Source organism: Podarcis tiliguerta (genome assembly GCF_965153285.1).
Source record: "Podarcis tiliguerta genome assembly, chromosome: 8".
Classification (NCBI taxonomy): domain Eukaryota; kingdom Metazoa; phylum Chordata; class Lepidosauria; order Squamata; family Lacertidae; genus Podarcis; species Podarcis tiliguerta.
Genome location: NC_139541.1, coordinates 72,776,454 through 72,846,832, shown reverse-complemented (window position 1 = coordinate 72,846,832; position 70,379 = coordinate 72,776,454). Strand labels below are relative to the sequence as shown.

The 70,379-nt window shown below is 45.0% G+C and overlaps 3 protein-coding genes and 3 long non-coding RNA genes across 7 annotated transcripts in view; 2 read left to right on the top strand and 4 right to left on the bottom strand.

Annotated features, from left to right (window-relative positions):
- Positions 1-1,505, top strand: part of LOC310683354 — a 4,579-nt gene extending 3,074 nt beyond the window's left edge. The window contains exon 4 of the long non-coding RNA XR_014514387.1: positions 996-1,505. This is a non-coding gene — a long non-coding RNA (uncharacterized lncRNA). The remainder of the gene's footprint in view (positions 1-995) is intronic.
- A 13,070-nt stretch (positions 1,506-14,575) lies between these two features.
- On the top strand, positions 14,576-22,377 carry LOC310684729 (phospholipase A2 inhibitor and Ly6/PLAUR domain-containing protein-like). The gene is made up of 6 exons (XM_083456221.1): positions 14,576-14,700; positions 15,412-15,504; positions 17,154-17,264; positions 18,872-19,024; positions 20,714-20,857; positions 22,023-22,377. Exons 2-6 carry the CDS (start codon positions 15,456-15,458, stop codon positions 22,163-22,165), a joined length of 600 nt encoding a protein of 199 aa, XP_083312347.1. The 5' UTR covers positions 14,576-14,700; positions 15,412-15,455; the 3' UTR covers positions 22,166-22,377.
- Positions 22,378-23,166: 789 nt separating this feature from the next.
- Positions 23,167-35,579, bottom strand: LOC310684730 (phospholipase A2 inhibitor NAI-like). The gene is made up of 6 exons (XM_083456222.1): positions 35,411-35,579; positions 33,771-33,863; positions 27,626-27,742; positions 26,199-26,351; positions 24,440-24,580; positions 23,167-23,318 (listed from the first exon to the last, which is right to left on the bottom strand). Exons 2-6 carry the CDS (start codon positions 33,817-33,819, stop codon positions 23,179-23,181), a joined length of 600 nt encoding a protein of 199 aa, XP_083312348.1. The 5' UTR covers positions 33,820-33,863; positions 35,411-35,579; the 3' UTR covers positions 23,167-23,178.
- Positions 35,580-45,517: 9,938 nt separating this feature from the next.
- LOC310684107 lies at positions 45,518-54,932 on the bottom strand. The gene is made up of 4 exons (XR_014514687.1): positions 54,809-54,932; positions 49,963-50,061; positions 48,349-48,462; positions 45,518-45,868 (listed from the first exon to the last, which is right to left on the bottom strand). It is a non-coding gene; the product is annotated as an uncharacterized lncRNA (long non-coding RNA).
- Positions 54,933-58,443: 3,511 nt separating this feature from the next.
- Positions 58,444-58,981, bottom strand: LOC310682700. The gene is made up of 2 exons (XR_014514110.1): positions 58,856-58,981; positions 58,444-58,682 (listed from the first exon to the last, which is right to left on the bottom strand). It is a non-coding gene; the product is annotated as an uncharacterized lncRNA (long non-coding RNA).
- A 5,925-nt stretch (positions 58,982-64,906) lies between these two features.
- LOC310683413 (phospholipase A2 inhibitor and Ly6/PLAUR domain-containing protein-like) overlaps positions 64,907-70,379 on the bottom strand; it is an 11,357-nt gene continuing 5,884 nt past the window's right edge. For both annotated transcript variants that reach the window (XM_083453320.1, XM_083453319.1), the window contains exons 4-6: positions 69,006-69,155; positions 67,123-67,260; positions 64,907-65,258 (exon numbers count right to left, since the gene is read on the bottom strand). In XM_083453320.1, the coding sequence (XP_083309446.1) occupies positions 65,056-65,258; positions 67,123-67,260; positions 69,006-69,155 (491 nt within the window). In that variant the 3' untranslated portion in view covers positions 64,907-65,055. The remainder of the gene's footprint in view (positions 65,259-67,122; positions 67,261-69,005; positions 69,156-70,379) is intronic.

Genomic DNA, 70,379 nt, shown 5'->3' with positions numbered 1-70,379 from the left:
GATGTTTTTGGCTTACAAATCCTATGATAGCAGGACCAGCGGTCAGGGATGATGGGAACTGTAGTCTCAAAACATTTGAAGGGCTGAGTTTGAGGAAGCCTAGACTAGAAGAGCCTTGGGGTCCCTTCCAGCTCTAAGATTATATGATTCTAGTTGCACAAATCATACAACCATATGAAGCTCTCTTTATATGCCACAGCCTGGAACTGTCTGCTGTGACTGAAAGCCCCTTCTTGAGGTCTCAGGCAGCTTCTTACCAGCCCTACAGCCCAAGACCCTTTAAACAACAAGCCTTCAAAGCATGTGCTCGACTGCAAAGTTGAGATCCTTCTTTGTGAATATGTCATGGAAAGAGAGCAGAGCATTCAGTCTGAACATGTGAAGGAAGATTGTGTGCCCTGCCCAGGTCCTCTGATGAGTGCTGGTCCGAAACGGGCTGCCATATTCATGGGTAAGGTTTCCAAGACATGAACAGGCACCTTGAAGGACTAAGTCCCCAATCGACTAGTCATGCAGCCTGCTTCAGACTAATGTCAATTCTGCTTTTGGCCAAGGAGTGCACCCAGTTTGCATAGTATCATTGAGCCAGAGGAGCTCAAACCACAAATTCCCATTTAATCTTTCAGACATTCAAAATGCACACTTGAACAGGGCTCCTGCGGCTCCTGTGTGTGAGAGAGCACTAATTTGGGTTCCAAAGATTCAGCATTTTTTAAGGTTGCACCATCATTCTTGTTTGCCTTTTATCCTAAAATGCACATTTTTGTATGAATTTTGTCCTGCTTTTGAGCTGAAAACTGTTGCAAAAAACAACAACCCAAAGATCCATAGGTTCTGAGTTCCATATCAGCCCAGAAAGTGACAATCGGGAAAGACAACCTCCAGCATACCTAAATAGAAACTGGATGGGTGAATTTTCTTGGGATATAATGGCTGTGAACTGTGACAACTTATCACTCGTCTTTATTTTTCCTTTTGTTTTGTTTTATATCCAGCACCAAACATCACCATCACAACATTCAGGAAATTATGCCTTACGGAGGCAGGATGCAGAAATGCAACCGAAGACATAGGGAAGGTTTTTGAAAATGTGGGACTTCTTATAAAGGTTGAATGTAACAAGGCCTCTGAGGCAGCTCCATTCATCTTCCTGACACTCTCTGGGCTCCTGTTGATGAAGATCCTCCTTTAATGAACCACATGCAGTGAATTAGCACTGAAGAAGAGTTTCATTCTTATATCCATGCAACCTTCCCTGGACCTGACCCTGTGTCTTTCCAGAGGAAATTGTTGTTTTATATTTCTTCAGTAAAAACAAATAAAAAGAAATCTGGAGGTGAAAAGGCATGCATTTCCACCAATGGAATTGGCTTTTGTTGTTGCTATTATTCTACTTGCCCTTCATGCTATGAGGTAAAAAATAGAGGTGAAAATGTTTGTGTAAATTCAAGATTTGACCGATTTTCATGAAACCCTGCTGTTCTTGGAGGAAAATCAGACTATAAAACATGTCACGTAAACTAAAAAAGGCTTGTTCTTCTGATAGATTTTGATCAGCTGAGTCTGGCTTACAACAGAAGCCAGCTGAATTGCATTCTGATCCTTGCTCAGAGCTATTTTCCAGCACGATGGCAAGCAAGAGAAGTTTGCAAGTGTGCACATCATCGAAAGGAGTTCTCCAAATGCTGCTGGTGCTTCCATTCCTGAGGGTGGCGTTTGCATACACTCTGACACTGTTCAGGCCACCTTAGCCCACTCACTCGCTTCGCTCTCTTGCTTCCTTCTCTCACTTGCAGGCATGACAGCAAAGCTGTTCCCTCCCCCCTCACACTTGCCGGGGACAGAGAAAAACAGGGAGGGAGAGCTGTCAGCCACAGCTGGCTGTGCCGCCACCCAATTCCCCCTGAAATAATGCTTTGGCACCAAGGAGCTGCTACCGGAGGAGGAAGGGAAAGCAAAGGGGGAGGAGGAGGTGGTGGTGGCAGTGGAGGTTGCTGCTGCTGAATTGGTGGGTCGTGGTGGGCAAGGACACAGATGGCAGCAAAAGAGGAAGAAAAGCAGTAGGCAGAAGCAACCTCCAGGAAAGGGCTGGGTGGATAGGAAGAGGGTGACAGAGATGTGGAAGGGAGTTCTTCTTCTCCTCCTCCTCTCCTCAGGAGGATGAGTTGAAGCTTCACTTACATGAGGATTGAGACCCACCTATGTGGAGTCAAGCACAAAGGGTTGTATTAAAGATAAAATGTGTCCTTGCAGGCTGGCTCTACCAAGTTTCAAGAACATTCTCATTCTGAGAGCTGGAGTTCCTAGGCTCCTTCACTCCTCTCGGTCCTCCCTTTTGAGCTACACATAGCCCCAGCAGCTCATGCAAGGCAACCGATGAAGACAGCAGAGAGCAGCAGCAGATGTCTGTATGTGTGTGGAAGGAATAGAAGTGAATTTTGATTCAGTTCACATTCAAACAACTTAGTTTGCACTTTCTGAAAAATGATGAAAACTGAAACACAGCATATAACTTCTAAAGGTAAAGGTAAAAGGTAAAGGACCCCTGGTCTGTTATGTCCACTCAAAGGCAACTATGGGGTTGTGGTGCTCATCTCGCTTTCAGGCTGAGGGAGTCGGCATTTGTCCACGGACAGCTTTCTGGGTCATGTGGCCAGCATGACTAAACCGCTTCTGCAGCAACAGAAAACAGTGACGGAAACCAGAGCGCATGGAAACAGTGTTTACCTTCCCGCTGCAGCGGTACCTATTTATTTACTTGCACTGGTGTGCTTTTGAACTGATAGGTTGGCAGGAGCTGGAACAGAGCAACGGGAGCTCACCCCGTTGTGGGGATTGGAACCACTGACCTTCGTGGTTAACACCACAGCGCCACCCGCATCCCTACATACCTTTACATAACTCCTACACTGTGTAGTCCTCATGTGCATTTTCCAGAGTGACCCTAGGAGCCAATCCTCAGTGGCTGACTCCTCTCTGATTGGTTCCAGTCAGTACAAAGGTTGACAAGACTTTTTGCTCAGTAGATAAAAAGCTCCCCATTCACTCTGACTGGATACTAGAGGCAGGGACCCTGCTGGGACTCAGCTGTTGAAAGCATAACAGGTTTTCAGCCCCTCCATGACCCTGGACCACGGCACCTCTGCATGTTAGTGGGGAAAGTGCAAACAAGTGAGCTATAGCTCTGCCAAATGGCCTTGCCTCTCACCCCCTTGGTGGATGACAACCGCCTGTAGCTGGTGTGTGTTTGAAAGGAGTAGTGTTGGGGTTGGTTATCTTGCAGGTAGCCTGCAGAAACAAACTCTCCACTGTACATGATTTCTATCTAACTCATAGTGATGAGGCAGAAGGCAGCACTGGGGCTGCGGAATGAAAAGGAAAGGAAGGAAATAGAGCCATCAAATAATGGTCACTAATGGACTGAGTCAGGAAAGGCACCAAGTCACCAGTTCCCTGACTTCTTGAATATTCTCGTACTTCTGCTTTCTGCGATGATGCACTCTAGCTGTGATGCTAAAGAACTTTGGACAGGGAAAAAATGGAAGGTTTCACTTGTGTGGTAACAAATTTATTGCATGCAAGATAAGATATAGCCAGGTCTGCTAACTAATACAGCACCCGGTGAGCTTTCCTTATCTAGCTCCTTCTCTTAACTGCAGTAAGGAAAACACTTTTCTTTTTTTAAAAAAAACAAAATAAAAGCTCATACATCTTATGTTGCTTTTTATTATATATGTGCACCTAGACACATGGCTCTGAATCTGGCCCTTGGGTCTCCTCTCCCCAAAAGAAATCCCCTCCTCTTCTGATTTTGAGTGGCTGGAATGTAGTGTCCTATAGCAGGTTAAGAGTCACATGTGTTGGCAGCCTGCAGTGGCGTAGTGTGGGTTGCCAGAGTCCGAGAAAAGCAAGTATTGTGTCCCCCTAACCTGTGGACCATTAGCACTCCCTGAGTCCTTTCCTTCAATCCAGTATTGAACCCATTAACCACTCCCCTAGCGGATGTATTGTATTTTAAGAAAAGGCTATCTAGGCCAGGGCTCAGCAAGCTATGGACCATGGGCCACAAGCAGCCCACAGGGGGCATTTAAATGGCCCCTGAGCCATCCCCAGAAATTGTGTCTGCGCAGACATGATTCAGCCCTAGGAGCGATCTCTGCGGGAGTGAACCGGCCCATGTGAGGTAAACCTTGCCGACCCCTGATCTAGGCGTACTTTGATTTTTTAAAATTATGATTTTTTAAAAAATGCAAGTTATGGAACATAGAAGAGAGTTTTGGTTTCTCTCCAGCCACCTAACATGGGGGTGCTATATATTTATATTTAGAATGGTTTGTTGCTGTTTTTTAAAAAGTTGAACCTCTCTGCAGACACACACACACATACACACATATATATTCTGAAAGTAATTTCTCCTCCTCCTCTCTCCAGTTTCTTCAAAGAAGAAGAGGCTCCTTATTTATGAAGGAAGGGAGGAAATATTTCACTTAACCTCTCATCCCATAGAGATGCTTTACTACATTTTGAAAAAGAGAAAAGCCCTTCCTCCAACTTCACCATCTCTTTCTCCAGTGTCTGTAGAAGAAAAAGGGGACAGGGAGCCGACTTGGGCCCCAGGTTATGGGTGCACAGTGTGTGTGATGTCATGATGTCACATGCAGCCCTGCCCTCAGAACCTGATTTCCAGTGCCTCTGGAAGTCAGGTTCCAAGACCTCCCAAGACCTCAGAAAGCGAGGCCCCAGGTATGATTTCCGAGACTTCACGAGACCTTGGAAGTTGGGGGGGGTGCGGTGTGGGTGCTGAGCACCCACAACAATTTTTTTGTGGTTGCTCGGGCACCCAGAGCCCCCTATAGTTGGTGCCCCTGAAAGGCGACACTCCTTATTCTTGCACAGTTGGTTTTGAATATTTAAGGAAGAAGCTGCAATCTTCAACTAAGTAAAACTAAGCCCATGCTTGGATTAGCACGTGATTGTAAACACTTGGCATATATTCTTATTTAGCTATATGTTCTGCCAGCAAAAGCTTTTGAATATTTTGACAAGCATTTGGATATTGTTTTAATTTCAAGAAAAGGGTCTGGTTTCCTGGCTGCAATTTAGCTGCACTGCCAACTGTCCTCCCCCCACCCCCCAGCGCTTTCCCTATGAAAATCTGCTCTGTACCACTGAACTGGAGTAAATGGCAATTCATGGAAAATCCAAATTGCCGTTTGTTCTGATTTAGCAGTAAAGAGCAGGTTTTCATGGGGAAAGTGTTGGAACCAAAGAAAAGGCACTTGGGTGCATCACTTTAAAGTGCAGAGCTGTGCCTAGAAAAAGCAGGGCAAGACATAAGTGGGGATGAGCCCAGAGTCTAAGCTTTAAAACCACCCCAATATCAGGCCATGTTACCTCATTCCCACCTTTATGGAGGGAAGTTGCCACAGAGAGCCTTTGAGATAAGCTGCCCTGGGAGGAGGGGCACTTTTTCAGCCTTCTGGTTACATCACCTATCTCTCGCTTATCAATCACTTCATGGGGATTCTGAGAACAAAGTTTCCCGTGCGTCATGACTGACAGTTTTACCACATCCAAGATTGCCTTGCCAGAGTGAGACGGATTAATCCAGTGGCATATGTCATCTGCAGTAGACAGTGGGAGGTCCTCCCAACTCCCTAATTAAGTTTCGAGGAGGCCCATGCCAGAGAGATTAAGACAGATATGGCTAACCAGCTGCTGCTCACTGCAAGTAAAAGGGCTGACCTTTAATCCCAAATACTGTTTTATGACTCCATTTCAGGAAATGAGATACACTGCAGGATGAATAATATAATAATCCTCTATTATCGCAATGCAATAAAATTTTATGTTCCTGGTAATGCCACATGCAAAGGATGAGAACATGGACAGAACACGATAAAGAATAAATTCCAGAGCTTCTTCCTAGCACTTTTCCATATAAGAGTTAAGCTTTAGATCCATTTCTTTTTCATGAAGAGTTAAAATTTGGATCCATTTCATGAAGAGTTAAGCGTGGTGTAGTGGTTAAGAGCGGTGGACTCGTAATCTGGTGAACCGGGTCCGATTCCCCGCTCCTCCACATGCAGCTGCTGGGTGACCTTGGGCTAGTCACACTTCTCTGAAGTCTCTCAGCCCCACTCACCTCACAGAGTGTTTGTTGTGGGGCAGGAAGGGAAAGAAGAATGTTAGCCGCTTTGAGACTCCTTAGGGTAGTGATAAAGCGGGATATCAAATCCAAACTCTTCTTCTTCTTCTTCTTAAGAGCTATTTCTTTCTCTTTAGAGGACAAAACTGTGCCAAATAATGGAGAAAACCTGAATTTAGTTCCTTCCATGTTCCTCTGCTTTCAAATTCCCTAGCCCTATGGAGGTGTGGTTAAGTTGCTATAAGTGACGCAAGCTTGAATTTATTTACCGTATTTTTCGCTCTATAAGACGCACCAGACCACAAGACGCACCTAGTTTTTGGAGGAGGAAAACAAGAAAAAAAATATTCTGAATCTCAGAAGCCAGAACAGCAAGAGGGATCGCTGCACAGTGAAAGCAGCAATCCCTCTTGCTGTTCTGGCTTCTGGGATAGCTGTGCAGCCTGCATTCGCTCCATAAGACACACACATATTTCCCCTTACTTTTTAGGAGGGAAAAAGTGAGTCTTATAGAGCAAAAAATACGGTACTTTGGCCATGGATAGCCTCAATAAACCACATTTCCAAAGCAGATAGTGAACAATAAAAACTATTAAAATTATTAACAAGGTTCTTTTATCAAGAAGCAGGAAGGGTGTGCCCATTTTTCATACCATGTAAAATTATTCTCCAGGAGTATCTGTAATCTTCCTCAAGTACAGAAAAAAAAATTTTTTTAAGTCTCCTTCTGAGATACAAGCCTTTTAGACCCCTGAATTCTTCTTCAGCTCAGATTAAAATCCAACTCAAATACTTCACTCCAGGGGGGTGAAGTATTTGAGTTGGATTTTAATCTGAGCTGAAGAAGAAGGGGGCAGAGCCAAAAGTGGTCAGAACAAGGAATGCAGATTTCACCTTTGTACAGCAGGTTAGTTTCTACACATTCCCACACACCCTTCTCTGTGCTCTAACCAGGTGAACATGAGGTGTTATTGGAGATCAAGGATACACTCAAGCAAGGCCAAAACATACCTCAAGGAAGATGTGTGTCATAGAGAGAAGTGGTATGGCTGATGTGGAAATCAAGGTCCAGCAGGCTGCACTTCAACCCGGACTGGAGGTTTCCCACCCTGTCTCTACTCTATTAGTCTGCATAGGGAAGATTCTGGAGAGGCTTCTGGAGCAAGATGCCAGAAGAGGAACCCATCCATGTACCCACCACAGAGAATTATCTTAACTTAAAGGATTCTCTATGGAAAGGATGATTTTCCCTTCTCAGATTCTACTTCATAGCCTCTTTATGTCTGCTCCTAATCAGAACCAAAGACCAGAAGGGGAAACCCCAATATTTGTGTGTGTGTGTGTTGGGGAGGTCCTTGTTTGTATGTTTGTTGTTTCCTTTCCTTTCCTTTCCTTTCCTTTCCTTTCCTTTCCTTTCCTTTCCTTTCCTTTCCTTTCCTTTCCTTTCTTGTTTGGCTTCTGAATTATGCCCTTCATTGATGTGATGAAGCAATATTGTTTCACTCACTGAGCAGGAACAGAATTTGGAGGATGAGGTAAGGGGTTCACTCTGCCTTTAGTCAGCTCTCCACCTGCCTGCCCTCATACCTTACAACCAGTGCAGGAGGTGGCACTGGCTGTCAGCTTCTCTCTCCCCCCCCCCCCCACATTTCTGAGCACAATTCAAAGTGTTGGTGCTGACCTTAAAAGCCCTAAACAGCCTCGGTCCAGTATGCCTGAAGGAGCGTCTCCACCCCCATCGTTCTGCCCAGACACTGAGGTCCAGCTCCGAGGGCCTTCTGGCGGTTCCCTCACTGTGAGAAGCCAAGTTACAGGGAACCAGGCAGAGGGTTTTCTCAGTAGTGGCACCCACCCTGTGGAACACCCTCCCACCAGATGTGAAGGAAATGAACAACTATCTGACTTTTAGAAGACATCTGAAGGCAGCCCTGTTTAGGGAAGCTTTTAATGTTTAACAGACCACTGTATTTTAATATTTTGTTGGAAGCCGCCCAGAGTGGCTGGGGAAACCCAGCCAGATGGGCGGGGTATAAATAATAAATTATTATTAGTATTAAGCTTAGTGTTTCCCTTGTAGAGCTTAGCAGCAAGGAGGATAGTGGGAGAAAATGAGAATTGGTCTCTTCGGGAATTGGTTCTGGCTCCGCCTGTTGTTGGGCTCTGTACCAGGGAGTGCCAGCCACCAATAGGCACAGATTGGGCCCAAAAAGAAAGGGTAAGTAAGTGTGCATGCAATGCCTTGGCAAGAGTGTGGGGTCCCCCACTGAGGACACCTTGCCTAAGGGTTCCCCCACATCCTAGAATGAGGACTGCTCTGCGGCAGTGTGATTTAGGCTACTTTCACACCATACATTTAATTTCTATTTAAAAACATAGATTTTATTTTTGCACTTTCTGTTTTACATAAGCAAATGAATTAAATACATAAACATATACAGTCATACCTCGGGTTGAACGTGCTTCGGGATGAGCGCGTTCGAGTTGCACTCCGTGGCAACCCAGAAGTAATGGAGCCCGTTACTTCCAGGTTTCACCACTTGCTCATGCACAGGTGCTCAAAATGACGTCACATGCATGCGCAGAAGCACCAAAACGTGACCCGCGCACACACAGACGCGCAGACACAGGTTACGTTTGCTTCTAGATGCGAACGGGGCTCCGGAACGGATCCCATTCGCATCTAGAGGTACCACTGTAATCCCTTTTGACTTCACTCTCCCCCCTCCTCATTGTGGATTTTAATGTAATGATTTTCCCCTCTGCATCTCTTTCATAACTCTAGTTTTATAAATCCTTTGTCAATCCATAGTTCTAATTTTTACTACAAGTTTTCTGTCAATCCTACCATGTATATAATTGTTTACAGTACATATAAATTCTTTATTAAAGACCTCCTCTTCCTGGTGTCTAATTTTTCCTGTAAGTTTTGCCATCTCGGCATCGTTCATCAATTTTGTCTGCCACTCTTCTTTGGTCAGAGTTGTACCATCTTTCCATTTCTGCACAGCATACATTTAAAGCACTATGATACCACTTTAAACAGTAGTGACTTCCCACAAGGAATTATGGGAGCTGTAGTTTATTAATGGTTTTGAGAGTAGCTAGGAGGCTCCATTCCCCCATCCCTCCTGGGAAGAGGGATGGACTATTAAACCATTTTGGAGCATCCATTCTAATTTGCTTGTGGGAAGGTTGTATGACAATCAACAATCATCTTGCATACATCAGGATTTGCCTGATATCATCAGTATTGAATAGAGTTGCACTACTGCCTTACAAATGGTGGAACCTTTTGGTTTCGCATTGTGTTTCTATTCTATGCACAAAAAGGTTGTCTGTAAATGAGATGATGGTCAGCCCTAAAGATCATGACCAGTGGGCAAGGACAATGGGAGTTGGAGTTCAATGATGTGTGGAAGACCACAGAGTGTCCTGCTTTAGCTACAGGTTGAAGCAGTAACCTCATGTACTCCAGCATTAAGCTCTGGCTCCTCCTTGTGTACACAGGAAGAAGAGTTAATAGGTACCTTTATTTCAAAGGTACCATAGGTTAATAATGATTATAGGCATCATGCATGCTCTGATGCATTCAGCCCACCCTACAGTATAGGTAGAAATGGATAGATGTGTCCATTGAGGTTCTCTCAATTTCTCATTTTTCCAATCTTCTGTTCAGTTCTCCGCATATTGCACCAATTTGTTATTACTATTTTTAAATCCTCGTGAAAAATCTCCAGCACCTTTGTGCAAATTTCTCCTTATAAACATCTTTTTGTATGCACTTTGGACTAATGTGCAAAATTTTGCAAGCACCCCACCCCAGAATATAATCCATTTCTGCATGTGATTATCACTAATTTATTAATTTTCACTAATAGATTCATTTTGATGCTCACTTTCTGCAATTTTGTAAACATCGTTTTATTGAAGAACTGCATCACAAAATTTGGTAAAGTGAAAATTTCAAAGAACGACTGTGTTTCTGTTCTCACATTATTTCAAAAAGTCAAGGCGGGGAACAGCAATTTAACAATCAATCCCTCCTCACAGGGAACTCTGAGAATTGTAGCTCTGGGAGGGGAATAGGAGGTCACCTGACAACTCTTAGCACCCTTAACAAACTACAGCTCCCACGATTCTTTGCAGGAAGCTGTGATTGTTCAAAGTGGTATCATAGTGCATTAAATGTTTGGATTGAGTGCTGTCTGGGTTTCAATAACTATGCTTCTGTAATGAAAAAGAAAAGCTTTATATGATCCTGGTTTTCTTGTCAATAAAAAAAAAATCTGAACAATCTTTATTTAACAAAATGTATAGACCACTTATAGTTAAAAATAAATACATCTACAAGCAGTTTTCACAATTATGTTGTTGAAGGCAGGAAGCTTGAAACTGTGCAGCCTATTCCTCTGTTAGCCTGAAGTAATTCCAGCCACCTTTTTGCCCCTAACCCAGTAGCAAACAAAATATCTGAGTCTATATGACTGATAATGTTCATTGATTGTACTAAATGTGCAACACACACACACACACACACACACACACACACACCCCACTGAAAAGTGGGGGGGGGGGGGAATAATGGGGAAGTGGTGGACATGATATGAAAAAGTCTGTGGCTGTCACATACAAAAATTGTACTGTATGGAACAAAACACCAAGCAGGAAAAAAATAACCAAATTGCTGACAGCGAAATTCAGGGAAATTACTGAGCAAGTAGTTTTCTTGCTTGCAAGGAAGCATTGCCAACAGAAAAAGAACAGAGCAATAAAATGGGATTTTGATTCTCAAACAATGGTCTGCTGGGGCTTGTGGGGTACATGAGTGGTCTTGAAAGCTGAATGACAGAAAATTTAGGACAGATACAATAAAGTCCTTCACAATGCACATAGTTGAACTATGGCACTCACTCCGACAGGAGGCAGTGATAGCCACCAATTTAAATGGCTTTAAAAGAGAATTGCACAAATTCATAGAGGATAAGTCTATCAATGGTTGCTAGCACGATGGCACTAGCACATTTAGAAGATAGCAGGCAATGCACCCTACATGTTGCAACTTTTACCATGTACCTATAATGTTGCTGGCATTGTCTGCAGCAATGATCTCTAATTTGAAGCCCAGTGGAGAAAGCCAGCCCTCCAGCACCAAGTTTATTTTTTGGGCTGTGGTATACATAACTAAAGCTGGGCATGTTGAAGATTGCCTTATGCTAGCAAAAATGTATAAAACGGGGTCAAATGTACGCTGGAAATGTAAGGAAAAAGAAGGCACTTTTTATCATATGTGGTGGAAATGTAAGGTAGTAAAATAATTTTGAGGAATGAGACACGGGTGGCGCTGTGGTCTAAACCACTGAGCCTTGGGCTTGCCAATCAGAAGGTCAGCAGTTCGAATCGCCGCAATGGAGTGAGCTCCCGTTGCTGAGTCCCAGCTCCTGCCAACCTAGCAGTTCGAAAGCACATCAAAGTGCAAGTATGGTAAACAAATAGGTACCGCTCCAGTGGGAAGTTAAACGGCGTTTCCATGCGCTGCTCTGGTTAGCCAGAAGTGGCTTAGTCATGCTGGCCACATGTCCCAGAAGCTGTCTGTGGATAAATGCCGGCTCCCTTGGCCAGTAAAGCGAGATGAGCGCTGCAACCCCAGAGTCATCCGCGACTGGACTTAAGGGTCAGGGGTCCTTTACCTTTACTGTATATAATGAGTTGAAAAATATGTTTAAAATAACCTTTTCTAAATAAAAACCCGGAGCCTTCCTTTTAGGAATTCTAGGTGCCGAAATCCAAATGGAGCAGAAAAGACTATGTATGCAATCACGGCTGCACAGGTGTTGTTGGTCCAGAGATGGAAAGAAGGTAAAGTCCCGACCAGAGAAGAATGGCAGATCAAGTTGATGGATTATCCCGAAATGGCAAAAATGACAGGAAGAATCAGAAATCAGGAAGACCAAAATTTTAATAAGGAATGGGGAAAATGTATAACTTATCTTAAAAACCATTGTAAACAGTTAAAATCGTAAGTAGAATTGGAATATCACTTGTAGTTTAATGGTGAAATTTGGACACAATGGAGAGGTAAAAGATTTGCATTATCATAAAAGATGCAGGAGGAAATGATTAACAATAGGACCGGCAAAGGGGAGGAGGGAAGTCCAAGAGATTCCATGGAATCTTGTTTTTATGTTGTATGTTGGCTATGTGACTGTAAAATTTTAATCTGAAAAACCAAATAAATAAATAAAATTTAAAAAAATGCTGGACTAACCTGCCCAATCTGGAAGTTCCTCAACTAAGTGGTAGAGCATTTGCTTTGTGATCAGTGAAGAACACATTAAACTAGAGCAGGGATGTGCAACAGGTCAGTCGGGATCGACTGGCCAATCCCCGGGAGGTTCTGGTCAATCGGGGTCGATTTCTGGCTCCTTTTCCTTTGCAGTGTCACAAGAGCATCCTGCTCCTCCCTCTCGACCTGCCCTCCATTCCCACCTGATTGCTAGAACAGAAGACATTCTTTCCTTAGTGATCTTTTGTTGAGCAACTTTTGCCCCTTCTCCCTCTTCAAAAGGGAGTGGGATGCGGGTGGCGCTGTGGGTTAAAGCCTCAGCACCTAGGACTTGCTGATCGAAAGGTCGGCGGTTCAAATCCCCGCGGCGGGGTGCGCTCCCATCGTTCGGTCCCAGCGCCTGCCAACCTAGCAGTTCGAAAGCACCCTCGGGTGCAAGTAGATTAATAGAGACCGCTTACCAGCAGGAAGGTAAACAGCGTTCCGTGTGCTGCGCTGGCTCGCCAGATGCAGCTTGTCACGCTAGCCACGTGACCCGGAAGTGTCTTCGGACAGCACTGGCTCCCGGCCTATAGAGTGAGATGAGCGCACAACCCTAGAGTCTGGCAAGACTGGCCCGTATGGGCAGGGGTACCTTTACCTTTACCTTACCTCTTCAAAAAAGTTATAGATCACTGCCAGTTTTTTATTCTGTGAGTAGATCACAGTCTCTTCGGAGTTGGACGTCCCTGACTAGAGGAACCGATGGCCTGTGTTCTTAAGTTCCCTTCCCTGCTTGAGGCACATGGCCTCTCCCAAGACCTGCAAAGTCTTCCTTCATGAACAACCTTGGAGGGCATGGCTACCAATGCCTACCAGCCACAATGGCTATGTTCTACCTCCCCTGTCAGAGGTGATATGCCTCTGAGGGTCAATTGCTGGGAATTGCAGGAAGGCAGAGAAGAGAATGGGATGCTTGACCTGCCTGGCCATTACTGACCTTAACCAGCAGGTTCATCTAATGTTCTAACTATTTAAAAAGAAAATCAGAAGAGGAAGTAAGATACTTGAAAACAAATCTATTTTTGTTGAGGACAACCAGTGCTGACCCTGCATCTGGATGAGGTCTATTTAAATTGGCAAAAAAATAAATAAAAAATGCCCTTACATAATTCATTTCCCTATTCTCTCTCATTGCGCAACACTGAAGCTCCTATCCGAGTCATGAGGTGGGTTAAAAAAATATGGTCTGAAAACACTGAAGTCTATAGCAGAAAACACAGAAACCCAAATGGCCCCCATACCCTGAAAGAAGTCTCGACACAATTTATTGGATAGGAGGAAAGGTTCCATTTATTGAAATATAACAAAATTAGGTAAAGGTAAAGGGACCCCTGTCCATTAGGTCCAGTAGCGGATGACTCTGGGGTTGCGGTGCTCATCTCGCTTTATTGGCCGAGGGAGCCGGCGTACAGCTTCCGGGTCATGTGGCCAGCATGACTAAGCCACTTCTGGCGAACCAGAGCAGCGCACAGAAACGTTGCTTACCTTCCCACCGGAGCAGTACCTATTTATCTACTTGCACTTTGACATGCTTTCGAACTGCTAGGTTGGCAGGAGCAGGGACCGAGCAATGGGAGCTCACCCCGTCGCGGGGATTCGAACCGCCGAACTTCTGATCAGCAAGTCCTAGGCTCTGTGGTTTAACCCACAGTGCCACCTGCGTCCCAATTAAGGAGTTCAGTAAATAATTAAAAGCAAGCAGAAGTGCATAATATTGTGGAACAAGGCTTTGCAAAAAAAATGTGTGTTAAGCAAATACAAACGTGTATTTGGGGAGAAATTTGCACTAAAATGTTGATATAGATTCATAAGGACTTCTTTTTTAAAAAAAAAAGAGCTGAAAAATTAGAAAACTGACCTTTAGAATGAAAAAAAAAGAAAAGAAGAGATACTGAAATTGGCCGATGCATCCACTGCTACCTGTAGCTTAGATGGCTTTCAGAAGCAAGTTTACTTCATATGCTGAATGGGTAAAGGAAGGATTGGGCTACAAGTTTTTTTAATTGATTCTCAGCACTACCAAAATAGGGAAATGAAAGGACACTGGCCCAGAAACTGAAGGAATGGGATTCAGAAATCTGTAATAGTAGGAGGAGCTGAGGAAATACATCCTCAAATTCTTGTTTATAAAGAGAGCAACTAATGAAAACAGAGAGGAAAACATCCCAAGACTGTCTTTTCTTCCTCTTCCTACAGACACCATCTTGACAACACCTGAGAACTCTTGGTAAGGCCACCATCATCCTCTGATATGTTCCTAGTCCAATCCTTGAACTTAAGCTTACGAAAATTGTATTTAAGCTGGCATCCAAGTAGAATGGAACCTTGGAGTCTGGAGGCCGTATTGAATGTTGGTCCTACTCTGAGTAGACCCATTGAGGTTAATGGGCATGGCAAATGTAGGTTCATCGATTTCAATGTGTCTATGCTTAGTTGAACACAGCCCTAGGTCATCTGCCCAGTTTGATCTAATTTAGCCATGTTCAGGCATTGTAAATATCTAACAGCGAGATCAGGATGCTGGACTAGCTGTGCCTTTGAAACCTGATGTTCTTCTTATGCATTTATGTTACTTCTGTATCTGGTGGAATTTGGATAAATCATGCAGCCTTCTGTGGATTTTCCCCTCTGTAATGAAAGGGACATGCTTTGATATTATTGTTTCTGAATCACATGTGTACCATGACATTCACCAGAGGAGCACAAGGAGGTGCACAATCTCTCCCCACCCCAATTTTCCCCATTCATCAATGCTGTGAGGTAGGTTAGGCTGAGAGAAGGTGACTGTCCCTAGGTCACCTAGCACATTTCATGACAGAGAGCAGATATCATTTTTGAGATTCAGAGATATGTAACTTGAGAATGTGCTCCCCAGCCTGCCCGTCCCCCAAGCTTGTTAAATTTGGAACACTTCACCACCTAACAAATTACATTACAGGGGCAGTTTCTGTCTGAAGCTACTTAGCAGCATTTGGCATCACCATGAAGTTCCTGCTAGGACTCGCCATTGGCTTTCTGCTTGTGACTATAGGTAAGTAGGGATGGGAGAATCTGTCGATTTCAGTTTTCCCCAAGTTCTGAATGTGTCCATTTCAGTTTCTTCCATATTTATGCTTGCATTTTTGCATGCACTCTTTGGAAACTGCATCGCAACCTTTGGAGATGTGCAAATGTTGAAGGACAGCTGTTTCAGTTTGTGTATTGTGATGAATGAAGAAGTCTTGCATTTTTATTTTTTTTATTTAAAGTGATCTGAAGCAAATTTCTTTCCCATCCCTGAAGGTCAGGAACGTTCCCGTTGTCATGCCATCTGTGTAACATTGTTATGGGAACCAGCATAGCTCCTGTGTGATGGGGAAGGGAGAATTTTACATAATGCAGGGGTAGAAACCTGAGGTTCTTCAGCCATGCTGGCCCAGGCTGATAAGAGGCTGAACGACCACACACTCCATCCTAGTACTAGACCCTTTCCCACCAGCTTCCAACCAAGAGGGAGGTCACTGTAGTATTGGAGATGTTGATGCAAGCCCCACAATTGAGTCTGGTCCCCTTCAAAGAGGGGGAAGGACCAGTTCAAACAGGAGATGTTTTATGCAAGTGGAAGGTCATGCTTGGTAGGAACTCAGGAGAGGGCCTTCTCGGTGGCTGTTCCTCCATGTTGCCCTTCCACTGGCAGGTAGCTGGTGAAATGTGGACTGAATGAAGAAACTGTTAGGTGGATTTGTAGCTGGTTGACTGACTGAACCCAAAGAGTGCTCATTAAATGGTTCCTCATCATCCTGGGGAAAAGTGACAGGTGAGGTGCCACAGGGGTCTGTCTTGGGCCCATTGTTGTTTAACATCCTTATAAACAACTTGGATGAAGGAATTGAGGGGATGCTCATCAAATTTGCAGATGACACCAAACTGGGAGAGGTAGCTAATGACGCAGAAGATAGAATCAGGATTCAAAATTTCCTTAGGAGATTGGAGAACTGGGCCCAAACTAGCAAAATGAATTGCAATAGGGACAAATGTAAGGTTCTGTACATAGACAGGAAGAACTAGCTGCATAGGTATAAGATGGGGGACACCTGGCTTACTAGTAGTACACGTGAAAAGGGTCTAGGAGTCTTGGTGGACCACAAGCTTAACACAAATCAGCCGTGTGATACAGCAGCAAAAAATCTAATGTTATTCTAGGCTGCATCAAGTATAGTATCCTGATCAAGGAAAGCAATAGTCCTGCTCTATTCTGTCTCTATTCTGTCAGTCACTGAGGACAGGCTCCCATGGTCACTCTGGAGAAGGCACATGGGAAGAAAACTGAAGAGGAGTTGTTCTGTCCACTCCAAAGCTAAGCATTGGTGCTTCAATTTCAAGAGAATGGTGTGCAAGTTCTGTTACATACAGTGCAACTTCAAGACCACTTAAGTCACTATTAAAAAAAAGATACAGGATCACTCCAAATCATCTGTCCATGGATGTCAGATAAAATAGTACACACAGCTGAAAGGGAACACCTGGAGATCTGCATTGATCCTTGTAATGGGTCCCTAAAATAAAAATTGTTGCATTGTTATAAGATTATTGTATAAACATAGAAGGTTGCACATTCTTAGAAGGGGCGTAAATGTGAGGTTGCACTTCTGAATTTGCTTCTACCCTCTTGAATGGCGTGAACTGTTGGCCCTTTTCCAGGTGCTTCTTTGAAGTGTGAAGTTTGTATGGGCAGTGGCAACAGCTGTTCTGGCCCCATGGAGACCTGTGACAATGACACCTGCGTCATCTCTGTATCTGAAACCACTGTAGGTGAGTGAAACGGACCGCAAATCTGAGCCTGTGAATAGCTTAAGCAACACTATATTTACTCAGCAACAGCAGTACCAAAGGCAGCAAGTCATACGGTTCAATTCCAAAAGCAAATAATATTTCATGTGGCAACTTTTTTTTTTTAATTGTGTGAAGCTTTTATCCCCCTGGCAAGCATTAAGAAAGTAGAACAGATGAATGTCAGGCTAGAGTGAATAATTTCTTTTATGCAAGTGAAAGATGGAAAATAGGAAGTCCTTTTATTTTTCTCTGCTTTTCCTTTCTCCTTTCCCCTTTCTATTCTTTTCTTCTTCTTTCCTCCCTTCTTTTTATCTTATTTCTTCTGTCTCTCCTTTTGTTTTGCTTTCTGTTGGTATCCTCTGCTCTGGGCCATTATTGGGGTCCAAGGATTACCGTATTTTTTGCCCCATAGGGCGCACCGCCCCATAGGACGCACCTAGTTTTTTGGGGGGGAATAAAGGGGGGGGGAATTATTTTATTTTTTCCCCAGCCCCGAGAACAGCCTGCTATCCGCAAGCCTAGGGAGCCCGGTGGGAAGTCGCGCTGGTCTCCCCAGGCTTGCGGAGAGCTGTGCGAAGCCCAGGCGCGCTCTTCAGCGCACCCCAGGCTTCGGAATGCAGGCAGTTTTGCACAACCCTTGGGAGACCGGCGCAACTTCACACTGGTCTCCCGAGGGTTGCGCAGAGCTTCCTGAAGCCTGGAGAGCGAGAGGGGTCGGTGCGCACCGACCCCTCTCACTCTCCAGGCTTCAGCAAAAGCCTGCATTCGCCCCATAGGACGCACACACATTTCCCCTTCATTTTTGGAGGGGAAACAGTGCGTCCTATAGGGTGAAAAATATGGTACTCACACATGAAGGTGGCGGATGGCTGGATGGAAGGACCTTGAGTAAGAGGCAAAGAAGGAAAGACTTCCTCACGTGAGAGACTGGGAGAAGAAAGGAAAGCTCCCCAGTTAGAGCTGGAAGGGTCCACCATTTTCAGTGTGAGAAAAGGATTAAGTACTACCTTTGAGAGAGGACTCTGCATTTTCTTATCTCTTTCTTTCTCTGATGTTGTTTTTTCTTTAGATTAGTTTCTTTAATTGCATTGTATTATGAAAAAGCTTTAATAAAAATATTATAGGGATAAAAAAGAACATAAGCAGAGCACTATCAGATCAGGCCAAAAGACCATCTTATCTAGCACTCTGTTCTCACCATTGCCAACCAAATGCCCATGGAAAGTTTGCAATCAGAACCTCAATGCAGCAACACATTTCTCATTTCTGATTCCTGGCAGCTGGCAGCTGGCTCTCAGAGGCATAGCCACTATGGCTAGCAGTGAATGATAGCCTTATCCTCATCTAACAATGGTTCCTAATCACGATAGCTATATCCCCTATTTTTTGTTTCTTAAATTGTTTTAGCTGTGGTTGTAAGCCCTCTTGAGCTTGGAAATGAGCCTTGTAAATGGTTGTAGTGAATGCATTAAATATAGGAGAATTTTATATCTTCTCTTAAAATTAGAACTGGATTTGGTATTTTCTGGCTAAGGAAACTAGCAGAGGCAAAACCTAACCCTTTATCCTTCATTCCACCCCTGCAGGAGGAATGCAAGCTCAGATAATAGCTAAAAGCTGTGATTCCTCCAAAATCTGCAAAGACAGAACACAACTCCTCAACTTTGGGCGAGGGCAAGAACTAAGGACAGGAATCGCTTGCTGTGTAGGGGATGCCTGCAAAACTGCAACTCCTCAAGGTAAGGCATACTTCACCAGGGCTAGCCCAAGAAATTGTACTTCCTGAGGTGAAGGGTGAGGTGGCCTGGTGAAAATGCACATTGTCTGGTTGTTGTACACATTAAGCACTCAACTTGTGCTACTCTTAACATATGATTGGGATAATAAACAGGGAGGTCAGAGGGAAATGAATGCATTAAGTATAGGTAAAGGTGTTGGCAATTCAGTTAGAGCTGGAACGTATACAAAACAAGCATAATAATCCTTCACAAAGGTGATAAAACTATCAACTTGGTAGTTTGGGGTTAATTAACACCAGTACAGGATAGGAAACAATTGTCTCCATTCAGAACGACGTGAAATGAATTGTGCCTCTTGATGAAGAAGTTTCACAGTGGAGCCTCCCTTTGAAATTGTTCTACACACACGCCCGTTTCTAACATTTAGGGGCATGAATTCAGGCTCATGGTAGTGGTCAGCACTTCAGAGACAGAAGGTAGGAGAACAAACCAAGCCATATATAAGACAATGTGACAGAACAATAACAATGTCACTTTATTTGTACCCTGCCCATCAGACCGGGTTGCCCCAGCCTCTCTGGGTAGCTTCCAACGTATATAAAAACATAATAAAACATTAATTTTTAAAAAACTTCCCTATACGGGGCTGCCTTCAGATGTCTTCTAAAGGTTATTTAGTTCCTCATCTCCTTTACATCTACTGGGAAAGCCCTCTGTCTGGTTCCCTGTAGCTTCATTTCTTGCCGTAAAGGATTCGCCAGGAGGTCCTCAGTGTCTGGGCTGAATGATGGGGCTGGAGATGCTCCTTCAGGTATACAGGGCCAAGGCCATTTAGGGCTTTAAAGGTCATCACCAACACTTTGAATTGTGATCAGAATTCAGAAGGAGAAGATGTAGAAATTTTCCCCTTCCACTTGTGAATAAGGGAGGAATAGGGATTTGCATACTCTCCAGAAATTATGTCTACGCTTTCCAAATGCGAGGTTTGCTTGTGTTCTGCTCTTGCCCTACATTTTCTTGACGCAGGTCCACACTTTCCTAGTCCATGTTTGAGCACTTTCTTTCCCCCGCCTCTTTCCCCAGGAAAACACAATCTTTACTGCTGAATCGGAGCAAACAGCAATTCAGGTTTTCCACTGACTGTCATTTGCTCCAGTTCAGTGGTAAGTATTGTGATTTCCTGGTGAAAGAGGCAGGGGAAAGAAAAGTCTGGAAATCTCAGCCCAGATGCTATGACAGTGATGTAGCTCAGCCTGGTGGCTACCTGTGTCTGTTTCCAGAAGTTGTTGAAAGGACCTTACCTACAATAGACCTGTAGACTCTAAACGGGAGGTCTGAGGGTTCTCTGTGGTTTTTTGCCTGGAACCCTCCGGCTCTGAGGAACGGGCATCTCAAATGCCTCTGGGCTGGGGAGATGCTGACAATATGGATTCCTCATGCACTGGGGCTTCTGGGAAAGTGGTACCATCAGCAGTTGATGAGGATATTAATTCCTTTGCCTGTTCTGCCACCTTCTCAGAATCTATCATGCCATGTCCTTGACATTTGGGGTGTGGGTGTGTGACCCAGGACTATTACAACTTCCTAGTAAAATAGAGGACTGCTAGTTCAAAACTGTGTTCTCCTCTGCATCAGTTTCCTTGCTTTCTTTGTTCTCCCAACCAATGGGCTTTCACTAATTGGTTTCAGTGCCTCCACGCATCAACCAACCCAATGGGAAGCAGTGCCCAGCCTGCTTTTCTTTGCTTTCCGGTGTTTGCGATCCCAATGAGACGGTGGACTGCGTTGGACCACAGAACGACTGTCTTGAAATGGATGTGACAGTTTCTTATGGTAATTCCAATTTCACATACACAATGTACCGTTGAAGGAGAGTCAATGTCCTATGTCTATTCTCTTCAGGCAAACTGAAATGCAGGTTGAAAAGCAACTGACGGAATCAGTTGCATGTACATAAAAATATGCATAAAATACCTTGGTGGAGTCAGCACTACATGGTGCTACATAGCCCTCTGAACAGTTTGCCACTGATTTCTGCCCCTCCAAAACATTTATCTGTCCTATTCAGTGAGCTCATGCCACCTACACTCTCTGAGACTAAAGAAGCCATAGAATCATAGAACTGTAGAGTTGGAAGGGACCACGAGGGTCATCTAGTCCAACCCCACTGGAATGCAGGAATCTTTTACCCAATGTGGGGCTCAAACCCACAACCCTGAGGTCAAGAGTCTCATTCTCTACCCACTGAGATATCCTTCCTTACTTATTAGGTTACTGGACTGAATTACTCATTAGGTTAAGTAAATTATAGAGCAAAGACTCAGTGGATATAGACATCTCTTCTTGTAATATATGTAAAATACATGAGAATTGGAAGGGGGTGTCAGGGGTCCTTCAGCAACTGACTTGGCATGTTGTTGTTGTTAGAATTTATATACTGCCCTATACCTAGAGGTCTCAGGAGAGTTCACAGAATACATTTTTATATAGAATACACTTTATAAAGATGTATTTTCACCATAAAGATGCAGAAGACCCACTTGGTTTCAGAAAATGGCTAGATGGGGGTCACATAGTCTAAAGCCAGCTACATTGCTAAGTTTATATAGACTTACTTTGGTTTTGTTTTTGCACTGTTATGCTGCAATGCTGTAAATACATCTGGGAACAATCCCCACTGAACTCAATAAGGCTTTCTTCTGAGCAGACATGTATAGGATTGCTGTTAATAGACTCATTAATTAGCCTTTGCTACGCATCAATAACAGCAATATCAGGTAACAGATTCCAGAGGTGTGGTTGTGCTAGTCTGTTGCAACTGAGGTCAAGTGGCTGTGAAACATAAGAGATAGGAAGAGAGCCTGTGATTCTATAGGCCAAATCACATCTGCAAATTCTTATAGTGCAAAGGATGGAAAATGTCTTGGGACTTGGGCAGAGAGGGCAGTTGTTCGTGGAATCCAGGACTCATCAAATACATCTTGTCTCCCATATCCAGGAACTGTCATCGTCAAGGTTGTTCAGAAGGGCTGTGCCACTAAGGGGTTTTGTGATGGCTTAAAACTAGGCGAAACCACCGTATCTGGCTTTTACTCTCACGTCACAAAAGCTGAATGCGTGCCAGCCTCACGGCCAAAATGATGACTTCATCAGCTGCCTTCTCAGGATTTGGGGGCTTCTGCCACTGAAGAACCTATTCTGATGCACCTGTGTGCTGCTGCGTGAGGGGGGACTCTGCTTAAACACCTCTGTATCACTTATCTGCAACTTCATCCAAAAATGATTTCTACCTCCCAGGGGTAGAATGATGCCCTCTTTGAGTGAAACAAATAAATCATAAATTGCATGAAAAATGTCCCCTTGTTCTGCTAGAGCAGAGATGGGAAATCCTCTGGCCCATCTGTCAGTCACTTGACATCATTATGCTTTTTTATATAGATAAATGTTTTTCAAAGGAAAATAAAAAAAAGAATTATATAAATTTTTCCAATTAACATTCAGTTCATATTCGACTTCCCCTCTCCCCATCCATGGTTTCCCCACATTTTCTAATATCGTGGCATATTATAGTTCTTCTATACATTATGTCCTCCAAAGCATTCTCAGACATGTATTTTACTGCTGTTCTTACACCAAACCTACTTGCGTTTTAGCTTGTTTACATTTAAATAATAATCTGCAAACATTTTCCAATCCTCCTTAAACACAGTATCATATTGATCTCCAATTTTACTACTTAGACTTGCTAATTCAGCATATTCCGTGAGTTTCAACTGCCAATCGTTTTCAGTGGGCACTGTCTCATCTTGCCATTTTTGCTCATATATTATCCTCGCCGCAGTTGTCGCATATAAAAATAAGTTCATATGGGGGGTTTTTTGTATGTCTGTCCCAGTTATCCCTAAAAGAAAAGCCTCTGGGTTTTTCTGGGGGGGGGGGGTCTCGTTGAATTTTATTATTATTATTTTAGCTCATTATAAATCATTCCCCAGAAACCCTTGGCTACTCTACACCTCCACCACATATGGTAAAATGTGCCTTCTGTTTCTTTACATTTCCAGCAAATTTTGAATTTGATTTATACATCTTTGCCAATTTGTTTAGTGTTAGGTACCACCTAAAAATCATTTTCATGTAGTTTTTTCATGATTCATTCAAGCTGAAATGGGAGCTGGTTTGCACTCAGCTTTCGTAATATCAGTATAAACCCCTGCAGTAGCCGATTTGCCCACTTTCGCAGCACAGGCGGGTTGGGAAGCACAGCCATTCATGATGACGTTGAAGGTGAATTTACCTGGAAACAAAAAGTTCAGGGTCAGGAGAAAGAGCTAGACAGAGAGCAGGAGAGAGAAGTAACCCGGCCTCACAATGGTAGCTATTCCCTATCCATGTCAACAGAGGCCTTGTTCAAAACCCAGTAGACTAGATATACAAGGGAATTTATCCTAAACCAGCCAAGGGATGGAAGAGTAGAAAACACCAGCCCAGGATCTGAGAGTCCGTGGCCCTCCAGGTGTTGCTGGACCCCAACTTTCATTAGCCCCAGCAAACATGGGCAATGGTCAGGGATGATGGGAAGTGTGGTCCAACCTTGTGGACAAAATAAGAAGAAGTAGTGTGCTTAGTTAAACTATGGAATTTGTTCCCACAAGAGGCTGTGACGGCCCACAAATTGGATGGCTTCAAAAGAGGAATAGACAAATTCGTGGAGGACAAGGCTATATGCGGTGACTAGCCACAAAGGCTATGTTCTACCTTTGAAAACCGCTTGCTGGGAATCAGGGAGAGTGCTGTTCTCCTTATGTCCCTCTTGTGGGCTTCCCATAGGCATCTGGTTGGCTACTGTGAGAACAGCATGCTGGAGTAGATGAGCATTTGGCCTGATTCAACAGTGCCTCAACTTATATGTTCACCAAGAGGTACACAAGATCCCCAGAAATTTGGGGTGAGCAGATGAACTATTTCCACTCCATGTCTGTTTCATGGCATGGAATAGTCACTTTTAATAAGGTCATTGCCTTTCCTTTTGACTTCACTGTTTGCATTTCCAGCCCGCTCCAACTGCAGATATGTGTAGTTGCAACGAAAGATAACACATCGGGCATCTAATGAAGAGGACTGTGGTCCATGCAAGCTGATGCCATAACAAATTTGTCAGGGTTGAAGGTGCCATAAGGGCCTTTGTTGCTTTTCGTAGCTGACCTCAAATAACTGACTTAGAATCATAGAGTTGGAAGAGACCAGAAGGGTCATTCCCTGCAATGCAGGAATCTTATGCCCAACATGGGGCTTGAACCAACAACCCTGAGATTAAGAGTCTTATGCTTTACGGACAGAGGTAGCAGGTAACCATTGAAGCAGTTTGACCAGGGGCTCCAGCTAATCTCCACCCGCAGACCTGCAATTCAGAATTACCATATGTGACTTTCTCCTCCAATTCAAGGCAGTAGTCCTCGGTTCCAATGCAATCCACAGTCTCTGTTTCACAACCACCGGGTAACAAAGAGTAGCAGCCTGGGCATTGCTTGCCATTAGGTTTGTTCAATGCTGGTGGCACTGAAACCATATAGAGAGGGAAATGGTAAATGGTCAGCTTGTTAGGCAAAGCAAAGTTGGCAGCTGACACAATTCAGCTACTCCCTCTGTTCCCCACCCCAGGCAGCACACATGTGTGGATGCTTCCAATTCTCACCATCTAATTTTCTTGCTGGATTTTAAAGTTACGAACGTAGGAAGTTACAAACACAGGAAGTTACAAACATATGGGGCTGCCCATGAAGACAATCAGAAAACGTCTATAAGTACTATTGGGAATCTGAATACGTGCAGCTACTCACACAGAGTCAATTAAGGTTTGGCCAACAGCCAAGGCAATGTGATGGATTAAGTCTGCCTGGTGATGCAGAGGCATGGAGACAGCTCTATGATTGGTCAAGCTCTCTCACAGGAATAATGATTAATGGCATACTGACTGGAATGTGTTAGTATGAGTTTCAGTTGAGAGTCGTGTATGAGAGAGTTAGTCAAAGATCCGTGTTCTGTTCTGTTCCTGTAAATAGTCCACTGTATATAATAAACAACTATAACTACAAGTTCCTGGTTCCTGCTTCGTCCATCCTATCTGCAGCCAAGTTGCCAATTGCTTTCGTGAACTCTGCATTTACTCTGCTAGGTCTGGCTAAGGCCCTGCAACTAGTCAGAAAGTTGCGAAACACCAATAGGTTTTGCCAGTAAGTACTGGCTATGGTGACTGTAAAACGAAGAGATCAAAATGATGAACTTCCTATGGAAAACTGGAGGCTTTTTTTGGGGGGGGGGGGGAGATCTGACGAAGTATTATAATGGTATGAAGTCGCAAGCAGGATTCAAGATACGAGTGGCAGAAAAAATAAAACAAAAAAAGATTAAATGGTATTGGGGGCGGGTTGGTAACAAGTATAAGGCAGCAACCAAGAATAGAAACAAAAACATCAGGAACGGAAGGACGTGAGGTTAAAAAGAAAAGTCTAAGAGAATGGCATGTTGCCTGTGAAGTAGATTTGTTAAAATCTTTGAAAACTTAATAAAAATCAATTAAAAACAAAAGTATTGAATATGGCTTCCAGAATTCTGATGGTGCAGCCCTGTGCAGAAATATTGTGAATTTTAAAAGAGTTTTATTAGCTGCTTGTTTTTCCCCCAACATAACACATAAACACGGAAGACCATAGGAAGCTATGTTAAACTGAAGCAGGCTATTGGTCTATCTAGCTTCATAATGTCTGTATTTGCCAATCAGTGGCTTTCCAGGGTTTCAGGCAGGAGACATTCCCAAACTTACCTGGGAATGTCAGGGATCAAACCTGGAACCTTCTGCATGCAAAGCAATTGCTCTACTTCTGAGATACATCTCCAGACAACATAGGAGCATAGGTCACGCCCCCTCCCCAAAATGCGCATGCGGCCACACATCCCCAGCCCCACACTACACCACTGGGCCACGTGGGCACTGATAGCTTCCCTCTGTGGACAACACCATAAGTCTTGCCATAATTATTTTTAATTATTTGGCCCACAGCAGGGTAGGGGAGATAAGAATATGGCCCACTGGTCACGTCCAGTTCCCCACATCTGTTTAAAAGGGACAGAAGAACTTTCTAGGTTGTATGATCACTGGCAACTCACGGATACTTACGATGAGGAGATACTGCCCTGCAAGCATCTCCCACGCAACAGGTGATGTGGGACCGAATGTATTTCCCCTGCCCAAAATTCATGTACGTTGGGGGGCTGTTGCAGACACTTGAGGATGCACAGCTCTTTGAGACAGTCTGTGTTGTCGCTTCACCTGCACAGGAAGAAAAATGGGATTTGCTTAGAAAGCTGCAGACACCAACTACTCTCACCCTATACCTGTGCAAATTAGCTTTGTATAGCTGGGTCGAAATTCCTCGGGGGGGGGGGAATCGTCTGGGTTGTTCCTACGGGTGTTTCTGCAGCACAGGATCCTCCAGATTCAAAGCTTATCGGCACAGTTCTTGTTCTTGTTCTTCTTTCATTATATGAATATTGGTTCCTCAATTTTTGCACATGTGCACACACTCAAGACTGCTGCCCCTGCTTGATCTGCTCATCAACCTCACCTACCTCTTTGATAACCACCTGTCAGGGACTGGGCAGAGGAGGAGGAATGATGGAGACCACATCTCCATCCTGATCCTTCCAGGGAGGAGAAAAAGACAGTCTAGATTTACAACAGTGGTTTGCAGTGGTCATAGCTCAGAGGCAGATGTAGGGGAAAGTTGAGAAATAATGGGGAAGGAGGGCAGGCAGAGCCAAAGCAGCAGCTGGCTGACATATTGTCACTAGAAAGCATTCCAGACCCACCATCTCCCAGAACCCAGCGAGCCTTAAAAGTAGGAGAGTAAAGAGCTCAAAGACAGAGGGCGCTTAGCAGCACCCATAGAGGGGACGAATAAGGAAGTGGGAGAGACATGGGGTGGAGATTCACTTGGGACAATGCCATTATACAAGATGCTGGATTCTACAGCCTCTCTCTGTAAAGTTTGAAATAAAAAAGGACTGAAAGAAACTTTTCCTTGTATTTATACTTTCCTGGGCAACCAGCCAGGGGCTGCTGACAGCAACTTGACAACACCCTTCCGCCACACTTGACTAAACCCTTTTCCATTTTCACCCCACCCATGCCTATCTGCCCCACAACTCACTCCAAGTCCCTCCCCTCCCAGCTTGCCTTGTCCCTCTTCCTCCCCTCCCAGCAAACTGCAGTGTGACAACAGCCTTATATTTTTATGTATATAGGGATACACAAACACAAGCATCCCTTCTCTTTCTCTTGCCAACTACTAGCTGTTAGGAGTCATGCTAGTTGAGTGCTCTGTCCCTGGCTCTTTCATGCCAAAGGCATGAGGCTGATTGCTGTCAAACTCTTGTTCTGAATGAGCAAAGTAAGTCCTCGCTTTGCTGTATGTGTGCAAAGCTCTTGCTTCTCATTTGAGCTGTAGGCTTAGTAGAGGCTGTAGAGATCTGGGAGCACAACTTCCCCTGCCCACCCTCACTGCAAGGAAGCATTTCCGGACTTGTCTGTCTCAGACGACCAACCTAATGAGGTTTCCGTGTAGGCAATGGCACAGGTGTCTTGGCCAGCGTCACAGTTCTCCATCCTGCCGGCACAGCTGCTGCCGAGGCCACTGCAGACTTCACATTCCAGAGAAGTGCCTGGTGGAGGAAAAGCGACACAGTGTCATATCCATTTGCACGGGTCTGCCATGCCTCTGCATTACTTCCTTCAGCAACATGAACCTTCATGCATTCACAAGGCAAGGTGTGACCACAGGTGTGGGGCAGACTATCACCAGCACATAACTCCGGCGCTGAAAAGTAAGCAGGGGCTGTCCATATGCTAGTGTCTGGAGGCGGTTGGAGGATGGATGGCGGCAAACAGATTGAGATTGAATCCTGACAAGACAGAAGTACTGTTTCTGGGAGACAGGAGGTGGGCAGGTGTGGAGGATTCCCTGGTCCTGAATGGGGTAACTGTGTCCCTGAAGGACCAGGTGCACAGCCTGGGAGTCATTTTGGACTCACAGCTGTCCATGGAGGCACAGGTTAAATCCGTGTCCAGGGCAGCTGTGTACTAGCTCCATCTGGTACGTAGGCTGAGACCCTATCTGCCCGCGGACCGCCTCGCCAGAGTGGTGCATGCTCTGGTTATCTCCCACTTGGACTACTGCAATGCACTCTACGTGGGGCTACCTTTGAAGGTGACCCGGAAACTACAACTAATCCAGAATGCAACAGCCAGACAGGTGACTGGGAGCGGCCGCCAAGGCCATATAACACCGGTCTTGAAAGACCTACATTGGCTCCCAGTACGTTTCTGAGCACAATTCAAAGTGTTGGTGCTGACCTTTAAAGCCCTAAATGGCCTCGGTCCAGTATACCTGAAGGAGTGTCTCCACCCCCATCGTTCTACCTGGACACTGAGGTCCAGCACCGAGGGCCTTCTGGCGGTTCCCTCACTGCGAGAAGCCAAGTTACAGGGAACCAGGCAGAGGGCCTTCTCGGTAGTGGCGTCCTCCCTGTGGAACGCCCTCCCACCAGATGTCAAAGAGAACAACAACTACCAGACTTTTAGAAGACATCTGAAGGCAGCCCTGTTTAGGGAAGCTTTTAATGTTTGATGTATCACAGTATTTTAATATTCTTTTGGAAGCCACCCAGAGTGGCTGGGGAAACCCAGCCAGATGGGCGGGGTATAAATAAATTATTATTATTATTATTATTATTATTATTATTATTATTATTAGGTCAGCTTCAAGGTTATTGTGTTCCTTTACAAGCACCGTAACAATTTGGGACTAGGGCAGTGAAGGCCAAACTTGGCCCTCCAGCTGTTTTGGGACTACAATTCCCATCCTCCCTAACCACTGGTCCTGTTAGCTGGGGATGGTGGGAGTTGTACTTCCAAAACAACTGGATGGCCAAGTTTGGCCATCACTGGTCTAGGGACTCAGCTACATTAGTGAAAAAACAATGCTTTGAATGCAATATGAACATGCAACACCAGATGGCACCAGAGAGCAAACAAATTTTCTATTCCATTTTTACATAGGGTTTTTTTCTTTTGTTTTGTTACATCAATTTAATTTCTAACTTATTTATAGTGGGTTTTTCCCTTGTGTAGATCCACCCCAGGAGACCTCAAGGACTGCCTAATTCCCCATATTCCTGCCTGATCACTTAAATCTTCAGGGGAGGCACTGTTAGTGGTTTCCTATGGCTCATATGCATGGCTCAGATCCACCAGGAACCGAGGACCGGATGTCAAGGACCTAGAAAGAAGATTCCACCTAAACATTAGGAAGAACTTCCTGACAGTAAGAGCTGTTCGACAGTGGAATTTGCTGCCAAGGAGTGTGGTGGAGTCTCCTTCTTTGGAGGTCTTTAAGCAGAGGCTTGACAACCATATGTCAGGAGTGCTCTGATGGTGTTTCCTGCTTGGCAGGGGCTTGGACTCGATGGCCCTTGTGGTCTCTTCCAACTCTATGATTCTATGATTCTATGATTCTAATTTTATGGAAATACCTTCAGCTGAGGTCAGAGAGGCTCTCTCCCTGCTGAACTTCTGGTGCCTATTGAAAACTTGTTGTTGTTGTTACAGCAGGTTTTTTAGTTGAAGTTTGACCTTCTAGTTTAAACTGATTTTTATTTTTATTGTTTGTATTGCATCTTTTTAAACAGCTTAGAGATTATTGCAGCTTAAGCAGTATACAAACTGTTTCAATAAATAAATAAAAAACAATGTACCAAAAATGATAAACAGTTAAAGTTCTGTGGCTTCCAACCCAGAATCTTAGGGAACGTAGTTTGGTGGGGTTGCTGAGAATTATTTCTCTTAGAAAGCTAACTCCCATTGCAGAACTGCAGTTCCCATACTCTCTAGCAAAAGGGATGGACTACAGATTCAGAATGGAATGTGATGTCAGCATAGGGATTGGGGAGACAACCAATTCAGTTCACATTTCAAAACGGACCTGCCTAATTGGCCCTTTCTGAAACGACTTGTGAACTGAAACATCGCCATCTGCTGAAATCTGCACTTGTCTGAATTTTGCAATGCAGCTTTCTGGCCAAGTACTGAGTGTAAAGGTGCACATTAAGTGTGTGTTAAAAATGCACTCCCCTTCATGGATCACTGCCTTGCCGTGGCGAAGGGGCTTGAAGAACTCAGGGAAGCTATGAACTATGCCGAGCAGGGCACCCAAGATGAACAGGTCATAGTGGAGAGTTTTGACCAAACGTGATCCACCTGGAGCAGGAATCGGCAAGCCACTCCAGTATCCCTGCCAAGAAAACTCCATGGACAAAGACAACAGGTATATAAAAGTTATGACGCTGGAAGATGAGCCCCTCAGGTCGGAAGGCGTCCAACATGCTACTGGGGAAGAGCGGAGGACAAGTACAAGTAGATCCAGAGCTGATGAAGCTCTGGGCCAAAGCCGAAAGGACGCTCAGTTGCGGATATGCATGGAAGCGAAAGGAAAGTCCAATGCTGTAAAGAAAAATATTGCATAGGAACCTGGAATGTAAGAACCATGAACCTTGGTAAGTTGGATGTGGTCAAAAATGAGATGGCAAGAATAAACATTGACATCCTGGGCATCAGTGAACTAAAATGGACAGGAATGGGCGAATTCAGTTCGGATGACTATCATATCTACTACTGTGGGCAAGAAACCCGTAAAAGAAATGGAGTGGCCCTCATAGTCAACAAAAGAGTGGCGAAAGCTGTACTGGGATGCAATCTTAAGAATGATAGAATGATCTCGATACGAATCCAAGGCAGACCTTTTAACATCACAGTAATCCAAGTTTATGCACCAACTACTGGTGCTGAAGAAACCGAAATTGACCAATTCTATGAAGACTTACAACACCTTATAGAAGTGACACCAAAGAAGGATGTTCTTCTCATTATAGGGGATTGGAATGCTAAAGTAGGGAATCAAGAGATAAAAGGAACAACTGGCAAATTTGGTCTTGGAATTCAAAACGAAGCAGGGCAAAGGCTAATAGAGTTCTGTCAAGAGAACAAGCTGGTCATCACAAACACACTTTTCCAACAACACAAGAGACGACTCTACACATGGACATCACCAGATGGGCAGCATCGAAATCAGATTGATTATATTCTCTGCAGCCAAAGATGGAGAAGCTCTATACAGTCAGCAAAAACAAGACCTGGAGCTGACTGTGGCTCAGATCATCAGCTTCTTATAGCAAAATTCAAGCTTAAACTGAAGAAAGTAGGAAAAACCACTGGGCCGGTAAGATACAATCTAAACCAAATCCCTTATGAATACACAGTGGAAGTGAGGAACAGGTTTAAGGATTTAGATTTGGTGGACAGAGTGCCTGAAGAACTATGGATGGAGGCTCGAAACATTATACAGGAGGCAGCAACGAAAACCATCCCAATGAAAAGGAAATGCAAGAAAGCAAAGTGGCTGTCCATTGAGGCCTTACAAATAGCGGAGGAGAGAAGGCAAGCAAAATGCGAGGGAGATAGAGAAAGATACAGGAAATTGAATGCAGAATTCCAAAAAATAGCAAGGAGAGACAAGAAGGCCTTCTTAAATGAGCAATGCAAAGAAATAGAGGAAAACAACAGAATGGGAAGAACCAGAGATCTGTTCAAGAAAATTGGAGATATGAAAGGAACATTTCGTTCAAAGATTACCATAATAAAGGACAAAAGTGGTAAGGACCTAACAGAAGCAGAAGACATCAAGAAGAGGTGGCAAGAATACACAGAGGAACTATACCAGAAAGATATGGATGTCTCGTACACCCCAGGTAGTGTGGCTGCTGACCTTGAGCCAGACATCCTGGAGAGTGAAGTCAAATGGGCCTTAGAAAGCATTGCAAATAACAAGGCCAGTGGAAGTGATGGTATTCCAGCTGAACTATTTAAAATTTTAAAAAATGATGCTGTTAAGGTGCTACACTCAATATGCCAGCAAGTTTGGAAAACTCAGCAGTGGCCAGAAGATTGGAGAAGGTCAGTCTACATCCCAATCCCAAAGAAGGGCAGTGCTAAAGAATGCTCCAACTACCGCACAATTGCACTCATTTCACACGCTAGCAAGGTTATGCTTAAAATTCTTCAAGGAAGGCTCAAGCAGTATGTGGACCGAGAACTCCCAGAAGTGCAAGCTGGATTTAGAAGAGGCAGGGGAACCAGAGACCAAATTGCAAACATGCGCTGGATTATGGAGAAAGCTAGAGAGTTCCAGAAAGACATCTACTTCTGCTTCATTGACTATGCAAAAGCCTTTGACTGTGTGGATCACAGCAAACTATGGCAAGTTCTTAAAGAAATGGGAGTGCCTGATCACCTCATCTGTCTCCTGAGAAATCTCTATGTGGGACAAGAAGCTACAGTTAGAACTGGATATGGAACAACTGACTGGTTCAAAATTGGGAAAGGAGTACGACAAGGCTGTATTTTGTCTCCCTGCTTATTTAACTTATATGCAGAATTCATCATGCGAAAGGCTGGGCTGGATGAATCCCTAGCCGGAATTAAGATTGCTGGAAGAAATATCAACAACCTCAGATATGCAGATGACACAACCTTGATGGCAGAAAGTGAGGAGGAATTAAAAAACCTTTTATTGAGGGTGAAAGAGGAGAGCACAAAATATGGTCTGAAGCTCAACATCAAAAAAACGAAGATCATGGCCACTGGTCCCATCACCTCCGGGCAAATAGAAGGGGAGGAAATGGAGGCAGTGGGAGATTTTACTTTCTTGGGCTCCATGATCACTGCAGATGGTGACAGCAGCCACGAAATTAAGAGACGCCTGCTTCTTGGGAGGAAAGCAATGGCAAACCTAGATAGCATTTTAAAAAGTAGAGACATCACCTTGCCAACAAAGGTCCGTATAGTAAAAGCTATGGTTTTCCCAGTAGTGATGTATGGAAGTGAGAGCTGGACCATAAAGAAGGCTGATCGCCGAAGAATTGACGCTTTTGAATTATGGTGCTGGAGGAGACTCTTGAGAGTCCCATGGACTGCAAGAAGATCAAACGCATCCATTCTTAAGGAAATCAGCCCTGAGTGCTCACTGGAAGGACAGATCGTGAAGCTGAGGCTCCAATACTTTGGCCACCTCATGAGAAGAGAAGACTCACTGGAAAAGACCCTGATGTTGGGAAAGATGGAGGGCACAAGGAGAAGAGGACGACAGAGGACGAGATGGCTAGACAGTGTTCTCGAAGCTACAAACATGAATCTGACCAAACTGCGGGTGGCAGTGGAAGACAGAAGTGCCTGGCGTGCTCTGGTCCATGGGGTCACGAAGAGTCGGACACGACTGAACGACTAAACAACAACAACAAAAATGCACTGAAAAGAACATACAAAAATGCATTACAGTAGGGTGATTGCTTTGGAAAAAATGCACATCAAAGCATATTTCATACCAAAATGCTAATGCATATCCTCGAAGACTTATTAAAAATAATTACAATTGCTGGTGGATGTGGAAATGTGTAGAATTCAATTTAAGATGGGAAAAGTGAGAAACTGAGAGGAACCTAAATTGATAGATGTGCCTGTCTGACCCAGTTTAAGTCTGTTTTGGAAAGCTCTTAAGCTATCTGCCAGGGAATGGGAAATAATTTTCTCCTTCCATTGAAGCTACATTTCCCACAGGAGTGCTTACCAGGCACTACTGACCTGTCTGTATTAAAACTGAGAAGAGCAAAAATCCCAGGAGTTCCTGCATGTTGATGGGGAAGGATCACAGAAGAGACAGTAAGACTGGTGTATCTGTAATGATATCAACATTCAATGAACTGTTTATCTAAATATCATGTTTAGCACCTGTGATTCTCCCCCTCCTTTTTTTTAATCCTATTGTACCCACCAATACGGGGACGCGGGTGGCGCTGTGGGTTAAAGCCTCAGTGCCTAGGGCTTGCCGATCGAAAGGTCAGCGGTTCGAATCCCCGCGGCGGGGTGCGCTCCCGTTGTTCGGTCCCAGCACCTGCCAACCTAGCAGTTCGAAAGCACCCCCAGGTGCAAGTAGATAAATAGGGACCGCTTACTAGCGGGAAGGTAAACGGTGTTTCCGTGTGCGGCTCTGGCTCGCCAGAGCAGCGATGTCATGCTGGCCACGTAACCCGGAAGTGTCTTCGGACAGCGCTGGCCCCCGGCCTCTTTGAGTGAGATGGGCGCACAACCCTAGAGTCTGTCAAGACTGGCCCGTACGGGCAGGGGTACCTTTACCTTTACCTACCCACCCACTGCAAGAAGATCAAACCTATCCATTCTTAAGGAAATCAGCCCTGAGTGCTCACTGGAAGGACAAATCTTGAAGCTGAGGCTCCAATACTTTGGCCACCTCATGAGAAGAGAAGACTCCCTGGAAAAGACCCTGATGTTGGGAAAAACTGGGGGCACAAGAAGAACGGGACGACAGAGGACGAGATGGTTGGACAGTATTCTCAAAACTACCAAAATGAATTTGACTAAACTGCGGGAGGCAGTGGAAGACAGGAATGCCTGGAGTGCTCTGGTCCATGGGGTCATGAAGAGTCAGACATGACTAAACAACTAAACAACAACAACCCACCCCAAAATGGTAAAGGCTACAGCTATCATAATGAAATTTCCCAGGTTCCATCCCCTCTGAAGGGGTGGTCATGCCTGCTAATTGCTTTCAGTTCTGACAGAAGATTTTAAAATTTATAGATCAAGGTAGCTCCTGTGTCTGCAAACAAGAGTCACTTTGGCCAAAAGGGGGAGAGGCGTTCTAGCGATGTCTAGATTCCCCATTATAACGAATGGGACAACAGAAATTCGTTTATACAGAATGACTCAGAACCCAGAGCGTATATCAAAGCATAAAAAGCACAGAGTGATTCAAACACCAATCAATTTTTTTTATAAAAAAAAGAGACACAGAGTACAGTGGTACCTTGGTTTAAGAACAGCTTAGTTTATGAACAACTTGGAATAAGAACACTGCAAACCTAGAAGTAGGTATTTTGGTTTGTGAACTTTGCCTTGGAATAAGAACATGTTTCGCTTCCTGTTGAATCTGTTCCATTTGTAAATTGAGTCCCCCGCTGCTATGGGAAAGAACACCTTAGTTTAAGAATGCTTTAGTTTAAGAACGGACTTCCGGAATGGATAAAGTTCACAAACCAAGGTACCACTGTAAATTTCTGTGCCAACTCCTAATATATACCAGCACCTGTTGTACATTGCAAGACAGATACTGGGGTTACTAAATACATTGGAGAGTTTATATGCATAGAGTTGAAGAAGGACTCTAGCTAGAGACAAGGCAGGATAAAGACCAAGGAACTCACCCAAATATCTTGAGCTGCTTTTCCGTTCTGGGGAACAGCTGCTCCGAATTGTAGAATTTGCTTTCTGTTTTTCTCCTGCCTTATCCGTCACTAATATAGGAGTCTTATGTACCATGTTGCTGGAGGGTTTGTTTGTTTTTTATAACGCCCACAGAAATAACACAGGATTGTGGTTTCTCCTCTTTCTCCCACAATCCTTTCCCCATTCTGCAAACAAAAGGAAGCCAGCCAACAGCTTGGCACAACAAGGGCAAACACTGAAGGCAGAGAGGTCACTCTTGTGACTTCTTATCAGCTTTAAAAAGTCAGAGAAGAAGCGAGAAGGAGGAAGTAGATCCTAGAGGTTAAGAGTAGAGCTTCTGACTTTGAGGATCTCCTGTTCTGAATAGGGGTGGGGGTGTGGATGACCCATTAATTATTGCCCCTGCAAGGCCCTCCTTTATACCCCATTCATTGTTGCCTCTGTAATGTCCTCCACATTCTAAATTGCTGTTTGTTATCATTATTATTAAATTTATTCATTTGGTTTTTCAGCTTATAATTTTACAGTCACATATCCAATATACAACATAAAAACTAGATTCCAAGGAATCTCTTGGCCTTCCCTCCTCTTTGTGGGTCCTACTGTCAATCATTTCTTCCTGCATCTTTTATGATAATCCAAATCTTTTATCTCTCCATTGTATCCAAAATTCACCATTAAACTACAAGTGATATTCCAATCCTACTAATGATGTTAACCGTTTACAATGGTCTTTATGATAAGGTATAAATTTCCCCAATTCCTTATTAAAAATTTTGGTCTTCCTGATTTCTGATTCTACCAGTAATTTTTAGCCATTTCAGCATAATCCATCAACTTGATCTGCCATTCTTCTCTGGTAGGTACATTATCTTCTTTCCATCTCTAAGTTGTTGGTTTTTTAAGCACTATTATAAATCCAGAGCCAACTGTGAATGCAAGCAACCTGAACGTGCTTTAAAAAATGACACTGGGCACCAGCCAGTAGATTGACCAGACAGCTATAGGGAGCTGAATCACACCAAGGGCCCCTCTAACTCAGTACTGGCCCTACTGTTTGTCTCCACAACCATCATACAAATAGGTGCTAAAAGTTTAAAATGTGCTCCCCACCCCCACCCCTGTGTGTTTGGGCTAAAAGTAAGTCCTAGGTTTGCGAAGGTTGAATGCTGGTGGCAAGATTTCAGATGGAAGTCTTTCTCTGACCAAGGACTCCGCTACATTCATTAAAAGTGTTTTAAATGCATTATAACACTGTGACACCAGATGGTGCTGTAGAACTGAAATCAGGATTTTACATTTTGAACTATAATATGAGTTTTTTAAGATCATTTTCAGATCATTTTTTATAGCTGTGCATATGCAGCCCAACTTGCAGATCCCAAGGAAAGGCTATCCTATATACCACTAGACACATGCCTAAAGTGGTGAATGGTGGCAGATTATGAATGCTGGGGAGTGGGGTAGAAGCAGCAGCTCCCGCCCCCCAAACAGAGACAAACCATTCCCACCGAGCCCCCTAAACTATCTCCCTCGGTGTTGTCTTAGCTAACCTCTTGCCCCAAGATGTAGTGGAGGAAAATATTCTGTTGGCAGTGCTGAAGATTCAGCTGTCAATCTGGCTGAATTCAGTATGTGGAACGGGGTGTATATCTTTGTGACCTTGTCCTCCGTGAAATATTTTGAGCTGTTCCTGACCGTGGATAGAATCTGGGGCCTTTTCAGTGTCAAGTGCATGCTCTAGCACATTGAGCTTGCAGCAATTCTTTATCTTCTTTTTAAAAATAAAAGGCATCGTTTATAGAAATGTGGACAGAATGCTCTAAATGGCCTATGAAAAAGATTCCCCTAAAAAGCATTTGGGTATATAAATAATGCAAGATTTAGAAAAGCTTGCAAAATGCCATCATGATAATTTAATGACAGGAGTCCAGACATTACTGGAAAGATCAGCTTGCTAAAGATGGCAGCAGAGAAGAAGAAGAGTTTGGATTTGATATCCCGCCTTTCACTCCCTTTAAGGAGTCTCAAAGCGGCTAACATTCTCCTTTCCCTTCCTCCCCCACAACAAACACTCTGTGGGGTGAGTGGGGCTGAGAGACTTCAAAGAAGTGTGACTGGCCCAAGGTCACCCAGCAGCTGCATGTGGAGGAGTGGAGACGCGAACCCGGTTCCCCAGATTACGAGTCCACCGCTCTTAACCACTACACCACACTGATGATGCTTCCCACCAATATTTTTTCTTTCCTTAAATCTCCCACTCAAAGTAGACCTCATTACAGCATGGCAAAAACTACTGATAGACTTTGGGAGAAGAAAAAGCCTACAATGGAGCAGTGATAACACATTAATTATTGTGGTGTCCCCCAGATCATTTGACTGTACTGGAACAGAATAATGTGTCTACAGAGTTTTTAATATTATGGTATTGTTCAAGATCTGACAAGGGTATGTTCAAAACCAATCTGCATATTAATACACTGTTTGTGCTATGGAGGGAAAGTATGTGTGGTTTTAAATGTTATTTCTAATTTCTAATTCCTTAGGGATTTTGGTGATGTGCATGGACCAGAGGTGCAGCAGGCAGTAACATGACTCGGGGCCTTCTTGGTGGTGGTGCCAACCTGGATTGTGATTCCTGGTGATCTCCATCAAGCCCCATCACTGTATGCTTTCGAACATTTGTTTTTGTATTTCATCTGAATATTTTCCTTTCTTAAAGTGCTGTGCTGATGTTGTCCTTTTTCTAAGACTTCACTATGATTTGTGGATTGCTGCTGATTAAAAATGTGAAAATACAGCATTTTTTTTATTCTGTTCACCTCTATAATTCACAGAGGATGGTTTGGCTGCTTTTGTTATGCCCATCAAACCAGATTGCACCACCAGCAGAAGTATGGTGCAACTCAATAACTGGAACAAAGGTTCATGTGTTACTTTCAACAAATGTACAATCTGTGAACCTGTGTACACAAACAGCTGAGCTGTACACTCACACAGTTATTCACATGAAACGCTTAATGAGTGTGCAGTGGACGCAGCAACTGAACTGCACAAATCAACAAGTGTATACTCTTTCAGACGACATCTATCCATATGTAGAGTCAGCTTGTACCTGTGCTCAGTGTGACTATGTAAACAACACTTTTTATAAACAAGAATCTGTGGTAAAGCAGTAATAAGCCATGGTTAACTGTGGACAGTGTAAATTGCAGGAGGCCATGGCCTGTGAGGGGATGACGTACTGGACAGGAAAACTGCAGGGGTCTGCTTTGCCAGCATGTTCCCGTGATGAAAAACTTATTGATATGCCTATATATTGATAGATAACCTAAGAGGCATATTCAGTAAAGTAAATGTGAACAGAATAATAAAGGAAAGGATGCTGTAAAAGAGCTAGGATGTCTGTGAAGAAGTGTGAAGGAATTTGCTGACACTGACAGTTGAATCTGCGGCCTTGCTCTTCCTCCAGCCGATGCCTGTGGTGTTACTTTTGCTCTTCTGATAAAATTATTGCTTCGTTACCTACAAGGGTGCCAACTATAGAGGGCCCTAGGGGCCCAGGCACCCACAAAAATTTGTTGTGGGTGCTCAGCACCCACACTGCAGGGCCTCTCACGGAACTTCTGGTGCCCTACGAAGCACCGGAAGTCACTTCTGAGGCCTTGCAAGACCTTGGAACCTGTGACGTCATGATGTCACATCATGTGCGCTGGGCACCCATAACCTGAGACCCAAATTGGCGCCCCTGGTTACCCAAATGTAGCCTCTTGTTTGTTACAGGGCTTGATTTCTATGCCTGTGCAAAGCTAAGGTGTGGAAATGCATCTCCATAAGCCTGTGTGATTTATAAGCCTGTGGACTGTACTTTTGATGGGTTCTCCAGCAACTGCTGCTGTTCCGACCAAGTAACAAATGCCCCCCCCCCCAACAACAGGTGTGCTTTATTGCATTGGGCTGGGTAGCACAGAATGGCCCAGGGCTATCAGGAGATGGCATATGGGGCAGGAAAGCCACAGAGGTCTGCTTTGCCAGCATGTTCCCCTCAGATAATGCGCTCGAGAAGCAGACACCAGCAGGATGGAAGCCTCCTGCTCTTGGCTGACGGTGGAAGGTGATTCAGCATCTCATATGCTTACAAAACCCAGTTCAAAATTAGCTCTGCCCCATGGACCAGGTCGGGTGTTCCCCAAGTCAACTCAGGTTGGGTCAAGGGGGATGTGCGCATCCTTAACACCTACACATACATACATCCCAGGCACCCACCTCCTTCCTGTCCTATACATGGACTGCTTGGCATCCTGTATGGGTTGCCTGTGAAGTGTTTTGGCAAGGAGTGGGAGAAGGAAATAATTAACAGAGAAAGAAGTATAATGGCTGGCTATTGAAAATCATGGGAAATATTTGCCCTTTGCACTGGAACAAATGGATCCTTGTTCTACGCAGCAAATGTAATCTGACCACTCTGGTTGGTGCAACCTCGTATGCATACAATTGCCTAATTGGGACTCAACATCTTGATTTTGATACCTTTTCAATGGGCTTCTTTATATCCTTAATCCACTGCATTGATTGCTCTGGAAGGTGGCCATCTGAACTCATGATACAAACAAAGGGCCTTCTGGGGCCATCAGGATGGAGCCCACCCCACAAAACTGAACTGAACCCACAGGAGTCAGTGATGGCCACCAACTTTCGAATGTGTTTAGACAAATTAGTGGAGGAAATGGCTATCAGAGGTTACTAGCCATTATAGCTATGCTCTGCCTCCATGGTCAGAACCAGCAATGCTTCTGAAATACCAGTTGTTAGTGAAAACCAGGTGATCCTGGAGAGCCAATCTTGTAGGGCTGCCTGCTATAAAAGCTTGCAAAATCAACCTGAGCAGTTCCTTGCTAAGTGATTCCTTGCTGAAGCTATGCTCTCCGAAGCTGCACCCTGGGTTAAGGTTCTTTCCAACCTGCTATCTCCCAGGTTGAGGGAGTGGTTGATCTGAAGAAGAAGAAGAAGAAGAAGAAGAAGAAGAAGAAGAAGAAGAAGAAGACAATTCAGTATAAACAAGTACAAAAGTCCTCTGTCATCTGAGGAACTTGGGAAACACACCACAAACCTGTTGCAGCAAATATACTGAGAAGAAATAGATTGGGAAATTGTAACTGGGTGAGGTTGGGTACATTGGCAGGAAATGTCTTTCCACATCCTCTTTCATCAAGGATATTAGCCTTTGCAATGAAGGTCTGAAACCCATACCTGAGTCACAAGGTGGGTCAATAAGCAGGATTTGACCTGACTGGGTTGGTATAATCAGCTGATAGCTGGATGTGTGGCTGCTGTGAAAAGGGCAAATTCCCTTCTGGGAATCATCAGGAAAGGAACAAAAAACAAAACTCCTAGCATCAGAGGTGTTGGCATCCCTCTGCCTCAAGGGACAAAGGAGTGTGCCTCTGGCAGTGAAGTCAAACTGCTGTGTTAGCAGCACTGAAGTGACCTCCCCAGGGTGCAAGCCTGGGCAGTGTAAAGGGAGGTCCCAAGATGTCTAGGTGACCAGACCTCCCTCTTGGCCATGCTGAGGTCTAAAAGAAAGTAGAGCAATAGCTTGACTGCAGAACTTGCTGGAAGGAGGGGCACAAGTTGCCATCGAACTGTCTAGGGACTCCACTCTGGATTTGTGTAGGGTTAACTCCTTAGCCTTTTCTTCTCCTGTAGATATCCCACAAGGCAGTGGAGGTTTAGGATCAGAGTTTTTCTTCTCCTAGATAGGCTACCTTCCCAGGTTGACAAGCCCTGTTTGCCCCTCTCTTCCCTCTTACAGCATGTGCAGAAACCGCCTTCTTGACCATTGGACCCACTCTTGGTCTCATCCACTCAGTCCACCAGAGCCTGTCTTCACTTGCGGGGTGAGTCCCTAACTCACCAAGGATTTGAGACCCGTTGGCTGTTAGAAATTTCACTCCTCCGGTGCTGCAGATGAGATTGTTGTAAATCACATCTGCAGCATCAGAGGACGCTCAGAATTTCGGGGGCTTGCAGGCACCCCCAGGGCATTTTTCCAACATTGGCTACTCTCACCTGTTTTAGCCAGGGGTCAGCAAGGTTTATCTTGACTGGGCCGGATCGGTCCCGTAGATCCCTTCATGTGCCAGATCACGTGTGAGTGTGCGCGTCCGCAATTTCTGGTGTCTGCGTCTGCACAGACGCAATTTCCGGCGTCACTGAAGCGAGTCCCCGTGCCGTGCTGCACTGGTATAGAGCAGTGTACAAGCAGGCAGCTTGGTTCGGGGCCAGCGGCTCGGGGGCTGGTCAAACAACCTCCACAGGCCGCTTCCAACCCATGGGCCTTAGGTTGCTGACCCCTGGTTTTAGCTGTCCAGTTAAAGCCATTTCCCAGTGGTGTAGCCACTGTTGCATGCTGACAGCTTCTAGAGCCACAGGTGAGAGCTGAATGCAGGGTGGGGGACCAAAGATAGACAAACTACCCCAGAAGGAGCACAATGTGTCCCCTCACCAGAGGTACTACCTCTCCACTAGCGGTACCTCTATGCAAATCTATGGTGCAGCCGTACTGGGAATACTATGTTTAGTTCTGGTCACTGTACCCACAAACTGAAGTTGTAGAGCTGCAAAAGGTATAGAAAAGGCCAACAAAAATTATCAAGGGGCTGGAGCAACTCCCCTATGAATAGCGGCTTCTGGGGTTCATGAGTGGGAGAATGGCATTATGCTCGTGTATAATGCACCTGTTTGGCCATTGTGGGAGAAGGAGGCTGGACCTAAAACCCTTTGGCCTGATCCAGCTGGTCTTTTCTTTTGTTCTCATTCAAACACATGGAAATTGCTTGAAATGAGCTTTTAAAATCAGATGTTGAACCTGCCAGCTCTTTCCTGTAACTTCAGATGACTCACCTAAGGAAACAGCCAAGTTTAATTGCTATGCCAGTTCCAGCAGACCCAGAACCATTACTGTCTCTCCTTGCATTTCAGATTGCATCTCCTTATGTGGTCATTTTTTATCTGAGTTTTCCTCCAGGGGACCACGGATTCCTGGAAATATCCTCAACTTGCAAAAATGCATGCAAACATTTGTTTCACCTTGGTTGCCTAACCAAATAGATTGGTGGAGAAAGCTCCTTCCTTGCTTGTCTCCCCTAAAATTAATAGAACTAGGCACAAGGGTGACTATAACCAGGGATTGGGGTTAAGTTCAGTTCAATTAAAATTTTAATGGTTGTGACTGTCCTCATTTGGGACTGGTGGGGCTGGAGGCAGGGTGCCTAACAGCAGGTGGACCCAGAGCCAATGGCAGGTGGAACTGACTAATAAGTTATTCACACCATCAACTGAAAGCATTCTGGAACCACTTTGCACAATCATAGCTTCCCCAAAACAATTCTGCGAGCTGTTATTTGCTAAGGTTGCTGAGAGTTATTAGGAGGCCCCTCTTCCCCTTACAGAGCTGCCATTCTCAGAGTAATTTAACAATCAATCCCTTTTCCCAGGGAATGCTGGGAATTGCAGCTTTGAGAGAGGAATAGGGGAGGTTGGTCTCCTAACAACTCTCAACACCCGTCCCAAACAACAGCTCCCAGAATTCTTCAGGGGAAGCCATGACTGTGTAAATTGGTATCCTACTGCTTTTAATTTATGGTGTGAATGTAGCCTTAGGCAGCAGGTGACAGAAGTGGCATCAGAAACAATTGGGGGGAAGTGTTTCCCATTGTCAGTGCTGAAGTCTAACTGGATTTTCTGAATGTAGAAAGGAGGCAGTGACATTTTGGTTTTCACAGCAAAATAGCCCAACATCTGGAGGCTCACAGATATAATGGCTCAGTTAACACAGAGCACAAATTGTCTCTTCCCTGGGAGCTGTCCGTGGTCCTGGATGATGAAACTTGCACTCGCTGAATGCTGCAAACTATTGCCAAACCTTCTTCCTCCAGACTCCACCATGGGCTTATCATCACTTTGCTTCCAAAGGCTAAGGAAGGGGAATCGACTCCCCTGGGAGCTTTGGGACTATTTCACCAGAAGCATTTAAGTAGAGGCCAGATGACGCTTTGCTAAGGTCCTGTAATTGTATCCTTCATTATAGAGCCATTGTGTAGTAGATTGGGCTAAATGGTCTGAATTGTACTGTTCAACCCTCATGATTTTTTTGTTAAGGCAAGCAGAAGTTTCATGTGTTTTATCTCATTTTAGCTTCTGTTGATTTCAATAGTCTTTTGAACAATTCCTAAATACCTGGTTTTATTAATAATTTTAAATTTTTATTTTATATTTTTGTGAAGTTTTTCTTACTATCCAACAGTATATAAATTCTGTTAGATTAAATCAATTAAATAAGAAAATCCAATCGTTGCCAAATGCATCAGGAGCAGGGGAAAGGTTAAAAAATTTAAAATAAATCAAATAGTGCCTGTTTAAATCAGAATGTAGCCATGGCATGGAATTTCACATCAGGGTTGTGATACAAAGAAATATAAAGCCCCATTCCTAACCTCCCATTTTGCCATGTGCTCCTGTTACAGAACAGAGAGGAATCTCCCTCAAAATAATACGACTGCTGCTTTAGCTGAGATCAGGTTGCAGAAGCAACAATTGACAAAGAATCAGGAAGTGTTCTAAACTAAACCTCTCCATTAAGGTCACATTCACACCATACATTTAAAGCACAAAGGTAACACTTTAAACAGTCACATCTTCCCCCAAAAGCATCCTGGGAAAAGAAGTTTGTTACAGGTGCTGAGAATTTTCAGGAGACCCCTAGTTTAACAATCAATCCCTCCTCCCGGAGAACTCTGAAAATTGTAGCACTCTAAAAGGAATTGGGGTATCCTAACAATCTTCTGCACTCTTAGGGGACTACAGCTCCCAAAATTCTTTGGGTGAAGCTGTGTGGTCTCATGGTGTTTTTCAATGTATGGTGTTAATGTGGACCGAATCACTACAATTTAGTCACAACTTGAGTTTTGCTGTGTTTTTACCTGATGCTAGACACGCATGCACACAAATGTCAGCTTTAATTGAGTGGAGTCCCACAAGAGCTGCTTTCAAATAAAAAGAAAGATCTAAAGACCAACACCTTCTCCCCTGCACTGCTTCTCCAAAGGCCTCTCCTGGCCTTAGATGGGAAGAAGGAAGAGTGTGTGGAATGGTCCGCTTCTTGGGAGAAAAGCGATGACAAACCTAGACAGCATCTTAAAAAGCAGAGACATCACCTTGCCAACAAAGGTCCGTAAAGGTAAAGCTATGGTTTTCCCAGTAGTGATGTATGGAAGTGAGAGATGGACCATAAAGAAGGCTGATCGCTGAAGAATTGATGCTTTTGAATTATGGTGCTGGAGGAGACTCTTGAGAGTCCCATGGACTGCAAGAAGATCGAACCTATCCATTCTGAAGGAAATCAGCCCTGAGTGCTCACTGGAAGGACAAATCCTGAAGCTGATGCTCCAATACTTTGGCCACCTTATGAGAAGAGAAGACTCACTGGAAAAGACCCTGATGTTGGGGAAGATGGAGGGCACAAGGAGAAGGGAACGACAGAGGACGAGATGGTTGGACAGTGTTCTCGAAGCTACAAACATGAGTTTGACCAAACTGCGGGTGGCAGTGGAAGACAGGAGTGCCTGGTGTGCTCTGGTCCATGGGGTCACGAAGAGTCGGACACGACTAAACAACTGAACAACAACAACAACCTTAGCAAAGGATGCATCTATTTCAAATGAAGAAATAAGGGGGGGGGGGTGAAGAACAAAAGCCTCACGGAATGCAGCGGCTGAAGTTCTACTTGCCACTGCAGTGAGGCACAAATCATCAGCGTCAATAGCAGATGGCCAGGATGATTGAAAGGCAATGTCACATGACTGACAGGTGGGCATGGTTTGTAAAGAAAAAGAAAACAAAATGGCCTTGTGGGCTATTTGAGGGGTCAAGGGGCAGTCCTAATTAGGCTGAGGGCCAGCTCTTCCCTAGCCCAGACGGTGGGGTACATCTGGAGGTTGTCACACCTTGAGCTAGCCAGTGTGAATGGTGGGGGGAATTCCTTCCTCACCTACCCCTCATTCCCAAATGAAGAGAAGCAGGTACTCTTTTCTCCCTCCAGGTATCATTTTTTTATTCATTTCCATTCAGCCAATCATACAGGAGGACAAAAACAGTTGGAAAGCCAAAGGAGCAAGTTCAAAGAAGATGGCATGCGAGTAATGCGTTGGAAGCGTTTTTTCATGCTGAGTTGCTGCACGTGGTCCATTAGAAGAGGACATTCTTCAGCAGGAGCCCAGAGAGGGCCAGGAGGAGCGATGCATAAGGTGAAGGGGCCTTGCTACACACAACTTCATTGACTACTCCCGTAAATTGACCAGGTGCAGACTTCCCTAGCTGGTTTTTCAAAGACTCACACGTAGTCCCCTTCTCACACTTCTTTTCGACGCGGAATGTCCCTGGATGTAGAAAAGAAAGATGGGTTATCCGCAGAATCAACGTTCCAAGCCATTGTGGCCCAGACAATACATTTCCATGCCACTGGCATCCATTCTTTTCAGTAGCATGCTCAAGGAGGCGAACAAAATCAGAGCCACACGAAATAATCACAAGAACACGTCTTCTTCTACTCGCAGCAAGATATGATGGTGTTCGTGTGAATTTATCGCAAAGGCTCCTTGGGATGTTTCTAAGAACAGGGGCACACAGGGCCAGTCCAAGACATAGTGGCACCTGAGGCAAACCACAAAATGGCAGTAGCGTCCCCGTTACCGCCCCCTCCCCAGCCAGGGAGGAAGGTGTGAGAGAAGATCTACATCAGGAACAAGAGCAGGAGAAAACCAGCAGTGCCTCCTATTCGCCAACGGGCATCTGCAGAGGCGGCATTGGGAGGGGGCTGCCGGGGAGATGGTAAAACCAGCCTCCAAGAAACACACCACCGTGGTGGCAACAGCAGATGATGCATTCCTTAGAGGCCAGATCTGCTGCCCATGTGGAGTCTGCTGCCTGAGGCTGTCACTTCACCTTGCCTCATGGGTGAGCCGGCCCTGAAGATGTACTACATCACTACTTCGAGACTGGGTTGGGTGTTTCTGTCATATTGCTGCTGGTTATGGGTTTTTCAAAATCAATCTTATTTTTATTGAAAGAACAGAAAAAGGATCCCACTAGATGAAGCCAAAGTCCTTCCTTCTGTTCCTACAATAGCCAACCACCTTCCTATGGACCAGAAGCAAGATATGGATGCAACAGCACTTTCTCAACATGTTTTCCTCAGCAGCTGATATTCAGATGCATGCTGTCTCTGACACTGGAGGTACTAGATATATGTCATATCTAGTAGCCGTGGACAGCTGGGTGCACAATGCATTTTCCTAATCCCCCTTTAAATGGGGCAGCTGTCCCAGTGGTAGCCATTACTGCATAATGGAAGCAAATCCCAGAATTTAACTAAGGACTGTGCAACTTTCCCGTACGGGGCAAATTTAAGATGTGCACTGTTGTTTTGGGATTTGAAATTGATGGTGCATTGTGCATTAAGACATCTTACTGGCAGCAAGCTTGAGAAGGGTTGCCCCTAAAGGTTGCTAATAAATATCCCATAAAAGGATCCTTAAGTGCATTACAGTACTTTCTTTGTGGTCATGGGGTGGGGGAAATGTTTCCACATCAATTCCAGCTATTAATGGCTGTGGATCACTCCCCATTCACAGGTGCCAGTTCCTTTTTGTGTGTTTGTGTGGAATGAGTCTGCAGTTGCGGAGACTGATTGCAAACGTGACTAAGGGGAAGGGGGATCTTTTTCTCTCTCTTGTCTTTTCTTTTTGTTTAAGTGTCATTCAAGCTGTCAGCAGCAAAAGGCAGAGTTCTGCGGGGAAGCAGAACGACTGTGGCATTAGCCAAATCTTTGCTCCTTCACCACCAATTAGGGGGAGGGGGGAATGGTAAAAATGATTATGATAGCGGCAATGAAAGGAGGAAAGAAGCTGAGAATATTATTTGCCCAGGGATGGAAAGAAGAAAGAACCCCATCGAAAGAAGAACGGATAATGATGGACTATGCGGAAATGGCAAGGCTGACTGGGAAGATCAGGGACCAAGAGGATAATAAATTTGACAAAGAATGGCATAACTTTATAGAATATGTTAAAGAACACTGTAAACATTTAAAAAGGTTAGCAGGAGTGATATGGCACTTGTAATTTAAAATGACAAAGGATAAAATTGATGTGTAATAATTTAGATAAATGTAATTAGATGCAGTAAAAAAGAAGGATAAATTTTGGAAGCCAAGGGAGAGGTGGGGGGAAGTCCGGGGGTTCAGGGAACCCCATAAATGTACAGATATGGATTATGGCTTAATGTAAATGTGTGTGTGTGCGTGTATGCGTGTGTGTAAAATTGTGGGGGTTTTTTGAAACTTTGAAACTAAAAATTTTAAACTGAAAAGAAAAAAGAAAACGGAAGGAGGAAAGAAGCCCCACTGCAATTATAAGCCCCTTCCCCTCTCTCTCTCCAAATTCTTCTTGCATTTGAAAAGTTTGCTCTGAAATTTTCCTCTTCCCCCAGGAAAGGGCTGTAGTTCAAAAATAAAATTGGACATGTCTTTGAAGCAAAACGCAGGTGAGCCAAACTTGAATCCATATATGTCAGTGCCCTTCCAGACATTGGTGGACCCACCACACAGTTGTCCTTTCTTCACTGGTGGGGAAGCTGTGGCCTTACAGGTATTGTTGGGGCTCCATCTCCCATCAGCCTCAGCCAGCATGGTTGAAGGTCCCGGGTGCTGGGTGTTGGAATGCAGGAAGATCTGGATGACCATATATTCCCCGCATTCAACCATCGCTACACCCACTAGGCTACTTCATATATTCCCGAGGATAATGCACAGCACAGCGTTACCATTGGCTGAGAAAGACTTAGGCTCCCTCTCACTTACCGCTGACTTCAGTCACTAAATGTTGGCAGACATCATTCTTATCTTCACAAGTCACCTTTCGTCCAGAGCAAGTTTTAGCATTACTGCTGCATACTTCACATTCCAAAGAACTAGCTGGGGAAAGGGAATAAAAAGGGTGTGTGTAAAATAAAGCCAGAAATGATAACACAACTGAGCAATTAGCTGCCTTTTGATGGGAGATGAGGGATGGCATTATGCTGTGCCCACCATTCGCATATTTTCGTTCTTTCCCCTCTTCTCACCACTAGGAATAAAGTAGGGGAAGTCTTTAATTTGCACTAAAATATAATACAATTGTGTGTGGTAATCTTACTATGGGATTACTATGGTAATCCCAGGCCTCCTCCAGGAAAACAACCCAGTACATACATTATTATGTATGTGCATAATACAGTGCACATACTACAGCCCCGCAAGGCGAATGCCTCACAAGACGGAAAACCCGCTAGACGAAAGGGTTTTCTGTTTTGGAGGTGCTTCGCAAAACAAATTTGCTATGGGCTTGCTTCGCAAGACGAAAATGTCTTGCGATTCCTGGGGTTTTTTCCCCCTCCCCCCCCCCTTTTCCCCAAGCCCCTAAGCCGCTTAACAGCTGTTCGCTAAGCCGCTTAACAGCTGATCTAAGCCGCTTATCAGCTGATCTAAGCCGCTAATAGCCTTTTAGCAGCTAATCCGCTAATCCCTTAAGCCTTTAATAGCCGCTAATAGCCGCTAAACCGCTAATAGCGCTAATCCGCTAATGGGCTTGCTTCGCAAGATGAAAAAAACCGCAAGACGAAGAGACTCGCGGAACGGATTCTTTTCGTCTTGCAAGGCACCACTGTACAAACATACATTATTATGGCAGACATTATGATGCCCTAAAATTTCCCCTCCCCCCCCCTTCCCATTGGGAAGAACAACAGAACAGAAATCCACCCCAACACCTAGCCAAGCAGGGTCATCTGGTGCTGCTGACTTGCCTGAGTGTCTACTCAGAAGAAAGGCACACAGAGTTCAGTGGGCCTGACTCCCAGGTAAGGATGTGGGGGGCTATAGTGTTTTATCTATGGAGCCAGGGCTCCTCCAGATGACAATATCTTTTTGTACCAGGTCAGCGAGGACCACTTGCTTTTTAAAATTCTCCCATATATTACTTATTGGGGCAGTGGCATAGCATGGGTTGTCAGCACCCGGGGCAAGGCAAGTAATTTGCGCCCCCTAACCAGGTAGGGGCAGAGAGCTGCGAGTGCGAGCGAGCACCCCCCCCCCCCCGATGTTGCTGCCGGTGCGGCCGGGCCCCCCTGCACCCCCACGCTACGCCACTGTATTGGGGTGCCACTGTTCCCTGCCCCCCTTGACTACACCCATGTGGGGGGCACAGGAAGAAAACAAGATTGGAAGGGGGGCCACAGTGGGGAAAAGATTGGGAAACACTGGGATAGAAGATCCTTGTTGTTCCCTCCAACTCTACAATTCTGTTGGGGTTTTTTTATTGTGGGGGGTGGAGACCCACAGGGTCAAATTTCGAAGGCTAGCTCAAGGCTCTTGTAAAGTCCAAATTGGGCTGGTTCTCATGAAAATGAACTGGATATCTCTCCAGTCTCTAATTACCTCCAGCAAGAAGCACAGAAAAGAGGAGAAGTCCCAGGACAGCCTGCATGGCGATGGAAAGTCTCTGTTTGAGGAAAGATGTTCCCTGGACCAAAATGTCTGCAAAAGAAAATAAGACGCAAAAGACATTCAGTGGGGAAGCAGGCACATTCCTAAGGAAGGAAGTTGGAGATGTCGCTGAAAAGCACCAGAAAAACCCTGAATGGCTACAAAGTCCTTATGCTGGCTGATAAATGTCCACCTTTCCTCAGATATAATCCCTGATCCCTGATCTTCCAGAATTGGAAATCCTACTCAGAGGTTCCTCACTGTGGAAAACAATGTTCTGCCTGGCCTTTGGTTTGTGCTCAGTCTAACCCTTATGTTTCCCTCCCCTTATGGTTTTGATCTATGGGCTACTTTTAAAATGAGGCTGCATTTTAAATTGCATTTTAACCTGTATTTTTTTAACCTGGTTTTTTTCCTCCTATTATGTAATTTTACTGGTCTTAGCCGCTCTGAGCCTGGTTCTGGCCGTGGAGGGCAGGGTATAAATAAAATTTATTATTAATTTAGTAGTAGTAGTAGTAGTAGTAGTAGTAGTAGTATAGAATCATAGAATTGTAGAATTTGAAGGAACCCCTCAGGTCATCTAGTCTAACCCCCTGCAATGCAGGAATCTCAGCTAAAGCATCCACGACAGATGGCCACCCAACCTCTGCTTAAAAACCTCCATGGAAGGAGATGCAAAACAAGTAGAAATAAACGGAATAAGTCTGCACATTGTTTTTTGTGCTTTCAGTAATGGTGAAGGTGACAGGTTTCAGAAGCAAGCAAATTCCTGTTAAGTTTAGGTTCCTGGTTCAGAGGAGGGTTGGACTAGATGACCATTGGGGTCTCTTCCAGTTCTGCGATTCTATGAACTTTCTGGAATGGCGGGCATTTTTCATTCTGTTCTGGACCAATGAATATCAAGGATATATCAAGCAGTATGTTTTTGAGCTAATGAAAGTACCTCTCGTTTGTGTAGAGTTTATGACACTGTGGGTAAAAAAATGAATCAGTTTTACTCTGTGTGTGTGTGTGTGTGTGTGTGTGTACATGTAAGGCTGTTATCAAGCTGCAGTTCACAGGGCCACCAATAGGTGGCCCACTTCAGTGTGATGACAAAACAGCAGACAAGTAGGCAAGAAAGTCATGGCGGTGGCAGACGGCCTAGGCAAGCTGTTCAGGGAGTGGTTGCCAAACCACTGTGTGAAGCACTGCAGTGAGGTTTAATGGAGGGGGGGGAGGCTCTCCAGAAAGCCGTTAGTTAATTAAAATAAGAGGAAGCTCATTCCGTGTGTGTGTGTGAATGTGTGTCGAAAGTAGTCTACTGTACAAAGGCAAAAAACAACAACCCATTTGTTGCTCTGGCTACTTTTGCTTCTGCCACACCCATCACTGATATGTGGCCCAAGGGAGGTTGCCCAGGAGAGATTGCAGCTCTTGGGTGCAAAAAGCTTCCCTAGGCCTTGCCTAGCCTTGCTAGAGACAGAACCGAGGTCTAAGGAGCCCATCAACTCTGAACTGCTGTGATTTGTGCCCCTCGGCTACCAGCTGTGGCTACATCCATAACACATGAAGGTCTAGGTCTGCTATACCTACCTCTCTCCAGAGCCAACTCCTAGGGGCCGAGGTCCCTTCACCCCCCCCCAAAAAAAAAATATTTGACAGGGTCGTCCTCCCTCAAAGTTGATAGGTATTGCCATTCAAATGGTGTGCGCACGCTGCATCATGTGATTGATTGTGCGAGGTGAGCCTTACCTGCCCCCCATATTTTATTCAAGTTGCCACCCATGCTCCAAATTCTACACTGGATCTCAGACTGGGAAACCTGTGACCCTCTAGAACAGGGTTTCTCAAACTTGGGTCTCCAGCTGGTTTTGAACTACAGTTCCCATCATCCTTGACCACCGGTCCTGCTGGCTAGGGATGATGGGAGTTGTAGTCCAAAAACAGCTGGAGACCTAAGTTTGGGAAACTCAGCTCTAGAGGATGTTGGACTCCAGTTCCCAGCATCCCCTCCCATCACAGCCAATGATCAGGGAGGATGAGTTCCCAAGATCTGCACAAGGTTCTGTCCAAGCAACCTTGGTTTTCGCTCTCTCCTACTCCCTTCTAGAGGCCACCATTCATTTATTAAGGGGGAGATGCCCAGTTTTGCCAGTGTGTGGCTATCCTAAGCCAGAGGTTTGCTTGATTGTTATTATTTGTATAACCCCTGTTTCCTCCAAAGAGTTCAAGGTTGTGATCATTCAGGGGCACCTCCCAAGTCCTACTGCAATGCTCTAACCGCTACAATACGCTGCTCCTCAAACTGTGGTCTTTCAAGCTTTGGTTCAGGCAGTGCACAAAAAAAGGCTGCCGAACAGCCCATAATATCTCTGCCCCGTCCTGCCTTCCTAGAACTTGGCTCACAAACACACCCACATCCGTCGCATTAGAAAGGTATTGAAATATGGATCCTGCATGTTCTTCCATCTGTGGGATAAAAGTAGTTTATTAAGTAGCCTGCTGAGACCCCCAACAATTTTCAAGAGGTCCGTCAGGGTGGGAGAGCTTTAGCACTATTGTCCTAAACCTCCCCCCCCCTCCCCAGTATACAGCTTTCCCATAAATACATTTTTGAAATGTATAAATATTCAAAAAGGTTGTTTCTATTGATGAATGCTGCTTGTGCCTTCACTGCTGTCTTCCTTGTTTTCTGATTACCAGCTCTGTCTGAGAAGGGGCTTCGCAGAACTATTTCAGCCTTGTCTGCAAGTCTCCTGCACGGTTGGTGTTTTTGCCTATCCCTGTGGGTTCGTTAGGGAAGTTAGTTAATTCACTTTAAAAAATAATAACAATAACAACACATGAATCCTTTTCCTTCAAGGAGCTCAAGACAGCAGCATGTGTGGTTTCTCTCCCCCGTCCAATTTATCCTCACAAAAACCCTGCAAAATAGGTTGTGGTGAGAGATAGTGACTAGCCCAGAGGGCAGCCACAGTTGAGGTGAATGAGGGAGTGGGGAACCCCGGTCTCTAGCCCCCCCCCAGCCACGCCCCAGCTGCAATGCTCCCACCTCAGTCAGACACCTCTTTCTGCGTAATGGGTAAAATAGCTCTTCCCTCCCTCACTCTCGACTTTTATCCAGGGATCAATCAGTAAAGAAGAGGCCTGGATGGGAGAGGAAGGGCCTTGTGTGGGATTGTTTAGAAGAGACCAGAAGGGCCAGGCTCCCCAAGAGTCAAATGCTGAGATGCAGCAGGAGGCCAAAGTTGTGTGTTGAAATGATGTCACTCGTGGATTTCGAACCTCGGATTTGTGTTGCCCCAGGAATCGTGCCCCCCCCCCCCCAGTCTGGTCAGACACTCATAAGGTTCCTATACAGTGGTACCTCGGGTTAAGAACTTAATTCGTTCTGGATTTCCGTACTTAACCTGAAACTGTTCTTAACCTGAAGCACCACTTTAGCTAATGGGGCCTCCTGCTGCTGCCGCGCCGCTGGAGCATGATTTCTGTTCTCATCCTGAAGCAAAGTTCTTAACCCGAGGTACTATTTCTGGGTTAGCGGAGTCTGTAACCTGAAGCGTCTGTAACCTGAAGTGTATGTAACCCGAGGTACCACTGTATAAATATGGTTATGAATTAAAGCTCTCTGTATTTGGAAGTTCCCTAATATGGTTGCAAGCAGCAAATTTGTCTCCTCTCTCCCCCCAGCCGCTTGCCTTTGATGTCTCATTTTCTTCCTCTCTCACAAACAGCCAATCAAACCACAGACTCCATTCCAATTATCATTCAGAAACTCACAGAATGTTTCGCATCCTGTACCTTTTCCGAGGCCAGTCTTCTGTGCAAGATTGTTTCATGTTCTCCTCTTGCACAGAGACTGCTGGAGACTTAACAACATTTTTTTAATAGAACGAACTCCCAACTGTGCATGATGAGCAACGGGCAGCAGGCAACTCCCCAATGCCAGCCTGTAAAACAATGTTCATCTCCCCCTTTAAAAAGCAACAGCATTCACTTGGAGCCAAATGAAGCATCTCCCTTTTTTTCTTGCAAACCAAATCCAAAAGCCTCCAACTGCCTTTGGATAGGAAACTGCCTCATGTTGAGCCAGACCTTTGGTCCACCTAGATCAGTGTTGTCTACACAGACTCGCTGCAGCTCCCCAGGGTTTGGGGCAACCGTGAATTGATTTATCAGCAGAGGCAAAGTATTTTAAGTATTTGATTATCCAGCAGAGGAGATGCCCAGGATTGAACCTGGGACTTTGGGGCATACAAAGCAGATGCTCTGTTACTCAGCCGCAACCACTTTGTTGTGAGCTTTGATGGAAAAAAAATGTATCTCCCCATTCATGGAATCATAGAATCTTAGACCTGGAAGGGACCCAAGGGGCATCCAGTCCAACCCCCTGCAATGCAGGAATCTCGGCTAAAGCATCCATGACAGATGGCCACCCAACCTCTGCTTAAAAACCTCCAAGGAAGGAGAGTCCTTTCTTTCCAGCCCCACCCAAACAGCTGGGGCATGTTCAGTAGCTAGCAGGTGCCAGTCATCAAGCTATACCAGAGACCGAGCTAATATGTTTTCACTCAACACATCTCCTCTGCTGTTCCTGCTTTCATATATTAGCAGGGAGATGCTCATCAGTTTGCTAATTGGAAAGCGCTACAGCTTGCTTATTCCTATGCTGGATGAGAGGGCAATCTGGAGAGGAAGATAAATTTTAATGGTAGCATGTGGTGAATTTCCAGGGATAATGGAAGGCCCTGGAAGCCAGCCACCCCACCTTAGGCCCTAAAGTCTTCCATGCCAAGCAGTCGAAAGTACTCACCGGCAGCTATGAAGGAGGCAGAGGCAATTCCAGAGCTGGGAGCTGAGCTTCTTTGGAATCCTTGATTTCACCAAGGTCTCCTCCCACTGTCTGAGGCAGCTGAGAATGTTTTGCAGAATAAAAGAGAGAAGTATTTTTCTTCCCCAGAAAGGGGGAGGAGCAACACACCAGCTGCTCCGCCCTCCACCCTGCCCCTGCTCCCCATCAAATTGACTCGGGCCAAATGTGGGCGGTATCAATGAAGCTTCTCCAAAAAAGGCCCAAGTGAGGAAGCTGTGTGTTCCTCTATTCTGGTGAGATGCTAAGCAACACCAGGAAACCTCAAGGTTTGGACACAGCAGAGGAAACATTGGGAGACATGCAAAAGCACTGCCCACCCTCCCCAGCCTAGACCCAGCTTGGGGTCCTTTCCAAAACGCCGGCGCAGAGGCTGCTGCATTTTTATTTATTATTATTTTGGTTCTGCAGTTCATGAGAGAAAGAGCCTCCCACTTCGCCGCCGCTTGCTGCTAAATGCAAAAGACTTCCTGAAGTGGTCTGTTTTCAAATTGTTTTTGGCACTGGCCACAGTACCGCCTGCCAATTCAATTTAGCTAAAACCTTGGGTTGTTTTTAAAGCAACTGTCTGTCTACCTGACCTCCTCGTCTGGGGGGAAAAGTGATTTATTCCTCCAGAGCCCACCAGGATTGATGGTGGATAGGCAAGTGTGTATTACTAGATCCAGCAATAATGGGCTCTGCCCCTTCCTTTATTGGCTGTGCCTTGCAGAGAGAGAAAATTGTTGCACGCACTCCAGTCTATGAGGTCTGAGAGGCTCCGGGGGGGGGGGCGGTGCTTACCCAGCTGTCTGCTTTCCTTGGAATGAAGATGAATAGAGATTGTGGTATCTTGAGGATATATGGTTCTATTCACACATACAGTGGTACCTCGGGTTACATACGCTTCAGGTTACAGACTCCGGTAACCCAGAAATAGTACCTCGGGTTAAGAACTTTGCTTCAGGTTGAGAACAGAAATCATGCTCCGGCGGTGCAGCAGCAGCAGGAGGCCCCATTAGCTAAAGTGGTGCTTCAGGTTAAGAACAGACCTCAGGAACGAATTAAGTACTTAACCCGAGGTACCACTGTATAGATAACGTGTGTTACATGCCACTCCAATCTCCGAGTGGTGCAAGATTCCAGGGGTCCCACCCACTTGCCTAGAGTTCGTGTTTCCTTTTGGGAATGAGGCACAACAGAGACTGTGGTGTCTTTCTAATATATGCTTTGTTCATGCATATATACAACCTGAGCCTGTGACTGGGAGGCTCGCAACATTAAACACTCCAAAAAGTTCCCGTTTCTCTTTTTTTATATATAATATTTTATTAAGATTTTCACACAAAAAAAGAAAAACACAAAAATGAAAAATAAAGAACAATTTAAAACATTTCAATCTTTCATGACATATCTTTCATTTGCTTGTCTCTCGGACCTCCCCACACCTCCCCTCTTTGTATTCCAATTCAATTCATTTATTCAGCAAATCCTTTCCCTCTTTACTTTTACCTTATCTTGATCTTAATATATTATGGCTTTAACTTTCCACCTGTTAACATTCCATTTTTGCATATTCTTTCATAACATTATTGCTAAAAACCCCTTAACCTCAATCCAACATCATTCTAACATTCATTAATTTTGCAATATTTCTGTAAATAGTCTTTAAATTTCTTCCAGTCTTCTTCCACCAGCTCTTTTCCCTGGTCTCGGATTCTGCCGGTCATTTCCGCCAATTCCATATAGTCTATCACCTTCATCTGTCATTCTTCCAAAGTGGGTAATTCTTGTGTCTTCCAATACTTCGCAATGAGTATTCTTGCTGCTGTTGTAGCATACATAAAGAAAGTTCTGTCCTTCTTTGACACCAATTGGCCGACCATGCCCAGGAGAAAGGCCTCTGGTTTCTTCAGGAAGGTATATTTAAATACCTTTTTCATTTCATTATATATCATCTCCCAGAATGCCTTAATCCTTGGGCACGTCCACCAAAGGTGAAAGAATGTACCTTCAGTCTCTTTACATTTCCAACATTTGTTATCGGGCAAATGATAAATTTTTGCTAGCTTGACTGGTGTCATGTACCACCTGTATATCATTTTCATAATATTCTCTCAAAAAGTTCCTGTTTCTCCAATTGCTGCAGCCTTGGAAGCAAAAAGAAATCCGCCGTCGTTCTCTCTCCCTCACTGGCTTGCCGCATTTTTACTGCTTGAGGTCTATCACATGGGGTCGTGAAGGGACCCAGCCTACTCCCCATTCCTGACTGAGTGAGGGGAAAGGTGGTGGATCTTTGCCCCTTGAGGCTTTTTGCAACATGCATCCAGAATTGCAGCTGGCAGAACTTGAGCATGTAATTCAATTAACACATTGCTTAATGAAACCAATAAGTAGAACCTACAGGGAAATTTAAAGAACATTGTCAAGTTCAAACCCCTCCAGAGCAACCAATACTTTCATTGCGTCTCCCCACCCACCCCACCAAATACAGTTTTGATCTGTCTTCCAGTGCTCATCCTTATCCTTATATTATAGCACATTTTCAATAAGCACTGATTTGGCAGGATAGCAGTTCTGTTAATGTACTTCAACTGAGCACAATGTACTCTTCTCTTAATTGAAGGTTATTCAGTCTCTGAATGCAATAAAAGCTGGAGGGATTCCAAATGGAAAAGAATATAATTTGCAGAGCAATCTAGTCTGTGCCATTTCCAAAGCATTTACAGCAACAGGGAGGAATCTGTAGCCCTCCAGACACAGTTAGACTACAATTCATTCCTGACCATTGGCAATACTGGCCAGGACTGATGGGAGCTGAAGTCCAACTACATTGGGAGGACCACAGGTTCTCCATCCCTGATATATGGTAACACCATCAGTCCCTCAAACTGCAGCTTCATACAGCATTTGTTGAGATGGATTGGTTTTTCTCCCATGTCAGTTTTGCATGACTTCATTCATAAGTCTGTTCCACCCTGTTTCCATATTAATCTGACTTTTAAAAATTAATCAGTACCAAAAAAAATCATATTTGTTTGTGCATTTAAATTAGGCATGAGAACTAGCCACAAATCCCAGTTTTGAAAAATTGAGCTTTATACACCCTTGTTCACCGTAATGGAGGTTGATGTGTCCATACCTTAGATGATAGATAGATAGATAGATAGATAGATAGATAGATAGATAGATATAGATAGACAGACGGACGGGTGAAATTTTTAGGCCTAGTAGATGCTTCTGAGTGAACATTTTTGCAAAACCCATTTCCCCTGATATAATGCATTTCTGCACATGATCTTCCCTTAACAGGTGCATTCTTATGCACACTTTACCATGGCATATGCATTTTTATCCACATGTACACACCACATTTCAAAATTCAGGGAAACGTGAATTTTGGATAGCTGTGTTTCAGTTCTCCCATTGTTTCAGAATTTAAAAGCATGAAGGATGGAACAAAATGAGAGAAAAGAGCAATGTATCACAGTGAAAGTCAAACAACCCAACAAAACAGCACCAAAACCACAGCATCAATGGGCAGCAAAATCATCACAGTGTCAATATAGACAGGTGGGGGAAAATGGACCCAGAGAAGGTCACAGGAAAACAACAAGGAGGCCTTTATTCACTGCTAAATCACGATGAAGGCTTATTTACAAGAGAACTTTGATCAGCAGAAATCCAAAAGTAGCCAAGATGAAAGACCCAGAAGAAGGAGCAACCTTGTTCTTGCACTTAATCCTCGAATCTACACTGCTAGCCTGAGGTATAGTGTCCTTTGGAAGCTGACAGCTGGCGGTGCAGCCCTTACGAATGAAATGCACAATGTTCCCTCCTGCACATGAAAAACAAAGGGTAAAGGTGAGAGGAGGAGTCACTGCTCCCAGTACCATATGCAGTTCCTCCTATAAGTTGATCTCTTGGCCCCTCCCTGCTCTGGGCACACAGCTTATGCGAAACTTTGACCTGTTCGCCATCCTGGACTGGCTGATGATCTCTCTTACCCACCTATTGTCGCATTCCTTGAAAGGACAAAACAGAGGTGTTGATCAGCCCTGCATGTCTCCTTCTTTCCGGTGCAGCTGATGCCGGTGGCATCGCAAGTCTCACATTGCAAAACAGGAAAGGCCTCTGGAGGAAGGGAGAAAAAAGGTTTCACAAGGGGAAAGGAGATGGGGAAGTAGGCAAATGCCGCTTGAAATTCACCTGTGTGCCACTTGTGGCTGTTTTTGCAGAACCCAGGGCTCAGTAGATTCTATGCTGAAACCAAAACAAAATTCAGTAACGGGCCATTCGTATGCAGTAAACGAAATACATTTGGCAAATTTGCACCATTCCTTTGTATGCTTTAATTTACTAATGAAAGTTCCAGTACTGTTTTGAGTACTTTTCTGACATGGCTCTTTATTGAGAAGAGCAATGAACTATGCAGAGCAATGAAGGCCATCCCCACTCATAGAAACTGTTATTGAGGCTCTCCTCAATGGCTTTGGAGAGCCAGTGTGGTGTAGTGGTTAAGAGTGGTAGTCTCGTAATCTGGGGAATGGAGTTCGTGTCTCCGCTCCTCCACATGCAGCTGCTGGGTGACCTTGGGCTAGGCACACTTCTTTGAAGTCTCTCAGCCCCACTCACCTCACAGAGTGGTTGTTGTGGGGGAGGAAGGGAAAGGAGAATGTTAGCCGCTTTGAGACTCCTTCGGGTAGTGATAAGGCGGGATATCAAATCCAAACTCTTCTTCTTCTTCTTCCTGTGGGATTTTATGGGATTTCACCTAGAGGGGAACAAATCTATTTCTGATTCATGACTATTACATGCTTTAAGCCAAAATTCCATTCTCTTTCTGCATTACTGGTAACTTGTGATTTCAATATGCATTTTGTAGGGTTGATCTGATGTTTTTAAGAACAGAATTAAAGGGATGGGTAATTATTTTCTTTTCTCCCCTGCCCGCCTTTTGACATTCTCATGAATGGTTGGTGATTTTTAGTCCTCTCCTGGAGAATGGGTTCTCCAATGATGTCACCTGTGAACCTGGGGCACAACAGCAGAATTGCTTTTAATGCTGTTTTAGATTTTTTTGAACATTTTAAAAAATGAAATCACTTTTATTTGATGTGCTCCTGGGTGAGTCATGTGACCTGTGCTCACCTGCCGCCACCCCCAGTACTTTTTCAGGGTGACAGCACACAAGATCGTGACACCCCAAATAGCTGCCATAATCTTGTGTGACGCGGGTGGCGCTGTGGGTTAAACCACAGAACCTAGGATTTGCTGATCTGAAGGTCGCGGTTCAAATCCCTGCAATGGGGTGAGCTCCCGTTGCTCGGTCCCTGCTCCTGCCAACCTAGCAGTTCGAAAGCATGTCAAAGTGCAAGTAGATAAATAGGTACTGCTCCGGTGGGAAGGTAAACAACATTTCTGTGCGCTGCTTTGGTTCGCCAGAAGTGGCTTAGTCATGCTGGCCACATGACGCGGAAGCTGTACGCCGGCTCCCTCGGCCAATAAAGCGAGATGAGCGCAGCAACCCCAGAGTCAGCCACGACTGGACCTAATGGTCAGGGGTCCCTTTACCTTTACCTTTAATCTCGTGTGAAAAAACAGGATGTCCCTTTTTTATGGAGCACTTTTTATGGAGCACTTTTTTATGGAGCAGTTTGGGCCCCTGTCTGCTACCAGCTCTCCTTTCCTGAGCCTATTGCTTCCTTCATCCACTAACATGAACATTGTTCATCATGAGTCGACTCAAAACTGGGCAACTCCCCCCCCCCCTCCACAAAATACAATATTGCCACACTTAAATAGTATGCAGAATCTGGTGAGACCTTTTTGGCTCAGCTCAGCAAGTCAACATTTCAAAGTGCAAACAACTTCATCATGACAATGAAATAAAATTGACCTGAGTATTGATCTCAAATGCTTCGCTGGGAAACAGCAGGCCATTGGGAAAGATGCCAAAATCTCTCCCTAAATATCCATGACTGGAGTGCTCTGGGGAAATACTAACTGCCATTAAAACTGACAGCTGTCCGTCAAAGCAAAATACACTCCCCCACCCTTGAGTCCTACCTCCTCTAGCCATCACCTCAGGTCAGTGAATTTCCCTGGTCAGTTTGGGTTCATTTTTTAAATGAGGTGGCAGAGATAATATTTAATTAGGGGTTTAAAACATCACTTGGAGGAACAAATGTACAGATAGGGCTGTAGAACTTTGGCATTAAGGCCAAGCAGTAGGAAGCACACACAGCCTTCTCTTTGCTTTTTTCATTGGGATCTTTCTATATTAGGCGCCACATCCAAGACCAGATGTGTGGCCTGATAAATGTAGCTGGATTAGCAACAAGGGAGCAGAAAGAAAAGGTTGCCAGCCTCCAGGGCAACACCAGCGTTAGAGCTCAGCCCCTGAGCTTACTTTGAATGGTCTTCACAACATGGAGGGCAGGAAGTTCTCACACAAGACAGTTTGACTAGGTACCTTCCGGTTCTGCACTTGCCTTAAGCAAGCAGATGTTCTCCTCCTTGTAGCTCTTTATTTAAATCTGTCTCTCATCCTTCCTCCCCAAGGAGCTGAGGGTGTCAAACACATTTTTTATAATTTTTTTTAAAAAAACCACAAATGACAAATTTTAAAATTCTGAAAACTAGCACCGCATCTAGTCCGGACAAATCCCAGATCCCTGAACCAAATCTGGATAATTTGGGCTGATTCCATCCCGGACACAACATCCACCTGGAATATTCCAGAGCTATCAAAATAGGGGGAGACAAAGTTGGGTGGGAAGAAGGGAAGAAGGAAACATTTCAGATGAGAGACATAATCTGCATATCCCCTTTCCTCCCCTCACCAATAACCGCATGTTTAGTTGTGGTTTTTAAAGCATTAGGAATGTGCAAAGCCCCTGATTCAAATATCAGGTCTGGTCCAGGTCCCGTTGGATCTAGATTGCTGAATCCAGGGCCAGCCCACCCAGGAGGCAAGGTGAAATGACTGACTCAGGCTGCAGGATTCAAAGGGGCAGCAGATCCCAGTGCAGATCTTTATGCCACCCTTCTGATGTAGATCTTCTTCCCTCACCCTTCTTCTCTGGGGGGGGGGGGGGACGGGACGCCATTTTGTGGTTTTCCTCAAGTGTCAAAACGTATTGCGCCAGCCCAAGAAGCGTCTTGGGCTTGCAAATTGGGGGTGCCTTGCACAGCCTTATTAAAATTGTCTGGAAAATTTTTAAGAAGAATCATTGCTAACAAATTTAAATGTTGCTAGGAATGGCATCCTTCAGCCGTCTTGGAGAATATGCTTTAATTCTTTGCATCGAAAAGCCTCCCCGTACGATGCTAGCTTGGATCTGGTTCTGCTGAACTGTTCACAGCGGAACAACCCAATTCCCAAGATAGTTTTGAGTTTACCTGTCACTAGAAGCACAGAGGAGAAGAAGAAGAAGAGTCTCATAAGAGCCAACATGATGATGAATGGTGCACCCTATGAATGCTATTGCAAAAAAAGTTTGAAGACATTATCTCCCTCTCTTACCCAACAGTTTCTCTATCTGCGGTGAAGCAACTCACTTACTAGAAAAAGTATGCAGCAATGTTCTAGGAGAAATCCGGAACGTTAAATGAACTCCTTTAAAAACGGAACTAACAGTAATTTCAAGATGCATTGGCTAGAGCTGGAGTAGATGAAAGGATGATTTAATCATAGAGTTGTAGAGTTGGAAGGGACTATGAGTGTCTAAGTCCACCCCCTTGTAATGCAGGAATCTTTTACCCAACGTGGGGCTCGAACCCACAACCCTGAGATTAAGACTCCCATGCGCTGCCAACTGAGCTATCCTGGGAGCCTGTGTGGTTCACTTTTGTTCTCCCTCTCCTCTTTTGAGAGCTACAGGCATGGCAGCTTTGGGAAACCTGCGGCACTCTGGCTGCCATTGAGTTCTTGCTCTCATCATCCACAACCATTGAACCTGCTGACCGAGGTTATTGGGAGTAAAACAACATCTGTAGTGCCACACGTTCCCTATCCCTGCAGCAGGGATATCAGGAAGGGATTCCTAGTGCATGTGTTAGCTGCACCCATTCATTGTGGTCCAGATCCAGATCAGGGACTGAATGCCTGTTGTTGTGGTGGTGGTAGTAGTGGTGGTAGTTGAAGAAGAAGAAGAAGAAGAGTTTGGATTTGATATCCTGCCTTTCACTCCCTTTAAGGAGTCTCAAAGTGGCTAACATTCTCCTTTCCCTTCCTCCCCCACAACAAACACTCTGTGAGGTGAGTGGGGCTGAGAGACTTCAAAGAAGTGTGACTGGCCCAAGGTCACCCAGCAGCTGCATGTGGAGGAGCGGAGACCCGAACCCGGTTCCCCAGATTACGAGTCTACCGCTCTTAACCACTACACCACACTGGCTCCACTACACCACACTGGTTGGAGGGCAGGAGGCAAAAAGTAGCCAATGTTAATCATGTTTTTTTATTTTTATGGTTTTTTTAAAAAAAATGTCTTCGGCCATGAGTCAAGAGATGCATTCACAAGGCAGTTTGTTCTGCACCCCTGACTTTCCTTAGCTGTTGTAATTTATGTGTTATGTTTGAGCTTTCTCATGGCATAAAAGCCACTATCAGAAATCTAACAGAATAGAGTAGAAATTTAGTACTCATTTCCAGGCTAATTTCTTCCAGGAAGGAAAAAAAAATCCATTTGCAGTCCTATTAACTCAGAGAATCGTGGGATAAAGAGCAATGAAATTTGGGGCACTATTCTGGGTGGGGTATGTGTGTGCGTGTAAAAAGGCAATGGACCCCTGGACAGTTAAGTGCTGTCAAAGGCGACTATGGGGTTGCGCCGCTCATCTTGCTTTCAGGCTGAGGGAGCCAGCGTTTGTCCACAGACAGCTTTCCAGGTCCTGTGGCTAGCATGACAAGACCGCTTCTGGTGCAATGGGACACCGTGGCGGAAGCCAGAGCACACAGAAACACTGTTTATCTTCTCGCAGCAGCGGTACCTATTTATCTACTTGCACTGGCATGCTTTCAAACTGCTAGGTTGGCAGAAGCTGGGACAGAGCAACGGGAGCTCACTACATCATGGGGATTCGAACCGCCAACCTTCCAATCGGCAAGCTCAAGAGGCTCAGTGGTTTAGACCACAGCTGAAAGCCCTGTGCCACTGTGGGGAACAGGTTCCACAGCTTAGGGGCTGCTGCAATACAGATGAAATTGGTACTTCAACTACCCTGGTTCCAAAAAATTTAGAGCTTTATAAGGGTCACCATCGGCACTTTAAACTGCGACCAGCCTGCCTTTAAATTCATTTTGCTACAATTCCGCATCAATCTGGCCTGTCTCCATGATGGCTTCTTCTTTTTTAAAAATGAAAATTGATGTGGAAATGTTAAGGACTGGAAAAAATGAGAACTTGAGGTAGATTAAAACTGGCAGATTTCACCGGTCCCTAATTGCGGCACCAAACCGCCCCGCGCCCTCATAACACCAATATCGATCGATTCATGTGCGGGCTCTGAATTTCCTCTCGCTTTCCTTCTGAAATCCATTACTTTTATTCATCAGAACAATGATAATGAAACTCAGTCCCAGGAAAGCATTGCTGAGGGATGAGTCACTGCGGCAGCATCCATTAAGGTGCATTACATGGGGCGGCTCGTTGGCAAGTGGAGCTCTCCGTGAATTGGAGAAAGGTTTCTGGGTGACTGAGCTTTGCTGGACTGAGAACATCCTTTTAAAGCCCTTTAAAGAGCACTGGATTTTACACTACCACTCCATCTAGTGGCTTTTCATGGTTTCAGAGAAGAGCTTTTCCCAGCCTGGGACCCGCTGGGAATTAGAGCCCATAATTTCTGCCTATGCTCTGGCAACCTCTAAGTTAGACCTCAAGGACAAGCATTGATTTTTGCATTCACTCTTAACTACTTATTTTAATTGCGATTTCTGCAGCTTTGTGAAAGTTTGGGTTGCCTTATCTGCTGTCTTATTCTGCTGTGGTTTGTGGACCTTTAGAGGTAGAAGAAAATGTTTATGTGTTGTTGTTAATAATAATACAACATGTTCACACGTCACTTTTGTTACTCCTGGTGTTTATTTTCACTGAGGAAAACAGAGAATTCCTCCTGGAAAGGCTAAACTGCATTCAGAGAAAGTGGCGAGTGGATAAAAGACAGGCATAAATGAATGCAGAGGAGATGGAATCCCATGCAGGTCCCTTTCACAAGATGATCTTCAGCAGCAGGAGCCCAGAAAAGATTGGCAGGAGGAGGCCAGAGGGTCGAGATCCCATAGAATGTGCGCATTCAGCCACCTGGACAGCTTCAGACGACACGGGACGGAAATTTGTGGCTTCGCTTTCTATTGCCGCACAGGTGTACTTTGTAGTGCAGCCCATCATGGTCCGGTCAACGTGGGTTCCATCTGCACGTGGGAGACAAGATGGGTTGCTAGGGGAACCATTGCCGCTTGCCTCTGTATCCCAAACCACTCTGCCCAGCCTGCTTGAGAGGAAGGGTTCCCTTTTACACAAAGTCCAGTTGGACACAGAGGAGTGGCGCTCAGGCAGGCCGATCTTTCCAGAGCTCTTGTGAAAATGAAGTGTTGCTTCCAACTAGACCACATTCCCGCCATACATTTAAAGCCCTGTGATACCACTTTAAACAGCCCCCCTCCCAAAGAAGTCTGGGAGCTGTAGTTTCTGAAGAGGGCTGAGAGGTGTTAGGGAATCCCTGTTTCCCCTCCAAGGGGCTACAATGCCGGGAGTTCCCTGTGAAGGGAGATGGATTGCTAAACCACTCTGGGGACTGTAGTTCTGTGAGGGGAATAGCAGCATCCAAACAACTCTTTAAGAAACTACAGTCCCACCCCACGCAACAATCACAAGTGGTGGCACACTTGCACCATTTAAATGACACATCGAATATTTTATTGGGACAACCAAAGGGACTTCTGCCCCTAGGATTTGGCTCCTACTATGGCAGAAGAGAATAGGCAGCAGTGATAAATATGTATTTAACAGTAGCAACCTTAGTGGGCTGCAGTTCATGAAAGCTTGTATGATAATAAATACACAAGTCTTCAAACACTCTATAAGTTTCTTTATGGGTTTAAATGCAAAAGACAAACACAGGGGCTACTCTGGAAATTATTTGTTAATGGCATATATCCACAGCTACATCCTCTGGATGGTTTGCAATAATTTTTTTTAAAAAACCAAATATATATAACATGTTTTTTTGGGAGGAGGGGACACGACAAAGCAATACAGTGTGTTAAAAGTGATCCACATATAAACCAGCACCAGCAGCATAGATGCATCTAAAACTGCATTTTTAAAAAACACAGCTAAGAAGAAGAAGAAGAGTTTGGATTTGATATCCCGCTTTATCACTACCCAAAGGAGTCTCAAAGCGGCTAACATTCTCCTTTCCCTTCCTCCCCCACAACAAACACCCTGTGAGATGAGTGGGGCTGAGAGACTACAGAGAAGTGTGACTAGCCCAAGGTCACCCAGCAGCTGCACGTGGAGGAGCAGAGATGCGAACCCGGTTCCCCAGATTACGAGTCTACTGCTCTTAACCACTACACCACACTGGCTAAAAGAATTTGCCCCAAGGACTAAGAGATGCTCAAAGGACTGGGAGAATGAAAAGGTTGTCAGGTCACAACCAAAAGATCTGAACACTGATGTCATCCGAGCCTCCTCTCAGATATCAGCCACCATGTATTGCAGGTGTGGGTGGATAAGGACCTCTGGAAAAGATCTGCACAGCCCAGACAGATTTATAAAGGGAGTACATTCGGTGCAGAGGTTAGTGAGCCAGGTTAGGACCTGGGAAAGCTGGGTTAAAGTCCCAACTCAGCTGTGAAAACGTGCTTGGTGATTAAGCCAGTTGCTGTCTCTCGACCTGTCCTCCCTCAGAAGCCTGTTGTGATGATGAAATGGGGAGAGGGGAATTGTTCGCCACTTTGAGCTCTTTCAAGGAAAGCTGGGGTATAAGTATGAAAAAGCATACCAGTAAAACCAGTGGCTTGACACTGGATGTCTTTCCCCCCTTTGCTATGGTTTATAGCTAGGCAAATAAAATAGTTACTGCTTGTGACTGTAATACTAACAGTAGTAGTAGTAGTAGTAGTAGTAGTAGTAATGAGGCAATCATTCAGATAAGCCAGCCGGAGCCATCCAGGTTTTGCTCTGTCTACCGAGCAAAATGCCCCTGCCATGAAACTCATCCCACCTACCAGATAGAGGAGAAGCAGAATGCCTGCATAGGAAACCACTTACTGGTATCTACATGTGAGGTTATCTTAAAGCAGCTCGTTTCCATTCCAGTGCAATTGGTCATCTCTGTCTGGCATGACTCCTTCCATTCGTGGCAGGCAGGACACATTACTCCATTGGATCGAGTCTGTACTGGTATCACTGAAAGAAGAGGGCATGGGGGGGGGGGAGAAGCATTTGTCCGTCATCTCATCAGAGGAGGAGGTAATACACAGACAAAGGTTTTATGCTCACAACCACTTTCAGGGGCGCCAACTTGCCCCCCACATTGAGGGGCCCCGGTGTCACTTGGCAACATATGAACGACATCATGCATGTGGTTGGGAGCCGTTGCCCGGGCATGCAATCTGGGGGGTGCAATCCAGATGCCCTGCTCCTGCCTTGGCACACAATTGCTCGCCCATCGAGAGAGGGGGATGGGGAGTGCAGAGGGCATGTTTGCAGAAAGGAGGCCATTCTGTTTGGGGGAGCCTTCAATATTGGGGTGGAGAGTTCAGCCCCCTGCCCACAAATATTGAGCGGGGCCAAAGTTCCTTCCACCCCCTAGAGTTGGCGCCCTTGACCACTTTGTACAAGGTGCTCTGCCATGTTTTTCAGTCTTAATCCCATCCTAGCTCAAGTGGCGCCCATGCCTTTTGCACAATCCTGTCTTGTTCCAAAATGTTTTCTAGTGCCGACGTCAGGGGTGGGGAACCCAATACTGGCCAGCCAGGGGTTCCAATTTGGCTATTTCCTCCAAGCCATGCCCACCTCCCAATCAGCTGGCCTAATTTTCCAGCTGGTGGGAGAAAGGGCAGGGTTCTATTCTGCCTTGGCTGCAAGTGCCTGTTCACAGCGGGGAATAGCCACTCAGAGTCAAAGCAACAGGATTTAACACACAGAAACGCAAACACACCAGCCTAGCATGGCCAACAGTCAAGGATGAGGGACTCGTAGTCGTACAATATCAGGAGGACACCAGCATGAACTGGCAGGACCACAGGGAGGAGGAAGAGGAGGAAGAGGATCCCAGTGAAGGGTGTAACTTGGGACACACCAGGGCAAGCAGGGAATGGGGAAGGAAGTACTCACAGGGTCACCGAGGATGGCGAGGGCATGGAGGTCAATGCACAGGAACCAGAACAGCAGGACCCATCACCAGAGCCTGAGGAGCACCTGTCCCCACAAACATGGCAGGCTCCAAGGCATAGGGAGCAGTAGGAGGAGCGCTCTAGGAGGCTGAGGCAGGCAAGGGCCCACAGCCCGACCCCCTAGCTGGCCAGATGGGGCTTGCTAGCTCTGGAGGATGTGATTCCTCAATTGGAGTAGCAACAGGTGAGAGCCACATGCCTTGTCAGCATACAAATTCCAAAAGGGAAGCAGAGCTGAAGTGCTGTGCCTGTTCAACTGCCCATGTCGATGGACCTTGGCTTGGATACCCCTTGGCACACTATGTGAGTGCGCTTTGGGTTTGACCCTTGCTGACTGTATCCTGACTGCTGGACTTCAGACTTAGCTACTTGGATGGGCCCTGGACTACATGTCCTGACCTTTGAACTTTGGTTGTGTGGCTTGAGCCTCAGACTTTGGACTTCAGACTTGACATACTGACTTGCCTCCAGGGTTCAGGGCAGCTGGCTTTTAGAAATGCAGGGTTCATCCAGACTTCCTTTTGTGCCACATTTCTGGGTACAGGCCCGGACACAGAGCTTTAAACTGTGGGGCTGTGCCTAGAATGCTCAGGGCGAAAGGTAAGCGAGGAGGAGCCCGATTACAGTTTGCAGATGGCAATATGCAGGTGCCATATTGCATGAAGCTATGGAAGAAGGAAGTGGGCTCTGGAGGGTGAGTGGAAGGAAGTAGTGAAGGAAGGGAAACAGGAAGTGGGAATACCACTGTATACCTACAGACGGGTACAACTTTATCGCAGTCGTCAGTGCAGCAGACCCAGCTTTGGCGTACTCTTCTTCCAGCCCCCAAAGTGAAGTAAAACGGAGGCATGGAGCACTGAAACATGGTTGAACACCTTTTCTCTACTTTTGTCACTGATGGTCCATCTAAGCAGGAGGCCAGGGAAAGGAGAGACAAAGAGGTTTATTTAGTCACCAGGAGAAAGGTTCACCATTGTCTGTATATGACAGCTGTGCTCGGAGATCTATGCCGGTTGCTGATTTGCTACCAGGCCAAGTTCAAGGTGTTGAAGGTATTAGTGTACAAGGTATTAGTGTACAAAGGCCTTGGCTACTTGAGACCAGTTTTCCCACATCAACGGGAGTATAGTGTGCATCATGAGTAGGCAAACTAAGGCCCGGGGGCCGGATCCGGCCCAATCTCCTTCTAAATCCGGCCCACGGATGGTCTGGGAATCAGAGTGTTTTTACATGAGTAGAATGTGTGCTTTTATTTAAAATTTTATCTCTGGGTTATTTGTGGGGCCTGCCTGGTGTTTTTACATGAGCAGAATGTGTGTTTTTATTTAAAATGCATCTCTGGGGCACAGAAATTTCTTCATTTTTTCTTTCAAAATATAGTCCAGCCCCCCACAAGGTCTGAGGGACAGTGGACCAGCCCCTTGCTGAAAAAGTTTGCTGACCCCTGGTCCAGATCAAGGGAAGTAAAAGTAGCGCTCTGTTCTGCCTTGGTCAGACCACACCTGGAATACTGATCCTATTCTGGACACCACAATTTAAGAAGGATGTCGACAAGCTGGAATGTGTGCAGAGCAGGGAGGCCAAGATTATCAAGGGTCTGGAAACTAAGCCTTATGAGGAGCACTTGAAGGAGCTGGGTATGTTTAATAATAATAATAATAATAATAATAATTTTTATTTATACCCCGCCCTCCACAGCCAAGGCCGGGCTCAGGGCGGCTAACAAGCAATAATAAAAACAAGTTGAATGATTACAACTTAAAAACAAAATTAAAATACAACATTAGAATATTGAAACATTAAAATATTAAAATGTAGCCTCATCGCAGGAGGAGAAAGGAAAAGAAAAAAGAAAGAGAGGTCACATGGAAGAGGGAGTATGCTTGTTTTCTCCTGCTCTGGATGGTAGGACTCGAACCAATGGCCTCGAGTTGCAAGAAAGGAGTTTCCGACTAAACATTTGGAAGAACTTCCTGACAGTAGGAGCTGCTCAGCAGTGGAACAGACTCCCACAAGAGGTGGTGGACTCTCCTTCCTTGGAGGTTTTTAAGAAGAGTTTGGGTGGCCATCTGTCATGGATGCTTTGGCTGAAATTCCTGCATTGCAGGGGGTTGGACTAGATGTCCCTTG

Excerpts from the sequence above, each read along its gene's own strand:
- LOC310684729 (XM_083456221.1), top strand. The coding sequence starts at position 15,456 with ATGAAGTTCCTGCTAGGACTCGCCATTGGCTTTCTGCTTGTGACTATA. Across the intron at positions 15,505-17,153 it reads CTTTCTGCTTGTGACTATAG|GTGCTTCTTTGAAGTGTGAA; the intron begins GTAAGTAGGGAT and ends GCCCTTTTCCAG. Across the intron at positions 20,858-22,022 it reads GGATGTGACAGTTTCTTATG|GAACTGTCATCGTCAAGGTT; the intron begins GTAATTCCAATT and ends TCCCATATCCAG.
- LOC310684730 (XM_083456222.1), bottom strand. The coding sequence starts at position 33,819 with ATGCAGGAACTCCTGGGATTTTTGCTCTTCTCAGTTTTAATACAGACA. Across the intron at positions 26,352-27,625 it reads CTACACGGAAACCTCATTAG|GTGAAGCGACAACACAGACT; the intron begins GTTGGTCGTCTG and ends CTTCCTGTGCAG. Across the intron at positions 23,319-24,439 it reads GGAGGAGAAAGTCACATATG|GTAAATTCACCTTCAACGTC; the intron begins GTAATTCTGAAT and ends TTTTGTTTCCAG.